Source organism: Apium graveolens, chromosome 7, assembly GCF_009905375.1.
Source record: "Apium graveolens cultivar Ventura chromosome 7, ASM990537v1, whole genome shotgun sequence".
NCBI lineage: Eukaryota > Viridiplantae > Streptophyta > Magnoliopsida > Apiales > Apiaceae > Apium > Apium graveolens.
Genome location: NC_133653.1, coordinates 4,828,855 through 4,900,943, shown reverse-complemented (window position 1 = coordinate 4,900,943; position 72,089 = coordinate 4,828,855). Strand labels below are relative to the sequence as shown.

At 35.4% G+C, this 72,089-nt stretch overlaps 3 protein-coding genes, 1 long non-coding RNA gene and 2 pseudogenes across 5 annotated transcripts; all 6 read left to right on the top strand.

The window, feature by feature from the left end:
- The first annotated feature begins 24,028 nt into the window (after positions 1–24,028).
- LOC141670857 (uncharacterized) lies at positions 24,029–26,675 on the top strand. Of its 2 annotated transcripts, XR_012554782.1 has the most exons (2): positions 24,029–26,070; positions 26,543–26,675. XR_012554782.1 is itself a non-coding variant. In XM_074476894.1 (1 exon), the coding sequence occupies exon 1, from the start codon at positions 24,146–24,148 to the stop codon at positions 25,985–25,987; it is 1,842 nt and encodes a 613-aa protein (XP_074332995.1). In that variant the 5' UTR covers positions 24,029–24,145; the 3' UTR covers positions 25,988–26,247. The 2 variants fall into 2 exon arrangements, 1 of the variants encoding a protein (XP_074332995.1); XM_074476894.1 differs by lacking the exon at positions 26,543–26,675 and having other exon boundaries at positions 24,029–26,247.
- An 8,153-nt stretch (positions 26,676–34,828) lies between these two features.
- Positions 34,829–36,115, top strand: LOC141673143 (uncharacterized). The gene is made up of 3 exons (XM_074479876.1): positions 34,829–35,219; positions 35,373–35,458; positions 35,558–36,115. Exons 1-3 carry the CDS (start codon positions 34,829–34,831, stop codon positions 36,113–36,115), a joined length of 1,035 nt encoding a protein of 344 aa, XP_074335977.1.
- A 3,652-nt stretch (positions 36,116–39,767) lies between these two features.
- LOC141671657 (uncharacterized) lies at positions 39,768–44,567 on the top strand. Its single transcript, XR_012555200.1, has 2 exons — positions 39,768–39,905; positions 44,317–44,567. It is a non-coding gene; the product is annotated as an uncharacterized LOC141671657 (long non-coding RNA).
- Positions 39,903–44,567, top strand: LOC141671525 (uncharacterized; annotated as a pseudogene).
- Positions 44,568–47,102: 2,535 nt separating this feature from the next.
- LOC141675240 (uncharacterized) lies at positions 47,103–52,333 on the top strand (annotated as a pseudogene).
- Positions 52,334–64,845: 12,512 nt separating this feature from the next.
- LOC141673142 (aluminum-activated malate transporter 9-like) lies at positions 64,846–66,589 on the top strand. Its single transcript, XM_074479875.1, has 2 exons — positions 64,846–64,956; positions 65,963–66,589. Exons 1-2 carry the CDS (start codon positions 64,846–64,848, stop codon positions 66,587–66,589), a joined length of 738 nt encoding a protein of 245 aa, XP_074335976.1.
- Positions 66,590–72,089: the final 5,500 nt, after the last annotated feature.

Here is a 72,089-nt window from a genome sequence, read left to right as displayed (position 1 = left end):
TATAAGTGAGTCACAACCGTTGATTCTTTTACTCAACCGTTGATACAGATATACAGTGTTGTATGTATTTGTATTTAAGGTAGTTTTCAGAATTTCTACAGTTTTATTTATTCTTGAACGGCTGTAACTTACTTAAAAGTATCATTTAATCATTTTATTTACGTTTTAATTCAAGAAAGTATAAAAGCCCAATTGAACTCTTATTCTCACTTTACGCTTTCTTGCAATTCTTATTCTCTTTCTCTCTAAATTCTCAAGCTTTTCTCTGCAACCTCTACTCACAACAATGGCACCAGTAGTCAAAATTATGTCTCAAACAAGATTTGTTTATGAAAAGAATAATTTCATAGCCTTGGTTGAAAAGAATGAAGCTCATTCTGATTATCACAAGATGATGGACTTCATCAAAAACTGCAAACTAAGCTATGCAATGCTGGAAGCCCCGACCATCTACTGTGAGGTGATTGAGGAGATTTGGACAACTGCAGAGTTCAACTCCAAAGATATGACTATTGCCTTCTCTCTCAAAGGTAAGGTCTATTGCATTAATTGTGATGATATACAATCTTGCTTTAAGCTGCCTGAGAATAATGCCATGACACCACACACTGATAAAGATGTCTCTGCTATGCTAGATTCCATAGGCTATGCTTTTGATTCTGTTAGTTTAGGTAGTATTAGAAGGAAAGGCCTTAGGAAAGAATGGAGTTTTCTTGGAGATGCCTTTATTAAGGTTTTCTCTGGGAAGATTAGCAATTTTGATGCTATCACTTCATCTCTTGTTAATATGCTCTATATGCTAGTTTCTGATAGGTACTTTAATTTTAGCAACTGTGTTATGCTAGAATTAGGTTCCAGATTAGGTAACAAAGCTAATAGACCACATAACATCTACTATGTTAGATTCTTTATGTTATTGGCTAACCATGTTGCTGAAGGTTTGGTTATATCCAATGAGAATAATAAACTCAAATGCTGGGCACAAAAGAAAAGGGTCCTTGCAGACCTTTTGAGAATGAACCTCAACAGCCAGGTGCCATTGGTATACTTGCCAATCATGAATGCACCACAGGTAAGTGAGGTAAATACTTCTATAACTCCTACTATTTCCAACCCCAATGTTTCTTTGCCTTCTAGTGTGGCTATGGAACCTGTGTCTGTGTCCAAACAGGCTCCTACCAAAGCCTCCAAATCTAAAGTTTCCAAAGTCAAGTCAAAGAAACCTACCTCTGTTGTTTCTCAAAAGACAACAGTTGTAACAACTACCATAAACCCTGAAGGGAGTGAACAGGGTGTGAGTGGTGAGGGGAGGGGTGAACATCAAAAAGCCCCCCAGGATAAGGTGGGAGAGGTGAGTGGTACCCAAACCAGCCAAGCCACAGTCTCTCAAAAGACTGTGGTGGTTCAAAAGGAGTCCAACACATCCCTAGTTGCATCCTCCCAAAAGGTTGTAACTATTGAAAATAGTCCCCAACCAGGGACACAGAACAAAAGAGGGAGGGACACTGAAGCCACACATTCACCATTTAAAGCCTTTTCAAGGAAGAAGAAGGCCAAGACCCTAGTTTCCACACAAGGGACACACACAGCACAGCTACATCCACCTGCATCTGTGCCTTCTCAAATTCAGCTTGATCTGATTCCAGCAAATGTGGAATCACAACCCCATTCTCTCAATATAGAAACACACCATTCATCAAACTCTCCAACACCCTCTCTGGATGTGGATATGATATTCACATCAATTCCTGATTCTCCCTCATTAAAACTCAGGGAGGAGCCCCACTCAAAACCTGGTGATCATCATCTTTTAGATGATTTGTTGGATCATCGGCCAATTATTTCAGATGTAGTTGCAGAATCTGTGTCACCACACTTAAAATCAATCCACACAGATTCAACAATTATGTCACTTTCTATATCTACATCTTTTCCTTCTTCAACGGATATCTCTCATCCGTTGACAAGTGGTTGTTCTTCAACGGATAAGCTTAACAGCAGTTATCCGTTGATGCCATCAGTTTCCACTTCAACGGATATTCCCTATCCGTTGATGGTCTCTACACACTTAACAGAAACAATTCCAACTGTAGAGGACATGGCAACTGTACAATCACTTTTAGGTTTGAGGGAAGGGAGTGATCTTTTGAGTGAGAGGCTGGGTTGCTCCCAGGCAAAAGGAGAGGTTGAGAGTCACCATATGCATGCTATTTCTTCCAGCATGGCAAAAGTGAGTGAGAGGAGTGCCACCTTAGAAGGTGAGGGTGAGGGTGTGAGGGTGTGTGTGAGCCAGGGGGAGCCCCTGATGCAAGAACAGAGAGAAATTGAGAGAAAGGCAGGTACAGAAGCTATAAGGGTGGATCCAGCCATTGCTAGTGAGTTAATGAAAGTGGATGATGCAGAAAAGGGAAGACAATTTCAGCAACATTACAAAGCTGTCATTGATAATATTTCCTTGGATGCTGACACTTTTACTCACCATGTTTCAACCTATCAATTATTGGCTGCACAGGGCAATGTGGAGGCAGAACAGACACTACACATTGTACACACTTCAGAATCTCTTCTCAGAGACAAAGCTGTTGTCAACAGGCTGCCTTCTCAAGCTGGTGAGCCATCTGAAGAATTTGGAGTAAATTCTAATGATGATGACTCTAATTCTTTGAATGAGAGCATGAACTTAGGGGGAGTAGCAGGCCCAAGTTCTGTTCCTGATCTTCCTGAATGGGCATGGGCAAAACCATCAACACCAGGAGAGTTTGGTGTCACTTTGGTCAGACAAGTCATGATAATTCAGAAGGCCCTTCAGGAGACTCAAGATGCTGGTACCAAGGCAATTCTTCAAGCTCATCTGGAATCTCTGCATCTCTTGCAGTTGCAGTATTACCAGCAAAATCTAAGTGTGGATGAGCTCAAGCAGGATATTGCTGATCTGAAATCCTACAATATTGAGAAATTGGATTCAGTTATACCCTATGGTACTATGCAAGATTTGTTGGGGAGACTTAGGAAAGCATCTGATGCTGACAAGAGGCTGGCCAGATTGGAAGATAGGGTTCAAATCATTGAAGACTCTATGGTCACCATTCTTCAGAATCAACAAACTCAAACAAATCTACTCATGCAGCTGGCAAAAGCACAAGGCTTGACCCCTACCCTTGATGATAACAAAAAGGGGGAGAATAAAGGGGAAGGGGAAGGAGAGCCATCTACAACAGTTCAGATTTCTCAAGTGCTAGTTCCTGTCATCACAACTTCTCCAACTATTCAAGTCAAAGGAAAGCTAGATGGAATTGATCTAATCCAGATAGCAGCAGCTGAATTGCAAGTCAAATAGCAAAGGAAGAAGATTGATGAAAAGATGCAACTCATATTTGGTTCTACAACTTCTCAATCACAATCTGTGAAGCATAGCACAAAAGTGGAATCAATTATTATGGAACTCAAGCCAGTAGGGAGGCATAAGGATGGAGAAACTTCTTCCAAAGATCTGCAACCTATAGTTCTCAAGCCCAACAACAGATCCAATAAGGACTCTACAAAAAATCCTCTAAAAGAGGTGGATTTTCCTCTTCCAAAAGCTGATGAGGACAAGCTTTTAGGTAGAAGTATTGCATATCTCAAAGAGACCATGGATGAGGCCGTAAGGAGAAACATGGCTATTATCTTCAGAGAGGGAAATAGCATATGTGTGATGCAAGGACATCCCAAATTCTCAATAGCCAAGAGGGAAGAAACCAAAAGGTTGAAGGAAGAAGCCAAACAGTTAAAGGCTGACAAAAGAGCACAAGCAAAGCTTGAAAAACAGCTAAAGTCAAGTCAGGCTGAAGAACAGAAAGAAATTGAAGACAAAGGTGAAGATGAAGCTATGGGGGACATGGTTGGTACTGAGATGGAGGAAAGAAGTAAGGAAGAATGGCAGAAAGGGAAAAGAAAGAAGGTCAATGCAAAGAGAAAGAAGGTAGATAAGACTGAAGAAACCCAATCAATATCCAAACCACTATCCTCTACTCCTCAACCCATTGTACCTGACCCCTTCATGAACATTCATGGTGAAACAATCATTCCCAAGGAGGAACCAATTGATTGGGACACCATCAAATTGCCCACCTTCCTAACCTCTTCTCCACCATCAAAGAAGCGGAAAAGAAGAATCAAATCAACACCCTCTAAAGCCTCAATCAAATTCACACAGAAGCTTAAGCCTAAACCTCAAACCTCTAAAGATGATTATGTTCACATCTGTGACATAAAAGAATTTTCAGACATTGAACTCTATCTGGATGAGCTGGAGGAAGTAAGGGGAATAGCTGCCTACAGACAGCTACCAGAAAGACTAGTGTTCAAATACAAAGGAGCTGGGGAAAGAACATGGCCTCTTCACAGAATTCTGAATGAAGGCTACTCTACCTTGATTACAGTCTACTCAGCCATACAAAGGGATTCTGGCTTTACCAGGACTGCCAAGACTGAGATTCTCAACAAGATTGCCAACATAAGGAAAACTTGGAGGGAGCCCAATGCTTTGCCTAGAACTTTACTCATTCAAGAAAGAGGAATTACAATTCACAAATCACCTCATTGGTTGATGGAGTTCAGAGACAACAAAGGAGTCAGAAGATTTTTCAGAATTGAAGATCAGCTAAAGATTTCCAGTAATGAAACTCTCAAGGATATGCAATCTAAGTTAGATATCAATGAAGAAGATGAAGCTGAATTCTACAGACAACTTCAACTTCAAATAGAGGAGAATGACAGAAGGCTAGGAAAGAAAACCAGGGATCAAAGGAAAAGAAAGTAATTTGCTCAGGCTAAAGGAGCACCCTTGGAAACAATGTAATTCTTCATTCCATCTCAGCATATACATTTTTGTAGCACTTTTGAATTTATGCTTTATTACAGTTTATATATTTGTTAAGTGTTTTGTTATCATCAAGCTAAACCCAAATTTATGCCTACAGTTCTAGTAGACATAAATAGGGGGAGATTGTTAGGAATATGTGTATTAGTTTGATGATAAGTTAAGCAAAACACTTAAGTAGAAATCTAGTGTTTGTAGCCTCAACGGATAACACCATCTTGGCTATCCGTTGAAGGAGTAGCTTTACTTAGCAATAAGTTTAGTATTGTAGCACATTTCACTCTCTGGTTTCAAGCTATAATTCTTAGATGTTGTTAGAAAATAATCAGTCATGTTGACTACTAATGGATGTACATATAGGAGGGCTAATTGTAAATATTTCATGCCTTGTAATTTTGTATAAGTGAAGAAGTGTCAACGGATATTGAAGACCTTCAACGGATAAGAAACAAAGCTTCAACGGATGTCTCTAATGCTTCAACGGATAATATCCATCAACGGATAAGTGCTTCAATGGATAAAGACTTTAACTGATAATGCATCAACGGATAAAGCTTCAACGGATAAAGCCTCAACGGATAAGGCATCAACGGATGAAAGCTTCAACGGATGCTTAGTTCATTAGCAGTTGATAGTGACAATTCACAAGCTGACAGAGGCACATGGGTTGACAGAGACATACTGGAATGTGGAAACCTCTAGGAGGAATCAAGGAAATGCAGCATTTCCATTCTGATGCAAACAAGGAAATATTCAAAGATTTACAGATTATCCTAGATTGCATTGGATAGAGAAATGAAGAAGAAACATGTGAAGAATCTTTTCAATTGTATTTTACAGTTTGTCTTCACTTGTAAACTTGGTGATATATAAACCAAGTAGCAGCTAGTAATTAGATATGAATTTTCCTGAGCTGTTTAGAAATATCAAAAGAGAAAATCATCTAGTTTGTACTAGGAAGCAGCTGTGATTTAATTCTTTGAATCACAGATTTTCTGAAATAACACATCTCTGGTGGAACAACAAATCCACCAGAAAAGTTTTTAAGTTCTTTGTGCTCATTACATTTGTGTTTGAATATATATCTGTCTGCATCAGCTTCAAGCAATTCACACACATTTGATCACTCAAACACTTAGCCTTAGAAACTGCTCAAAACTTGAAAAAATTTTGAGATTTACATTCAACCCCCCTTCTGTAAATCTCATTGTTAGTCCACTGGGAATAACAGGTTAGATGGAACATTTATTTGTCAATCCAAGTATCTCAAGGAACTCCTCAAAAAGTACAATCTAGAGGATTCTGCATCAGCAAGGACTCCATCAATTACAGCTGTCAAGCTTGGACCATATGAAAACTCCATTAAGGTAGATGTCACAAGCTACAGAGGTATGATTGGCTCGTTACTCTATCTTACTGCAAGTAGACCAGATATTATGTATGCTACATGCTTATGTGCAAGATTCCAAGCGGATCCTAGAGATATTCATTCGTTGCTGTTAAACGAATCTTAAGATATCTTAAGGGAACACCAAATCTAGGTATTTGGTACCCTAAAGAATCTAGTTTTAACCTTGTTGGATATACAGATTCAGATTATGCAGGAAGTGTTGTTGATAGGAAAAGCACCTCAGGGAGTTGTCAATTCCTAGGTAGCAGACTAGTCTCATGGTACAGCAAGAAACAGCAAACAGTTTCCAACTCAACGGCCGAGGCTGAATATATTGCTGCTGGAAGCTGTTGTGCTCAGATCTTGTGGATTAGGAACCAGCTACGAGACTATGGCTCTGTATTGAACAAAATTCCTATTTTATGTGACAATACAAGTGCAATAGCCATCACCAACAACCATGTGCAGCACTCGAGGACAAAGCACATTGACATCAGGTATCATTTTATTAGAGAGCACGTCATGAATGGTACTGTTGAACTATTTTTTGTTCCAACAGAAGAACAAATAGAAGATATTTTCACTAAACCACTTGATGAATCCACATTTACCAGATTAGTTGGTAAATTGGGCATGTTGAATAGTTTTAGTGATTAATTTAGTTAATATCTGAGATCTGTTCTTGAATGAATTTACAAATGAATTTTTCGTAAATGAAAAATTTATTTGCAAATTTATTTTATCTTTTTATCATATTTCTTGCTTAATTCTATGTAATTTATATTATCTTATCTGTTTTATTTACTATTCTTGTTAATTTCAAATATCTCAGAATATTTTATTTTCTCTAAAAATATTTTTCTATGAATTTTATTTGCTAAAATTCAACAGAAATCTATTTTTGGAACAAAAATAATTAATTCTGAAATATTGTCTTTGTTTTTATAAATATTTTCTGTAAGTATATAATTGTCTTTCTACTGGAATGACAATCGGCAAGACAAGACAATTAAAATTGTCTTGCTGAAAATCATTTTTGTACATATTTATATATAAATTTGTTAATACTAATTCTGCTTATAATTGCTTTATTTTCAGAATGACAATCGGCAAGACAATTGAAATTATCTTGCTGAAAGTCATTTCAGTATATAATTGTGTTATTTTGGTTATCTGTATAGTTTTATACTGGCAAGACAATCAGTATGACTATCAATTGTCTTGCCAGTTATAAACCTTATATATAAATATTTTCCTTTTATTTTATACTGGTATGACAATCGGTATGACTATCAAATTATCATACCAGTTATATATATTTAGTGTTTATTAATTTTATTTCAATTATTTTTTTTATCTTTAAGCTGGTAGGACAATCGGTATGACAATCGGTATGACAATCCGATTGTCATACCAGTTATACTACTTAATCATTTTTGTGTGTGCTTTCTTTTCATCAGTTCAGTTCTATAGTTTTTTAAAATTTTCAACAGTCTTTCAGTTTTTTTTCTCTCCTCTCTCTCTCTCTCTCATATTCGAATCAAACTCAACTGCTTCCTTGTCTTCCTTGCTCGAGTTTTTACTCAGCATACAAAAATCATCACTCCTGTGATATATACATACAAGTATATACATACAGAAGTGCTGTTGGATTTTTGTTAAAAAAATCAGTTTGTGTTTGGTGTTTTTGGATATTTTTAATTTTAATTTGAATTTCTGTTTTGTGTCTTTTGGCTTTTCAAATCTGCGTTTGTGAGTTAAGAATTTTAACGAGATACATTTCTGTCTAAATTTTTCGATTATAATTAATTTAATTTGAATTATTAAATTAATTTAATTAATTCGAATTTTCTTAATATTATTCTTAAAATTCTGAAAGTGTGTGTCTTATTATTATTTTAAATGGCTCTCAATTTCCAAATTGTCGCGCATAATCAGGTTGGTTATTTTAATCCATAAAAATGTGATGTGGAAAAATTTAAGTCATGGATTAGATTTTTAAATGACCATTCGATTGTTAGCTCTGCTATTAAATCAAATGTGATTTTAAATGTCGATCTGCTCAGACTGATTTGCACAACCTCTACTGTGGCCGATGATTCAAAATCTTTTTCATTCACCATGGCAAACACACAGTATGTAGTTGATGAAACACACAGTCGTCAATCAAGCGTTAAATTTTCCATTAGACAATTTCTGTAATTTACCCTCTGAAAATGATATCACAAACTTTTTCCATGCTATTCACTATCAGGGGGTGATCAACTTAACCAAACTTTCAAAATCCAATTTGGTGTCAGAATGGGACATTTTCTTCGATACACTTTCTAAAGTGTTTGCCAACTGCACTAAATCCGACTTTCACAACATCACTTCCACTCTGCAGTATATTGGTCTTGCGATTGTTTTCAATCAAAGGATCAATTTTGGCAAACTACTTTTTCCCATTCTCTTGAGACGTCTCACTACTGCTTTACGTGATCATTCTACAAATCGTAGGGTATCATGTTACTATGCTCGTTTTCTCATGCTTATAGCAGATCATCTTCTCACACCTGAGCACAAAGCCCTTTTTGCTAACTCTGCAGTAATCGAACCCCCTCCTGTAAGCAAAAAGATTTACACCCGCCAAGACACAACCTTCAAATTCATGCAAGTTCCAGTACTTGTATCTGCTTTCATGGCCACTTATATTCCCCTACCTATTTTCAATCTTCCCGGTTATGAACAGCAACCTCAACCTCCAGTGGTTCAAGCCACCCAGGATCCTCCAACATCAGATGCACTTCCATTACAGGTAGTAATTCCTCACTCTCACTCCATTCCTACTTCTGTTGAAAGACCCCCAGTGGTCGATAGGACTGACCATGAAGTTGTAGAACCACAGCTTCAATCCCAGGTCATAGAGCCAAACACAGAGTCACAACCTATCTTAACCTCTCCCCCACTGTCTAAAATGTTACCCAGAAGGTTAATAGGAAGTAGTGTATTGTTGAATGTGAGTGAACCCTCAGCTCTGCCTCCTCTCAAGAAAAGAAGAACATATACTGAGGCATCTGAAAGCCCATCCTTGTCCTCCCAACAGGACATGGACTTTGAAATGGCCAATGAACAGTTACTAGAGACATTCTCTCAACAGGATGAATCTATTGAAATTCGCCATAGGGCCATGGCATCTTGTACTGAGTCAAGCACAATTCCATTACTCACAATGGAACCATACATACCCACAGATGATACTCAGGACACAGAGCAAGGAGTGCACATAGAGTCTGTTACAGTGCCTGCCATAGTTACGGCAGAAGGGCAGTCACATGCTTCTGAGGGAAAATCTGACTCTCAGCCACCCTTAATAGAGTCATTTTCTCCCCTCCCAGATCAAACACCTATGGCTTCCTCACGGGATTCTCCACTCACAGATTTATCTAGAGAAAGTGGAGGGCAACTCGGTCAATCTATCCCTGAAGCAATTCAGACATCTATTTCACATGAAATGATAGGTTTGACTGAGGATCGGGACTCGCGAATTCCCATTGCACCACCACTGACCTCTCTTGAAGAGGCTAGGGTGATTTTAACTGCAGGTACAGAAGAACAGCAACAGGAAGACTCCTCACGAGCAATTATATTGAGAGAAACACAAGCACGTGAGGTGAGTGAACCAAACACGAGTGAAATTCAGGTGAGAGCACACACAGACACAGACACTGAAAACCTGTTAGCTCAAATTACTGCTCTAAAAGAAGAACTTGCTAAAAGCCAAGCTGAGGCTCAAGCATTCAAAGCACAAGTGGTTGAACGGTCTTCTTCTTCCACCTCTGTCAACAATCAACTGGCACTCATCAAGAATGATATCTCAGATCTCAAGAACACTGTCACACCAAAGCTCAATTCCATTCAGGAAACTCCAACTTTATCAGCTGATGACATTTCTAACTTCTGCTCTCTACATACAAGAATGACTTCTCTTGAAGACCTGGTTGAAATGAATCATGCACTGGACTCCTCCAGATTTCTAAAGATAGAAACGGGCATGGAACATCTTAATGAAGGAATGAAACACTTGTATTTCATGATCAAGAATTCTCACTGCCCTAATGAAGAATAAAGAACTTACTTTGAAGGGCCGTCTGGTGGAGGCTCAGGCTCTAGAGGTGATGGAGGTCATGGGGGTTCTAAAGGAAAGTCAGTAGAGGATCCCTCAACTAAGGGGGAGAAGAAAGGGAGTAGTGGAAAGGGAAAAGAAAAAGATACCTCTGTTGGAGACAAAGGAAAGGCTGATGATGTCTACTACAGTGGATAACAGGATGCTTTTGATATTTTTGACATTCCCACTGAACAAGTCTTGGAAGATAAAGATGGTTTATTTGAAGCTGAAGAGGAAAGTGATTTTGGAGAATGGGAAGAGGAAGCTACAGTGGATCCTATCTTTGAGAAAGAGTTTCAGCAGCAGCAGTCAGAAATGAAAAGAAAAGAAGCTGAACTCAAAAAGGTCTCCCAGATCATTGACATGAGGAAAGACATACAAAGAACAGAAACTCTTCAAAAGCAACGTCTTCATGACATTAAGGCTCAAGAAAGGAGAAGAGATGTCAGACTGAAGATTGGTGAAAAATGGGATGAAGCTAGGAGAGTACTTGATATGCCTCAGCTGAGCACTAACAATGATAGGCAGTTCCTACATCTTCTTGACAAGCTGGAAATCTCAAATCCTAACAATGACATGTACATGAATGCTATCAAGACTGAAGTCTCAAGGATCACAGCTGCTTTTGACAGATCCCTAAATGAGATGAGCATTTTTGTATATTGTCAGAGTGAAGGATCTTTCAAGGTATCACTTCATCTGTTTGAGAATCGTTCTTTGTCAGAGATTTGGGTTCTTCTCAACAAAGTAAAAAGAAGCTCAGAATTGAATGAAGTTCTTCGAGAAAGGCTTAAAGAGTTTGCCAGCAGGGCTAGTCCTCAAGTGGTCAACAATCCTCATCAGGTGAGATTCTTTAAGTCTGATTGTCTTCAAATCTGTCAGCTAGATGCACAATCTCTTAAAGACTACTCAGCTAGGCATCTGGTCTGGATGGAACATCATTTAAGAACTGCTGGATACTCATCCATGTTGAAGACTCAAGCTGCTGATTTGATTCAAGCTTATTGTGAAAAGAATATTAAAAGATACAATCAGATCAAGAATAAGCTGAAGTCAGTTGGAGTTCAACCAGTCAGACCAGCAAGCTTCACTTCAGAAAAGGATCGTGTCTTTGACAAGGAGTTGCTTCAAGATTTAGAAGAAGGTGAAGTCAGAAGAGAAGACAACTGAAGTCAATTAGCTCAAAACTCAATGTAATATGATTAGAGCTTTATGAATCAAGATAGTCTAATGTAGTTATATGTTCAGGCTAGAGGAACATCTATCTTGTATTCACTTGTAAATTTCTTTTGGAATCTGGAAAATGTTAAATATAATCCAGAACTTTTCTGCTATTTACTTTGCATTACTGTTTATATCTTTTTCTTATTTGTTAGTTGAGTTATCCTCTAGGTATTTGTTGTTATTGTCTAACAAGCAAATAGGGGGAGATTGAAAGGCATATGTCATAGCCTATTTGTTTATTCGAGGATTTAACTCAACTCAAATAAGAATGTAATAAGTAAATAGTGGATCTATCGTCAGAGAGATCTCACAGAGTAACATCTTTCAAAGGGTTAAGAAACATTATTCATCTACAGACTTGAAGACTTAATTCACTGGAAGAAGCTCAAAAAATTGATCAAGCCTCAGTGATATAAATCAAGATTGTGGATTTAATCAAGTGACAGAGATCTCGTCAGGGTATCAATTAATTACAAGGATTTAGTCTGAAGAAAATCAAAGTATCAAAGTCAAGACATGAAGAAACGTCACGGAAGTTAGTCACTCATGAACCAGACAGTACATCGAGTGTCAACGTTGAAGTGGTGGAATTGATTCATATACTTCAGTGATTTTCAGAAGTTTTACAGGAGAATGGATGCTGCTCAGGGTTAGTGTTAATTCTCTATTAATTAATTAAGTCATATAATTTAATTAAGAAAATAAATTATATCTGCAAAGATTAATTTATTGATTAATTAAATTAATTGATTAATTAATTCAGAATTAATATTAAGGTTTTTCAGAATTTTAATTGATTTAAAATCTGTTATTATTTCAAAAAGACAACTGATTGTATTAGTATGACAATCGGTATGACAATCAATAGTCATACCGAAAGTCATGCTAATTCAAAAGGATTGTCTTATCAGATTTTTTATTACATTAAAATCTATTATTAATTCAGTAAGACAATCTGATTTTGAACTACTATGACAATCGGTATGACAATTGATAGTCATACCGAAAGTCTTGCTAGTTCATTCGGATTGTCTTGCCAGTTCAAAGAGATTGTCATGCCAGTACATTCTACTCGACTGTTGGATTAAAAGAAGCAGAAGAAGCAGTTCATTCAAATATCATACAGAATACACAAGTCAAGAACACAGCAGAAACAAAAAGCAAGACATATCATTTTTCATCTGCTTTATTCAAGATCAAAATTCTAGATTGTAAAGTTAAATCCAAACCACTAGAATTATTTATCTTGTTCTTGTGTAATAATCTAGCGGATCAAAATCCCTAGAACTTAATCTCAAATCGCTTATAGCATTTGATCTTTTTATTGCAAAAATAGAAAAAGTTCATGTTGAATTTATTCTAGATTTGTGATAATTGATTTGAGATTAATCCCTTATAAACGATACCGTTGTTGTAACACCTTTCAAGTTTAATAATAATTTTATTTAACTTGAATTTTGTTTCACAATTTTATTCCGCATTTTATTCGATTAAACGGTATTGTTTGTATTCAACCCCCCTTCTACAAACATATTGAGACCTAACAAGGTATAAACTGGATATCAAAACTAGCATGCTTCATCAAAACAACGTAGCAGTGTGCTGTAAAAATACCAGAGTCCAAATTTTCGCATGCTAATCACACTTATAAAATTACTGTATCAACTATTCGTACCCTTACGGTAATCACAAAACCCAATCAGATACGTAATGGATATGTGAAGACAGCTGATCAGGCTATCAACACCAGACGGCTCCAACTGCCATATTATTTATGGCTCCAACTGCCATCTCATTTACCTGTTCCGGAACTCAAAGACTAGCTAGGTCTCTGGCCTGCTGGACTAATCGGTTATACAGTGCGTGCAACCGAATTAGCCTCTTACGCCACCTCAATAGGCCTACTCTGGCCCCAACGTATCCCATATCTGATCATTTTATCCAGTTTTCAAAAATCACTTTTACCTATCTCTTTTTCAAAATCAATTCTGTCACAGCACACTATTCAAATCCTCTTTTCATTTAAATTACGTTTAGAGATAGGTATTTTCAGAAGTTACTTTTCCCCGAAACATAGTTTTAAACAACATTTCAAATACGGGGGATACGTAACTTAAAACATTTTTGTTCCATTACGAAACTAAAACCTTTAGCTATTCATATGCACTGAACCATAAAAGAATGGTCAGGGGTACTTGCCTTGCAAAACTTTACGACTATCTCTGATTGACCTTGAACTAACTTGGACACTCGGTTTTATCGCCTTACTATCAGACTATCCTGGATCCGACTTCAACGCCCAAGTCCTTCGCTTAGGAACCTCGCTGCGCTTGTCGACTGATCACTAGATTATCTTTAGTTCGATATCACTTCTTGAGTCCTTTGACTAATACCTACAGAGTCGAAATACCCTACGTTAGACGTCTAGGTATGCTTGACATATCCTCGATACCAATTCTACCCAACGATAACGATTCCCGACTCGTAATTATATATATTATAATAACACACACAACAATTAGGGTTCACATTCTCGAAAATCGGTTCGGTGCTTGTTTTTCAGAAAATACGTATATTCGTCGTTTATGAAATTAGGGTTATTGGTTTTGGCAAAATATTTCATCACAACATACAATCAGATTTTGTATAAAGCATATATATGTTTATATATACTCATTCGACAGCCGATAATTACTGGATACGCTCCCGTATTTCCCTAGTTCGATTCTTCGGAAATCGGGCAGCACCTCCTTTAATTATCAGACTAACCCGTCGAACAATTCGACGTCAAACCAATTCTCAACAACTATAACGACAACCTAATCACAATCCAATTGCACAAATCCCAATCACCAATTCATACCAGTAATATCATTCGAAATTCATAAATTTTATATTTAATAATTATTATTCGTATTTTTATATTTTTAATTTGTAGGACTCGGAACAACGTCATCACTGTCCACCGTCCGCTCGTAAAAAGTCATCGCGGATGGCGACAAAATTTCGCGGGTACCCGATTAATTCTCGGGTTTCCAACACGAAATTCCGTCGATTATTCGAAATATTTTCCGCACAAAATTTTTATATTTTATCTCACATAACCCAATCAAGCAAATTCCTGCAGAAAATCAGTAAGATAATTAAAATGAAACCATCAACACGCGCGTATGCACGCGCCCAAAACACAGGGTCGTAATTCATGGCCGGAAAACACAGAAACAAAAATCATATACACAAGAATCCATCATCCAGAGTCACGGAATCAAATCGCACAACGCAGAATATATAACAGGAACGCAACTGAACACACGCACAGGCAGCACGCGTGTGCCGGCCACCTCGCCGGAAAACACACGGCGGCGGCCGGGGATAAAAAGGACAGGGGCACAAAGCAATACAACATACAATCCTGCTACACACACAGCATATATATATACGTATATATATATACATCATAAAACAAAACGGAAATTGAAACCACCAACGACCTGAAATTCAGGCGGCGGCTTACCAAAATAGGGGAGAAACAGCCGCGATGAACCCATAGCCGGAGCAAGGGAATCAGAAAAAAAATGAAGAAATTAACGCAAGAGAGAGAGAAAGAAGAGAACTGGGAGAGAAAGAGAGGGGAGAGAGAACCGAGAGACTGAGAGGATGAGGCGAGAGAGAGATATAGAAGTGATGTTAATCAGTCAACCCCGTTCTGCCCTGCCGCGTGTCCAATAAAAAGGGACACGTGGCTGTTTTCCGGACTACAAGCCAAAAATATAATACCAAATCGTAATAATACGATATATCTCATACGCGGAAACTATCGAAATAATCTCAAAATAAATCTTAAAATGTTAAAAGTAACTCAGAGTAAATAAAAACATAAGCTTCGTAATTCTTAAATAAGTTTTAAAACACAATTTATACATGGATTTATCAATATAACGAAACAACACACACTAAAAACTAATTCCCAAAATTCCCAAAATAATTTTAAAATTCCCGGAATATTCCCAACTTAAATAAGTGTAAGTTTCATAATTTTTAAAGAATTCGGGGATTAAATACAGATTTTACAAATAAATGCAATCATAAAATCATACAGGGTTAAATAATTGATGAAATATTGATTTATGAATTTTATAAAATCCTAAAAATAATTATTGAGATTATAAAGTCATAAAAATTATTTTAGAGACAATCCACATATTTACACAAATAAACTTGTATTAAATCCACTTTTAAAAGTAAGAACAAGTCAATACAAGTCCATAATTAATTATACGAACCTCCCTGGACACCATAATTCACACACATAGATAAAAGTAAAATAACACATAGCTGACAGAAGCTATACACATATATTATTCATTTAATAATTCCATAATTACACTTTAATTAAATATAAAAATATACGAGTCGTTATATTCTCCCCCCCTTAAAAAAATTCTGTCCTCAGAATCTGATTTAACTAAACAAGTGAGGATATTTGTCAAGCATATCTGACTCTAACTTCCAGGTATACTTTTCTACTCGGGGATTTATTCATCGCATACTCGCTATAGACATAAATTCATTATTGAGGACTCACTCTCAACGATCTAGGGTTTGGATCGATCATTCTACGCAGAATAATTTTGAATAAGAGCACATTGGCTCCTAATCAATAATTTGATCCGAATCAGATATATATATCACCTTAATATTGATACGCAAGACACATAATATATATATACATATACTGCAACTGCAGCGGCCACGTCAACTCATGGCAACTATACCTTTATTTACCAATACCGCGAATGATTCACTATATTGAGGACTCAACTTGTCCCTTCTGTTCAACTTAACCAATCTCTTTCAGGATAAAACTTTTGCCTATACCACAATCCTCATTCTATATATTCATATTCTTTCGATGCAAATCTGCTTTCTCTCTTTTTCTATCCTGGGCTGTTTCAACTCTTTTCCAAGTCAACACCACCACACTCTTGATGTACTAAATTAATTCAGGACTTAACAATGTCTCTACTTCCACTTTCTCTCACTAGGGTAAGGACCCACACTTATGTCCATACAACACTTCGCAAAGTAACATTCTCGTACTAACATGATAACTATTATCATAGAAACTCAATCCATGGTAGGTGATTATCGCAGTTCACTTTTTAAACCCATCATATATATACTCTCCACATATCTTATATTGTCTGAATCATCTTCTTAATTTGACCCTCTATCTAAGGGTGATAGGTAATACTGATTTTTAATTTAACTTCCAACATCCGATCACTTATTACTCATTTCCATCAGTTAAGGTTGGGAAATAATCTTATATACTAACTTCTCACCACCTTTAGATACTCAACTTCAATTCCCACAGTTTCCAATTCTTGATTCATAACTTCTTCTTAACATTTCTTGATTCCTTCCATTCCTTCTGACTAAAAAGTGATCTCATACAACTACTCTCCACTATCTTCAGGTACTTGAATCTTCAATTTCTCACTTCTTCCATTATTCTGTCAACTCTTCAATGATCTTAATAATATTCAATTTTCTTTTCTACTGAAGACATCTATCCCTGAATGGACCCTTCCTGGTAGGTAGTCACTTAAACAACCATGGCTCATAATCAATTTTAATCAAGTTCTCATACTTTTGAAGCTTTGTATACAATTCCTACTTCTCAACCTTTCATAGACACTTCTTTAGGCTTTCAACTTGACCTTCCTTAGCCCTTAGATGGGCGAGGATGTTATCAATAAATACGATTATACCATCCAAGTACTCCTGACACACCATATTCCTTAATTCCCTATAGACAAATGACACGCTTATTACTCTCCATAATATCACCAGAACTTGCAATACTCATAACTTATCGCAGTCCCTGATATGTCATCAGGTTCAATTTTACCTCAATTTTGAAAAATAACACATTCCTTGAATTAGGCTGCATAAGTAATCAATTCTTAATAGAGGTTACTTATCCTTATGCAGCATCTTGTTAAACTTCTGATAATCAATACACAATCTCATAATTTCATTCCTGTTTCCCAGCAACATCACTGGTGCATTTCAGGGGTCTCTATCTATTACACTCACCTCCCTTTCAATCACTTTCACAATTATTGCACTAATTATTTCATTCCACTGACTTCCAGAGATTCCAGGGCATTTATTTATTACCCAAAATTCTTCCAGCTTAAATATTCTCTTCTTCATATCCTTACAAATGGTGGATCTACCTTATGTCCTTAGCTTATCACTTCTTTTCTCGCATGATTGAAAGAATTCCCTATATTACTTCTGCATCCAGAAACTTACCTTACTATTGGCTTCTGTACACTTTATACTTCACTTCTTCTAAAAACCGCTCCTTACCTTACTACAGGACAACCAACCCGATCCTAAAATCATATCGAACTCTTCTAGCTCGAAGGGTGACAAATCAGGTGCAACTATGTCCAAGTTCTAAATGCTCGATCTCTTGGTCTTTTTAGAAGTTTTGCCTCTAGCTGTGCTGGATGTTGGCCCTTGGGATATAGTATCTTGAGTAATCGTTCTACAACTCCTTGCAATATGCCCAACTTTTCCACAATTATAACACGTAACTCCTGGATTTTCTGGATTACATTCTGAGGCATAATGACCCTTATGTCCACACTTAAAACACTGCACATTCTTTTTGCACAAACCACTGTGTCTCCTATCACAGGACTCACAATCCACTGTTGACTTGACTGACTGAGCTGGAGTGGAAGAAATTGAAATAGCACTAGTCCTAGCCTGAAATAAACTCTGTCTCCGGAATCCTTTACTCCTGTTTCGGCCAAACCGATTCTCAAATTCTTGACTGGATTCTCCTTGGTCTACCTTGTCCTTAACACCTTCTGACTTCGTTTTCTTATCACTTTCTTCCTTAACAGCCAACTTCTGGTCACTTTCCATTACCAGGGCGGCCTGAACCATAGAGGAGTATGTCTTGAGTTGCAGTGCCACAACTCCTCTACGAATCTCAGGCTTCAATCCTTGCTGAAACCTCCTTGCCTTCTGAATCTCCGTACTTACATACTCAGGAACTAATCGAGCCAATTCTGTAAACTTGGCCTCATACTCCAGCACACTTCTCTCACCTTATTTCAGCTCTAGAAACTCGACTTCCAACTGGCTCCTTAAACCATCGGGAAAATACTTTTTCAAGAATAATTCTGTAAATCTTGCCCAAGAAACAGGGCCTTCTCCTTCCAACACTCGAGTGGATTCCCACCAATAATTTGCTTCATTCTTAAGAAAGTAACTCGCATAATCAGTCTTAAGATCATCATTTACTTGCGTGAGGGTAAATGCCTTGTCCATTTCCTTCAGCCAATTTATGGCAACAATAGGATCCACTTCTCCTTTGAATTCTAGGGGCTTAACAGACTGAAAGAATTTAAAACTAGTAATTTGGTTTAGCTTTCCTTGTTGATGTTGCTGCTGAATCTGTTGGATTAGCTGCAACTGTTGTTGTTGCTACTGGCACAATAAGTCTAGAATTTCATTTATAATTGGAACCTCCGCCAAACTACTACTATTTTCTTTAGACTGGATAGCTTTCTTGGGTGGCATTTTCTTGAAATATAACAGGGAATTTATTCAAAACATAATGGGAATGTATAACAAAATATCACCGTTCAAACAGTGCACCTGTGTCAGGAAAATGCTGCCCAATTAAAGCACCCATGTCCCCATTCTTAGGTTCCATTTATAAAAGATATCTAGATCAACAACACTAGCAATAATAACAACGATAACAATAGCAGAATCAACAACAGTGCAGAAAACTGGAATATAAAGGTACTAAACGTTATGGAATGCTTTCTCAATACAACAACAATCGAGCAACCTTTTAGTATCAATAAAATACAACATTAACAAATTCCATATATCGCAAAGCTAAACGACTATCCTAGGCACCACCTGAAAAAAAAAGTAAACTGATAAGTCAAATTAATCTTAAGAATCATAGACTTGGCTAACGCACTAGCCTGAGGTTCAATCAACCACTCTTCCCAAGGCGACTTTTTATCTCTTACAATTGACCCATCTTCCACGGTTTAACTTTTCTAAAACTGCAACCTTCAATATCGAATCATAAATTCTCTCTACTATTATCGTTTCTGAGATAGCTAGCAATCCAAGGTACATCTTATATTTCTTCCAGACAGTCAACTCTCAACTACTTTCGATGACCAAGACTGTCTAATCACAAAGGCTACCGACAATCCACTACCTCGGGACTTCAAATAAAATTTCAAAATCAAAGAATCAATGATACGGGGAGGACAAAAGAAGAAAATATAGGTATGACTGAGAGCAACCATACAAGTACATAAGATGGTCAGTCTTAGTACCATACGGTCACAACACATAATCCGGTGGCGTCCCACCTGACCTTTTTGTCACAAAAATCATATACACAAGAATCCATCATCCAGAGTCACGGAATCAATTCGCACAACACAGAACATATAACAGGAACGCAACTGAACACACGCACAGGCAGCACGCGTGTGCCGGCCACCTCGCCGGAAAACACACGGCGGCGGCCGGGGATAAAAAGGACAGGGGCACAAAGCAATACAACACACACTCCTGATACACACACAATATATATATATACATATGTATATATATACATCATAAAACAAAACGGAAATTGAAACCACCAACAACCTGAAATTCAGGCGGCGGCTTACCAAAATAGGGGAGAAACAGCCGCGATGAACCCATAGCCGGAGCAAGGGAATCAGAAAAAATAAAGAAATTAACGCAAGAGAGAGAGAAGAGAACCGGGAGAGAAAGAGAGGGGAGAGAGAACCGAGAGACTGAGAGGATGAGGCGAGAGAGAGATACATAAGTGATGTTAATCATCCAACCCCGTTCTGCCCTGTCGCGTGTCCAATAAAAAGGGACACGTGGCTGTTTTCCGGACTACAAGCCAAAAATATAATACCAAATCGTAAAAATACGATATATCTCATACGCGGAAACTATCAAAATACTCTCAAAATAAATCTTAAAATGTTAAAAGTAACTCATAGTAAATAAAAACATAAGCTTCGTAATTCTTAAATAAGTTTTAAAACACAATTTATACATGGATTTATCAATATAACGAAACAACACGCACTAAAAACTAATTCCCAAAATTCCCAAAATAATTTTAAAATTCCCGGAATATTCTCAACTTAAATAAGTATAAGTTTCATAATTTTTAAAGAATTCGGGGATTAAATACAGATTTTACAAATAAATGCAATCATAAAATCATACAGGGTTAAATAATTGATGAAATATTGATTTATGAATTTTATAAAATCTCAAAAATAATTATTGAGATTATAAAATCATAAAAATAATTTTAGAGACAATCCACATATTTACACAATAAACTTGTATTAATCCACTTTTTAAAGTAAGAACAAGTCAATACAAGTCCATAATTAATTATACGAACCTCCCTGGACACCATAATTCACACACATGGATAAAAGTAAAACAACACATAGCTGACAGAAGCTATACACATATATTATTAATTTAATAATTCCATAATTACACTTTAATTAAATATAAAAATATACGAGTCGTTATAGATATTTCCTGCAATACCGTTCCGTGTGGGTATGCATCCCACAAGTAAAACAGAACTCACCCAAGCGTTCGTATATGCATGAAACCATCAACTCCTCACCATTTCTTTTCATAATCTTTTTACGCCGTTTAAGTGGTTTTCTGTCATTCAATCTAACCCTTATACGCATGAACTCTCTCCACAGACTTGCGTTGTTCTTACTGTCATATTCTAAAAAAGTACCAAAGAAATCGCCCAATTGCTTTCCCACAGCTTCTGATATAAACCCATAGGGCAATTCAAAGATCTGCAACCACATATTCACATGCCACAGTGGTACATTGATTGGTTCTTCGCCTTTTGGAACTTCGGCCATCACTATCATTGCATTATCAAAAGACCATGGACCTCCTTTAAGAACCCATTACATATCCTCCTTATGATAAAATTGAAACAGAAAGATCCCTGGCTCAATTTCCTTAATGTTAATTCCCATGGTCGGCCTCCATACATCTGCCATTTTCGTTTTCATTGCATTAACATTGATATTCCTCTCTGTCACGAACCTACCCACCACACATAACTCATATTTGTTGATTGCAATATCCACATCACCTCCTAAGACAAACACATAATTTTCCTCCTCATCGATATCTAAACTCTCAAACTGATCATTCAACTCACTATAACAAGCCATATTATAACTAAAAACTCTCACGATTCAAGCTCCAGTATTAGAGATTGAACGAAGAGAACAAAAACTCTCACGATTCAAACTCCAGTGTTAGAGATTGAACGAAGAGAACAATTCGTAATAATTTTAGTTACATTTCCCTTCAATTTTTATTTGTTGTTGAATATCCAAGCATCGATTTACTTTAAAATAACCGTATTAATAAGTTAACATGTCAGATTTATATAAGTAAATAATTAGTTGCATGCATAACTAAAATTATACGGTGAAATTTTAGGATTACACTTAACTTCGAATTTTTTAATTACATATTTTAACAGTATTTTATATATTATATTTAGATCTGTATTTTGCACGGATTAAGAGTTTCAGTTTTATGCAAATATTAATGTCATACTATTATTTTTAATTTCGCACGGATTACCAACTAGTATTTAATTAAAAAGGTAAATGTTAGCTCATATAATAGTATACAAATTATCATTGGTTAACCGACCCAATCCAACTAACTATATTCAAATTTATATTAGTTTAATATGTTTAAACCAGAATCAATGGTAAAATTTTGCGCGTCAACGGGGAAAAATTTATGTTAAATTGAGGTCCGTTATGTCAGCCAAATCCATATAGTTATACTTACTAGAAAATTTATCAAAAATACAAAATTTTCTAAATTTTTTTACGATTTAACTATTTTCTATTTTTTTAAATGTTACTGATGACCGTAACAACTATCGACCCAAACATAACTCTTTAGTATAATTGTTACTAGTTTTATACCCGTGCAATGCACGGGAAATTTTTATTTATATTTTTAATGTGTTTGTTACATATTTATTTTGTATTTATATTTGTTTTTGAATTTTTATAAAACTTTATATAAATTATTCGTTACACAATTTTTTTTCATAAATGGTGTATGTATTGTTTATAAAAATTATCTTCGATTGTATTTACTATATATTTTATTGAATACATGATTTTCACTTGTGTTTAATATAAATAGTGTTATTATTTTTTTCGCTAATTAATTATACATGCACACGATTATGTGCTATTTGTTTTACTTGTAATATTATCCCAATTTCCATACACATATAAAAATAAAGTCAAATAATTTATATTGTTGTAATTTTTATGTATTTCATATTTAATATAAATAGTATTATTATTTCAATTTCTAAAATTGTTTGTCAACTTTTATATAAATTTTTAGTTGCATTTTTAAGTACATGAAATTTGATTCTGTGCTATTTCTTTGACTTGTATTATTATCCCAATTTTGATACACATATAAAAATAAAGTCATATAATTATAATTTATATTATTGTAACTTTTATGTATTTCAAATGGTGTCCTTTTTTCAATTTTTTTAGTTTTATGTTTATAATTATATAAAATGTATCTTCCTATTATTTTTCCTTTATGACCAAATATTATAAAACTCTTTTGACCAAATTATAACTTTTTCTAATTTGTTAAACTATAATTTTCGGTATAAATTAATAACCTACATTATACATATTAGGGTATTAGTTTTGTTTATTCAAAATAGTGTAACAAACTTATAAAAATCTTCTTCTTGAAATCTTCTTCTTAGTAAAAATGTACGTAGTGAGTCTTTATTAGATATTAGATAAGTTTAGTTGTTTAGTTAAAAAGTCTTATAATTTATATTGTTGTAACTTTTATGTATTTTTAATGGTGTCTTTTTTTTCAATTTTTTTAGTTTTAATAAAAAATCATTTTTTGTTTATATTTATATAAAATATATCTTCCTATTATTTTTCCTTTATAACTAAATATAAAAAAAACCTCTTGACCAAATTATAACTTTTTTCTAATTTGTTAAATTATAATTTTCTGTATAAATTAATAGCCTACATTATGCATATTAGGGTATTAGTTTTGTTTTTTCAAAAGAGTGTTAACAAACTTATAAAAATCTTCTTCTTAGTAAAGATATAGGTAGTGAGTCTTTATTATATATTAAATAAGTTTAGTTGTTTAGTTAACGAGTCTTTATTAGATATTAAATAAGTTTAGTTGTTTAGTTAATAAGGGACTGTAACGACCAAACGATCACATACTCTGATTATATATAAGGATATAATATCGACTTGTAAGTCGATGAAACTGAATAAGTGACGGGAAACACTGAAGGTAAGCAAGTAGGAGACACTGACACTGAAGCGAAAGGGGAAAGTTTCCGATGATGATGACGAGGAGGGCTTTAACATTAATTTCAAAGACTTGTTTTCGATTCTTAAAACAAGGTAATAATAATTATAAAGCTAGTTGTTCTCTTGCATTGTTTCAGTTTCGTTCACTTTCTCATTTCCCCCCTAACCCTAATTACAAGCCCAGTTCCTCCTATCTTTCGAAACTTCAACAATTACTAATAGAAAAATCTAAGGTTGGTTTCGACAATCTCGATGATGCTCTTGTTTTGTTTGATAAAATGCTTAAAATGAGACCTCTGCCTAATGACATAGACTTTAATCAGCTGTTAGCTGCCCTTGTTAAGATGAACGAATACTCAGTAGCGATCGCGCAATTTAGGCGTATGTGTGTTTTAAGCATTCCTGTTAGCGTATATACCTTTAGTGTCCTCATTAACTGTTGTTGTCACTTAAAACAAGTTGATTTTGGGTTTGCATTGTTGGCTGGCATTTTTAAGCGTGGTTTTGTGTCGAATATCGTTACCTACACAACTCTTGTGAGGGGACTCGTTTCCCAGGACAAGTTTACGGAGGCTGAGAATCTGTTCAAGAAGCTTCTTGAGTACAAAGAGATTGAACCAGATGCAATTATCTTTAACACCATTATTGATGGCCTATGCAAAACTGGTAATACTTCTGCCGCTACTAGGTTGTTTCGATACATGGAGAAGAAAGGTTGTATGCCAAACACAGTTTCGTATAGTATGATTATTGATAGTTTGTCCAAAGACAGATTAGTCGATCATGCTTTAAGTCTTTTTGTCGAAATGAGTGACAAAGGCATCACACCAAATGTAAGAACCTATAACAGATTAATCCAAGGTCTGTGCAACTTCGGTCGATGGGAAGATATAATGCAACTGTTAAAAGATATGTACAGCAGGAAAATTTCTCCAGATGTGCATACCTATAATATATTAGTTGATGCACATGGAAGAGATGGAAAGGTAAAAGATGCAGACGATCTGATAAATTTAATGATTCGAAAAGGTCAATATCCTAATGTAGTCACATATAGTTCACTCATTGATGGTTACTGCTTGCGGGGAGAAGTTGATAAAGCATTAGCAGTGCTCGAAACCATGAGGAGCAAGGGCATTTTACCCAACGCTCGTACCTATACTATATTGATCAATGGTTATTGTAAGAAGCTCAAAGTAGATAGAGCAATACATCTCTTAGAACAGATGCCCAGCGAAGGTTTGACACCTACAATTGAAACTTACAATACTATTTTGCATGGGTTATTTCAGATGGGCAGGCATTTTGAAGCACGAATGTTTTTTAAGAACAAGATGCTAAACCAAGGTCTTCAACTGGATATAGTGACATGTCGTACCTTACTTTTTGGACTTTGCCAGAATGGTTATATTGTTGAAGCATTCTCCATGTTTCATATGATGGTATGCAATGGCTTATGTCCTGATCTAGGCGTCTATAATATTCTAATTCAAGGATTGTTCAAGGAAGGCAAAGTTGACGAGGCTAGAAATCTTTTTTGTAATCTTCCTTTAAAGGGTTTGCGGCCTAGTGTCAAATCCTACACAATTATGATCAGAGGATTTTCCAAGGAAGGGTTACTGGAAGAAGCAATTAATATATTTATGGAAATGAAAGTCAGTAGTTGCATGCCAGATGATGTCACTTACAACACACTTATCCGTGGCTGCTTTGAGAATGGGAAATATGATGAAGGATCTGTGCTTATAGATGAGATGGTTGCTGATGGTTTTTCAGCGGATGCCTCTACCACCTCCATGCTATTCGACTTGCTCAAATCAAAAGGGAATGACCCAGCGCTCCTTGCTTTGCAAAAGAAGTTTTTGCCTTGAGTACATGAAGGAGAGAGTTGGTTGAGGTACATGAAACTTTTAAATTGCCTACACTTTGTACAAGTTCGCCACAAAATTTGAAGGTAATATTAGCAATTTGTTAAACTGCATGTACCTTTAACAGTCTGTTGTATAACTAGTGTCTTTTCAACTGTCACTGATGTTAGAATTCTGTCAGCTCTTTTCGCACTCTGAGTAGTTAATTCTTGTTATGTATTAAAATTACAAATGATTGGAGTTTATAAATTCTTTGAAGATCATATTTTGAAATGGTGTTCTTGTGTTGTACTTGCATCGGTTGTCTAGAGAATGTCACTGTGTCCTAATGCTCATTAGAGACAGATTAACTTTATCGGAGGTTGTTTTTATTATCTATCGTATACTTATTAAACTAGTGATTGTGGTTTTTTATATATGACTGGAGATTGGTTTATATTCAATTGTCCTTATTGATAGGAATTGTGTTTTCCTGTTCACAAGTTTAGAGAATGGTTTTTTTTCCCATTTTGCTGATCGATCAGCTAACCAGAGATAATTTCTTTGTAAAAAGAGCAGGATGGGCCCTGCCCTCTTTTCATAAAAAATTCGTGCTGCAATTACATGAAGGAGGGAGTTTGTTAAGGTACAAAATACTTTAACATTGCTTATGAATTTGAAAAAGAATTGAAATCAATAGTAACTGTGATATCCACACTGTTGAGAAACTCACTAACAAGTAAAGCAACATAGAGGCAAGTGTATAAAGAATTTAACAAGTTTAGGCCAAGACCACAGTTAACAAAACAAAACATGCAGGTAAATAAAATCAGTAACTGAAATAACGTAGAGAGAAAGAAAGATGTACCCAAAACCATAGCTTTCAACAGTGACTGAAATAAAGGTTTACAGATACAAAACGCCAAGAAAATGATTACAGCTGAGTCACCAGGCCTTGCTCGAAGTCCTGGCTGCTCTTGAAGAGATTATTGCCCCCTACCTGCTGCGTTTGGGATGTGCGCAATATCTCCACCAGGATAAAACAGCTCGGAGTTTATGTTAACAGCAGCAACAAAACCTCCACTTCGACCAGCACCTCAGTTGCCGGAAAAAATCAGCACTTCAGGACTTATGGGAGAGAAATACAGAGAGGTTGAAGAGAAGAGATAAGAATGTAGTGTGTTCTATTCATTCAGTTTAGCCTCTATTTATAGGAGAGGAAAAATGAAACTGTCCACACACTTAATGTCTGAATTAAACTGCTCCATTAATGAAAAAATCAAAACTGATCAGATTTTGAATTCATAAATGAAAAAATCAAAACTGAACAGCTTTTGAATTTAAATTATTTGTAACAGCTTTTCATATTAACACCCACATTATTATCAGAACTTAAGTTAAATTCTGATTTGACTCATCAGTACTTAAGTTCTGATTCGACTCATCAGTACATAAGTTCTGATTCTGATATCAGAACTTGTTAAGTTCTGATTTTATTCATCAGTTCTTAAGTTCTACTTAGCCTATTTCAGAACCCAGCCTAATAATCCAATAAATTCGAATTAAAATAATTCTCAAATAAATAAAATCCTCGTCCAGGTCGCCTCGCGTACGCGAGACGCCGAGACATTCGCCCAAATCGCCCTTCGACCCGACCCGACCCGGTCCGGCCCGGTGCGGGGCGCGCGCGTGTGTGTGCGCGCGTGAAGCACACAACAACACAATGGACCATCACACACCTTAGTAGTTGTATACTACTCATGTGGGTAATACCATATAAAGCACACAACCCCCTTTATTTATTTCAATGTGGGACAAACATTCTCAAATTTTCCAAGCTTTTCCAAGCTACTTTCATCTCTCATTTCACATGGATTTCATTAAGAAAATTCTTAAAACCATACATGAAAATTTAAGTTCAAATATCATTGAACAATTTCCAATCATTAGATTTTAGGATTAACATCAAGAACATAATTAAATTAAGCTCTAAAATCCTAATTTTCTAACACACACATGCTGCAGACATTCCTTGGTTGATTGCAAGTACTAGAATCCTATCAACTGTCAATGTTGTGAATTAGTCGGTTATTCTACATTCTCCTACTTAAGAGTAGTATCTTTTATACTTTTCGTATTATGAAATAATTATTTTAAGAGGCCACGAGCTTCATAACTTCTCATATGATGCCTACTTTTAGATGGATATTCGATATGGAGACAGGAAGTTTTTTGGGGTTCAGATTACTTGTAAATTGGCAACACCTGTAAGAGTTTGTTTAACAAAATTTGAAGGTTACAACAATAGTTATACATGTACTTGCTTTAGTTGTAATGTAGTCTTAGTATCCAGTCAACTGATGCAGACTCACTGTGGCAAATTCTTCAGTTCACTTGCTTTTTCAAATCAATGAAGAAATTTAGCTTAGAATTTTATTCAGCTTGCCGTTTAGTTCAGAAGCTTGTGAATGGGGCTATGTACCTTGTAAATGCTTAAAATGAAAGAGGTGTGAATGGGGTTATGTACCTTGCCAATGCTTAAAATGAAAGAGGTGTGGATGGGGGAATAAAATGAAAGAAATATCAGTTATTGAAAGATTTATTTTGTTAAAATTCTTAAATGATAATTATGTTTAAAATTAAAAGATAAATTTTAACGTAAACGAATTATTTTTACTTTAATACCTAACAAATTCAATTATTATATTCAAATTTATTTTAATTTAATTTGTTTAAACCCGGATCAATGATAAAAGTACATGTTATTTTATTTTAGCTGGTATAGTTATTTCTTATATTAATTTTTATTTATCATGATTTAATTGTATAATTTTTTTTGCCGGGATGAATTGCATGTATTGGTTTATTTTAGTCCGACGCAATTATATTGAATCATCTCTATTTTCATTTTATTAAAATAGTTTTGGATATTATAAAAATTGAAAAAACCCCGTAATTATATAAACCCAAACATTTTACACACAAATCTCTAATCAATCTTTTAATATTTCGACTATTAGGGTCGGATTTCAGTTATCTCTTGCCTACATTATACCTAACAACAAATTAGACAGACTTTAGTTTTATTTTAACACGTATTAATAATATAAAAATTACCTATAATTTGAACTTAATTTTATTTTTAGCGTAGATTAATAATATATATTATTTTGTTTTAGCCTTAGACATGTTATATTAACCATCTAATTAAATTTAGTTTGTTTTTAATTTTATTTTAGCTCTGATTAAATATTATTTTATTTTAAATCAAATAGATAACATATTTCGTTTTATTCTGATGACATTATATCGACCACCGCATTATGTTGTAGACTGGTTTAATAAAGTATTTTTTAACTAGATCGATATAATTTATTATATTATTTTATCCAAATGTAGCAAATCTTAATTTTAGTCTGAGACATGTTATGTCAACTAAATTCAGCTAATTATATTTTGTTTAATTTCATTTTAGCCTGGAATAAATATTATTATGCTTTGGACTCAATTGATAATATGCATAATTTTATTTTACTCTGATGACATTATATCTGTCAAACAAATTTACTTTCAATTTATTTTGTTTTAGCTAGTTTATTTTTTTTTGTTTTAGTCTGATAACATTATATCGACCAAACGAATTTACTTTCAAAATTTTTATCGGCCTTTATTATTTTATTTTAATTTGAGGCTGCAAATCCAACTAATTGTACGTAATTTATATTTATTTTTTATTGAGGATTGGATCAATAGTACAATTTTATATATTATTTTGTTTAAATCAAAACTATTAGAAATATTTCAATTCTATTTGTATTTATATAATTATATTGTGAATGTAATCAATTTATTTGTAATATATATTTATATTGTAAATAGTAATTGTTTTATTTTAAATATTAGTATAATTATAGTGAACTAGACCGACTACCTCCTAGACGTCGTTTACTCTTTATTATATACTAACTTAAATCTCGTGCAATGCATGAATTCTTGTTAATATTCAAAAATTTTATTTATCCCGTTATATTATAATTTTCAAATATTATATATATATATAATAAATATAAATTTATAATAAAAATAATAGGATACTATGCGCTCGTAATTTAGTTGAATAAGTAGATTATGACCAGTTTTTTAACAATTTATTAGTTTAATGGAAATATACTACTATTTATATATATTTTTAATAATAAAATAAGTTGTTATTGTAATTTAGCTGTATAAGTAGATTATGTCTATTTAGTGATAGTAGTTTAACGAATATATAACACTATTTATTTATTTTATTAATAACTAAAATTATTAATGTTGGACCAAGACAAGACGACCCAAAGGAGTCATAGTTAGAAAATAATTATGGAACATAATGTAAAGCCCAAGAAGGCCCAATTTGTAAGAAAAAACCCATTTGGGACTTGGTATAAATAGAAGACAACAACCTCATTGAAAGGGGTTGGCAAATTAAAGCAAAGAGATCATCTCCTAAAATTATAGTCTTAATAATATAATAATATTCTTGTAGGCTTATCATTTGGCGCTAGAAGAAGCTTTGCTTTACAGATCCAACCAGAAAATGATTGTGGAAGAGCTTGATCCGGGAACAGTCGGACCAACTCAAGTGAAGGAGTTGACGGCAGAAATTGCCGCCGACCCCTCGACCTTCGATGGCCGTGAGCTTCCCAAACAGTCGGCGTTAAAGCCAAAATGTTTATTTCCTCCACCTGAAGGCCCTCCTGAGGATCAGCCGGAGAGCTTGAAAGATACACGTCAAAGAGACAAGAAGAGGAAATCCGTCTCAGATCAGCGTTTTAGAATACAAACCTCCAAAGGTAAAAATGTTCTCTCAAGCGACATGCGACTACATTTAGAAAAGAAAGAAAAGCTAAAGGCTCAAAACCAAGAAAATCTGGAAAAACCAGAAGAACCATTTGATTCAGACGAAGAGCTAGAACTATTAAAACGTGAGACTCGGAGGCTGCAGGCCAAACTCGAGCGAAAGAGTGAAATTCACCGTCTCCGACGAGAGCTCCAACAAACAACGATACAAAACAAAGAGCAAGATGATGAATTTTATGATGAAGACGATGATGCAGAATATGAATATGAACCATCGGCAGAGTCGACTTATTCACAACCACGTGAGCGTCGACAGCGGACAGTGTCATCCGCCGAGGTTTCGCGCCAAACTGAATCCACAGAGTCCATATCACATGAAGAATTCGCCAAAATACAAGAAGAAATCGCCCAAATGCGTAACATTATGAGGAATCAATCAGGATTCAAAACTGTCTCTGAAAGCCCTTTATCCCTCGTCCTCGAGAAAGCAAGCATCGACAGGACATTAAAAACCCCATCCATCGATCACTTCGACGGATCTTCAGACCTGTTGGCATTTCTCAACACATTCGACGGACGAATGGCTTTCTTCGGTCACTCTGAAATCGCCCGTTGTCAGTTTTTCTCTACATGCCTTCAAGGCACAGCACTCCGATGGTATAGCAATTTGCCCCCTCGATCCATCGATTCATAGGCAACCTTAAAAAGTATATCCAAGCCCGGTTCTCCAGTAACTACAAAGGCATCAAGGTCACAACGTCTTTAATGATGCATCAACGCTCAGGTGAGAGCCTTCGCAGCTTTTTAACCCGATTTAGGGAAGAGATCGCCGATATTCCAGATTTAATTGAACAAATGGATGTCAACTTCTTAACGGCGGGCATCGATAAGTCACGACATGGATTACTCCTAGAAGAAATTTTTGAAAAAAGGCTAAAGACTCTCCAAGCAGCATTCCAAATTATCGAACATCGTATGATGCTACAAGAAGCAGTGAGCTGCATTCAGTCACCCCGATGCTCTTCAAGGCATGAACGTCGTCGTAGCTATAGCCCGCGATCCCCCGCGCGAGAAAGACGCCATGAACGTCGTCGATCACCTCCACCACGTGTGGATGATAGCTTTTCGAGGGACAGAAGGGAAATGGACTGGCAGCCCCGCACTCGACCAGAAAAAGAATTCACTAAATTGAACATAGAGAAGACAACAATTCTGACGGTTCTAAAGACAGAGCCAGACTACAGACCACCGAGGCCCATGAAGGCCAGAAGACCCCATAGCTCCAGATATTGTGAGTATCATGATGATACCGGTCACACTACAGAACAATACTTTCAACTTAGCAACCTCATAGAAGGAAAGATTCGTCGGGGACAGTTAGTACATTACGTACAACAAGAAGACAATCCTAGACGTCACCATCGAGATCAAGAGGATCGGGTCATTGACGTCATTTTCGGGGGAGCAGCTTCCGGAGGATTCTCTCACAACTCCAGGAAAACGTACGCTCGAGAAGTCTTCAATGTCAATCCCTCGACAGTTAAACGCCCTCGCGCGAACCCGACCCCAGTCATTTCCTTCTCCGATGATGATTATCATCCGGGGCTCATCGAGGGTCATCAAGATGCTCTTGTTATCACCACCCGAGTAGGAAATAATACTGTAAAAAAGATGCTGGTCGACAACGGAAGTTCTGTCGATGTCCTCTACCATCACGCCTTTTCGCGAATGGACATCGGAGATCGACAACTCGAGAACTCTCGAACGCCATTGTACGGTTTTACCGGAAGTGAGGTCCATGTGGTGGGAACCATTGATATGCCAGTTCTCTTTGGCTCACCACCTTGCCAGGTTTGGAAAGTCATTAAATTTCATGTGATCAGTGCTTCCTCCAGCTTTAATGCCATCCTAGGTCGTACTACAATCACAGCCCTAAAAGCAATAACTTCAATCTCCCATTTGAAGATGAAATTTCCCACCGACTTCAGCATCGGAGAAATGATTGGAGATCAGGCGACTGCGAGACAGTGCTACCTGACAACAGTTTCCCCAAAGAAAAAAGGGGAGGATGATCTAGGAATTAACCAAATACTCGAGATCGACCCCCGCGACTCAATTGAATCTATAAATCAGAATTCATGTTTCCCTGCAGAAGAGACGGAGGAGATCGAAGTGGTCACCGGCAACCCAACCAAGGTGGGAAAAGGACTCCCTGAACATTTGAAGCAAGAGATCATTAACCTTGTTAGAGAATTTGCCGATATCTTCGCCTGGGACCCGAAAGACATGTCAGGAATTCCCGAGGTCATCGCACGACAGTCCCTCCACATCAACAAAAACATTGCTCCAATACGGTAAAAACGTCGAATATTCTCCGAAGAAAAAAGGGCAGCTATCGATCAAGAAATCGACTGACTTCTCGAAGCTAAATTCATCGAGAGCGTCCAGTCCCCCACATGGATCTCCAATGTCGTTTTGGTCAAGAAACACAACGGAAAATGGCGAATGTGTGTCGAATATTCTGATGTTAACATAGCATGCCCCAAAGATTTCTACCCACTCCCAAACATCGATCAGCTGATCGACTCTATAGCAGGGAACGAACTCCTTTTCCTTTATGGATGCGTTTTCAGGGTACAATCAGATAAAAATGGATTCTCATGACTGGGAGCAAACGGAATTCATTGCTCACAGAGGAGTGTTCGGATATCGGGTCATGCCCTTCGGGTTGATTAATGTTGGCGCAACTTTTCAACAGATGATGGACACAATCTTTGGCTCGCAAATAGGGAAAAACATGTTAATCTATGTCGATGACATGATAACCAAGTCCAAACTCGCCGTTAACCACTCACTTGATCTTCGTGAGACCTTTGAAAATGCCCGAAGGCATAACTTGCGCCTCAACCCTAACAAATGCTCATTCGGGCTTACATCCGGCAAGTTTCTGGGTTTTCTAGTCACACATCGAGGCATCGAGGCCGACCCCGCATAGACAAAAACCATTCTTGAAATGGATGATCCAAAATCCATCAAAGACTTGCAAAAGCTAACAGGATGCATAGCAGCCCTGCGAAGATTTATCCCGCAATTGTCCAAAAGGTGCTTCTCGTTCTTCGCCACCATAAAAAAGGCTTCAAGATCAACACCATTCGAATGGAATGATGAGTGCAAATCCAGCTTCACGGAACTCAAAGCATTTTTAACAAATCTTCCCATCCTCACTAGGCCAATCCCAGGCAAAGCTCTGCGCATTTATCTGTCGGTGTCCGACGAAACAGTTGCAGCCATCCTTGTTCGACTCGACGAAGGAAGAAAGGTTCCCGTGTACTACATTAGTCACTCACTGCGTGATGCTGAAACTCGGTACCCTCAGGTCGAAAAGCTCGTGTACACCTTGGTCATTGCAAGCAGAAAACTCCAACACTATTTCCAAGCAAGGGAAATACACGTGCTGACAAATTCGCCACTCAAAAGAATCTTGCACAAACCCGATATGACAGGAAGGCTCGCCGCATGGACCATCGAACTAAGTCAGTTCTACATCGAGTATAAACCACGAACAACCATAAAGGCTCAGGTCATCTCAGATTTTGTAGCAGAATGCCAATTCATGGCCAAAGGGTCAGATCTCGAGGAAGCCCAGTTAAGACCGTGGCTATTGTTTGTTGATGGATCATCGACCTCGAATTCTGGTGGTGCTGGGATAATTCTTATCAGCCCAGAAGGGTTTAAAGTCCAGCAAACCCTTAAGTTCGAATTCCAAGCGACAAATAACGTGGCTGAGTACGAGGCACTAATTGCGGGATTAAAATTGGTAACAGACCTCAAGGTAGATATTATCGACATATTTGGTGATTCCCAGCTAGAGTCAAGCAAATAAGCAGAGAGTTTAAGACTCACAATGAAATATGGCTAAATACCTTGCAATGACACAAGAGCTGCTCAAAACTCTCAAATGTTGATAGAACAGAAAATCAGTGGGCTGATTCCCTCGCCAAGTTAGCCTCGTCCAATCTGAAAATGAACCTCGACCCAGTATATGTTGACAGCCTGAAATCCCCCGCTATCGACACATTGATGGTCCACAACATTCAGAGTAATCCCGACTGGCGAAGCCCTATTCTCGAGTACATCCTAGAAAACAAGATTCCCATGGAGAAAAGTGAAGCCCGCGCTATCATGTTTAAGGCAAGGAACTATTGCACGGTCGGCTCAGTGTTATATCGACGTGTTTTAACTGAACCACTTCTCCGCTGTTTAAGCCCAGAAGAGGCCAATCAAGCAATCCTCGAGGTTCACACGGGAATATGTGGCGAACATCTCGGGGGAAAGAACCTAGCTCTTAAAATCATGAGACAGGGGATGTATTGGCCCACACTCCGAAAAGATTGTGAAAGTTACATCCGCAAATGTTAGGCATGTCAACGACATGGGAACGTGTGTCATCGACCCACAACGGAGCTCAACTCGATCCTCGCCCCTTGCCCTTTCTATCAATGGGGAATCGATATTGTGGGCCCCTTCCCAAAGTCTAAAAGTCAGTGCCAATATATCGTGGTTGCAGTCGACTACGCGATGAAGTGGGTCGAGGCAAAACCTCTCTCCAAGATCAGAGAAAAAGAGATGATTGAATTTTTTATGAAATATGTGGTATTTCGATTTGGAATTCCAAGGATTTTAGTCTCAGATAACGGGACACAGTTTGTAGGCGCATAATTCGAAAAAACTTTAAGCGATTTGAAAATCCAGCACATCAAAGCTTCGGTTGCATACCCACAGGCCAATGGCCTTGCAGAAGTGACGAATAGAACCATCTTACAAGGGTTAAAGAAAAGAATAGAAGAAATTCCTCGATGTTGGGTTGATGAGCTCCCTAATGTGCTGTGGTCCTACAGAACAACTCCTCGAAGTGCAACAGGAGAAACCCCTTTCCGTGTCGCGTACGGCGTCGACGCTGTTTTGCCTGTCGAGATTAGTCTGATTTCCCCGAGGATCGAAGTCTTCGATCCTTCTCTCGCTACCGAAGGATTACGCTTTCACAATGACTTACTTGAAGAAACAAGAGAAGAATCTAGACTTCGCATGATCGCACAACAGGAGAAGACGGCAAGGTACTTCAACAAGAAAGTCAAAAATAAACGATTCGAAGTGGGAGACCTTGTCCTTCGAGACTCCGCCGCATCACAGCCAACAATCTCAGGAAAACTTAAACCAACATGGGAAGGCCCGTACAAGGTGTCGAAGGTCGTCAGCACAGGAACCTACGAGCTCTCGTACCTCGATGGTCAACCAATTAAGAATGCCTGAATGGCATCCACCTCAAGAAATTTTACCAGTGATTAACTCTTTATGTAATGATTGAAACTTCGAGGCCATATGGCCCTACCAAAAACCAACCCTCGATGCAATGAGGGTCGTTATGAGATCCCCATCGAGGGAATTTAAGTTATGAAAGCTTTCAAAATTACTTTACGAAAACGTCATAATTCATTATCTGCTTCAAAGATAAAGAAAAAATAAAAACAAAAACAACAACATAAGTTGGATGTATCCCATTAGACTCCAAGTATAGATAACATATGTATTCCCGAACGACGAACAATAATCGATCCCTTCACATGCAAAATATTCTTACACAACAGTTAAGCACTACGCAAACAGACTCAAAACCCAAGTGGTATGAAAACCTTACACTTGCAATTCCTAACACAGAAAACTTTAGTAGGCTAACACAAAAATTACCAAATAGATAAGCGAATATCATAAAAACATCTAAGGCCACCAAAGCCTCATTCAAAGTACGATAAACAACGTAGCATCAATCAAGAAACATCGTCTAACAACAGCAGAAACTTAAAATTCAAATTCATACATCATCTACGGGGCATTCCCCGCCTTCAATTTTTATCGGTCGGATCATCGGGCTGCCAAGCAGCGAGGTCGGCAATATAATCCTCAAATGAGTGCCCCGTGGTGTCCACCCCGCCCCCTGCATCCTACCAATACAACGCCCATAGCCATCTCCAAGGGCGTTAGCAATGTCCTTGATCCCTTTTTGGACTTCCGCCTTCAAAACAGCATTCTCATCGACAATCAATTTGTACGATGCATTCATCCCGTCGACATGACGCTCCCAGCCTTCACACTTACTTCTTAGGTCATCGCGCTCTTTCTCAGCTTCTTGAAGCTTCCGCTCGAGCTCTGACAACCTCACATCCCTCGACAGACCCGAAACCTCCATTTCTCCCACCTTCTTGGTTAACGCGGTATTCGCAGTAACCAACTCCGTAGATCTCTTCTCCAACTCTGAATAACTCGTCATAAGCTTTTTCCTCTCAGCCCTAAGAGCATTCACCTCCGCTTCCAGTCTCTTGCAAGCCTCGTCATTACCATCGGCACGAAACTCTTCCACGATATGCATAAAATCTGCGAGGAACTGCCGCAACACATAAATACAAAGTTAAAAAATAAAAAGAGAGAGAAGACGAAAAAAGAAGAATAACTCAATGAAAAACACTACATAAAAACAAAATTCACATACCCTCCCGGCTCGACTCTTACACCTGTCAGCAAGGTCATCCCGACGCCGACCATCGAAGGCAATCGCGTCTTGGGGAAGATGAAAAAGATTAAAAACCATCAATGAAACTGTTGTTCCTCCGGTCCAGCGTTCGGTGGGTTGAATCTCGACCCTCACAGGTTCCTTCTTGGATCGAGGCTCGCCAATGTTGGACATAAGAACCCTACTGTTGACTAAGGTGATGGTCATATTCACCCCGCTACCTGCCACAGCTGGCTCGACAAACTCCCCTCCTCCCAGATTGACATCATCAACCTCACGACGCCCTCTTTTCCGAGGATTCAGCCCCTCCATATCAGCATCAGGCACAGTCTTCTCAGGAGCCTCCACAACTTTGTTCCCCTAATCATCTAACAACTCGATGAACACATAATGCCCAGCCCCAGAAGCCCCAACCCTAGAAGGACCAGCACTCGCTCCATCGGCATTCTTCATCGAGGCACGCTGAACGAGCAACATCATAGCTTTATCCATCTCCTTCCTAACCCTGTTTCCAAAATCTTCTGCAAAGAAACTCCAGCCACTAAAACAAAACAAAAAAAGGGAAAAGAATCAACGCGCAATATAAAAAAGGGGGGATACAAGCAGTAAAACATATATATATATATATATATATATAAATATATTAATGAAAAAATAATTAATCGATTGGAAATCCCCTCTTACAATCATGCATTTCCAAAAAATCAGGCTCGTTTAACTGAAGATGTGTGTACATCGACCTCAACCCATGAAACTCATTCAGATACCTCGCATCGTACTTCTCGAGGTTATTTAAATAATCGATAGTAAGCTGGCTCACTTTACCACATGGTTTCACAAACTCTAAATCAGGCCCCCCAAAATACAACCACCTAGCATAGTACCCAGAATTGGAAGATCGAACACTGACAATTTTAACCTTCTTATAAGGACAGTCAAAATAAACATGTCCGTCGTGATACCTAACTGTATATATCGAAAAAAAAAGTTTAAAAGAAGGAGTTCTATTCCTATCACAGCAAAGAGCGACGAATCCACTAAGCTGGGCAATGGAGTTGGGCGTCAACTGACTAACCCCACATCCAATAGCCTCGAACATCGCCAAGAAAAAAGGATGCATAGGCAACCGAAGTCCGAAGTGGAAAAATATCATCGGTATCCCGTGCATCCCAAATTCCGGCATCATCCACACCCGTTCTTCAGCTGTCGGTACTCGGTATCGATACCCATTCGACAAATTCACATACGACTTTATCTTGTTCACTGGAGGATCCTTTGTAATATAATGACTCAGATAGTTTAAACTTGTTCTTCCCTCAAACTCTTCCCTACCCAACCGAAGACCATCTTCAACAACCTGTCGTCTCCTCTCTAAGGTCGCATGACTCGGGGGAGGCGAGGGAAGAGGCCCAATAGGGACATTCCCCAAGAACTCGTCCTCGTTCATAAAATCGAAGGACCCACACAGTTCTAAGTCAGGAATCTCTAGACTATTCAAATTTAGGAAGGACTCTTGATCACCCTCCTCGAGGGGTCGCTTACCGGGATCTCGACCATAAACGGTACGGATAAATGACGAACTAGATTGATCCATTAAATGATTGAAATCGAATAAACAAAATCAAGAGAAGCAAGATGTAAAAGAAAAAACAACAAAAGGCAATATAGTAAGGTGTAAGATGACTTACAAACGGTTAACTGCAGTAGTCAAGAGTTTGAGGTAGAATAAGGATAACCCGGCCAGCCGCTACGTTTTTGTTAAGTGAAACAGAAGCCGAACAGTTCAATTCTCTAATGTCCAATCAATAATCCCCAGAAAATAAAAACCAAAATACTTATACGTTTCAAAAAAAAAGAGAAAGAAGAAGAAGAAGAAAGGAAGTAAAGTTAAAGTACAACAACATGCACAAACACATTCACTCCTATCTCAATACCCTTGTCTTTTTTTTTTTATTTTTTATTTTACTAACATTTAATCCTCTCGTTACTTTATTCTTTTTACCACGCTTTGCTCATTTTACTAACTCTCAGGTCCCGGAATAAAAACGCAAATCTAAAGATAGTTGTTTAAACTAGGAGGGGACAAATGTTGGATCAAGACAAGACGGCCCAAATGAGTCATAGTTAGAATAATTATGGAACATAATGTAAAGCTCAAGAAGACCCAATTTGTAAGAAAAAACTCATTTGGGACTTGGTATAAATAGAAGACAACAACCTTGTTAAAAGGGGTTGACAAATTAAAGTAATGAGATCATCTCCTAAAATTATAGTGTTAATAATACAATAATATTCTTGTAGGCTTATCAATTAATAATCGTTAAATCAAATTGTACCGGATTCCGCTTATTAGAATAGTACATAGCGTTTGCCAGGACCAAAAGCACCGAAGGTAAGCAAGCAGGAGACACTGACACTGAGAGCAGAGTTTCTAAAAACAGGAGGGAATAAGCGAAAAGGGGAACTTTCCGATGATGATGACGAGAAGGGCTTTAACATTAATTTCAAAGACTTGTTTTCGATTCCTAAGACAAGGTAATAATTATAAAACTTGTTGTTCTCTTGCATTGTTTCAGTTTCGTTCACTTTCTCATTTCCCCCTAACCCTAATTACAAGCCCAATTTCTCTTATCTTTCGAAATTTCAACAATTACTAATAGAAAAATCTAAGGTTGGTTTCGATAATCTCGATGATGCTCTTGTTTTGTTTGATAAAATGCTTAAAATGTGACCTCTGCCTAATGACATAGACTTTAATCAGCTGTTAGCTGCCCTTGTTAAGATGAACGAATACTCAGTACCGCTCACGCAATTTAGGCGTATGTGTGTTTTAAGCATTCCTGTTAGCGTATATACCTTTAGTGTCCTCATTAACTGTTGTTGTCACTTAAAACAAGTTGATTTTGGGTTTGCATTATTGGCTGGCATTTTCAAGCGAGGTCTTGTCCCGAGTGTCGTTACCTACACAACTCTTGTGAGGGGACTCGTTACCCAGGACAAGTTTATGGAGGCTGAAAATCTGTTCAAGAAGCTTTTTCAGTACAAACAGATTGAACCAGATGCATTTATATTTAACACCATCGTTGACGGCCCACCCTGTTATCTCTATCTAGCCATGAAATTACCCACTTTCCATAGTTACCATCCGGAAATCCGTCGTCAAAGATGTACATTTTCGCCATGGATAAATAGTATTAGTAAAGTTCGTAATGCTCACAATACCTTGAACATTAGAGTTGTCAAAAGTTAACCAAATTTCTCATGTGATAAAAAAATCATTTTTAATTTTATATTTCTTTCACATTCATTTTGATACTATTTTTTCACAAAATAATCCAATGATTGTCATCTCAAAAATGTACGGTATACATAATTTCACTAAATTAACAAAAATGTACGATATAAATCTATTGAAGTTATGTTAGTTTATAGGATTACAAATAAGGGGAGGATTTTGACAACGGTTTGTCGGCCTTTATATAATAAACGGTTTTTAATTCGTTGTGATCAATTATTCCTAGGTATCTCGCATTGTTAACCAAAATCTTTGAACATTAGAGCTGTCAAAAGTTAACCAAATTTCTCATGTGATAAATAAATCATTTTTAATTTTATATTTCTTTCACATTCATTTTTACACTATTTTTTCACAAAATAATCCAATGATTGCCATCTCAGATATATACAATATAAATAATTTCACTAAATTAAAAAATATGTACAATATAAATCTATTGAAATTATATTAGTTTATAGGACCACAAATAAGGGAATTTGCCAACCCTTATATAATAAATGGTTTTTTATTTGTTGTGATCAATTATTCCTAGGTATCTCGCATTGTTTCGTAGGATGATGATGAGGAAGGCTTTAACCTTAATTACAAGCCCTTGTTTTCGATTCATAAGTCAAGGTAATAATATTAGTACTTGTTATCTCGCATTGTTTCAGTTTCATTCACTTTCTCATTTCTCCCCTTACCCTAACCCTAATTACAAATTTAAACCCTCTTATCCTTCATATTCTTCGAAAACTCTTTCAAAACTTCAATAATTACTAATTGAAAAATATAAGGTTGGTTTCGATAATCTCGATGATGCTCTTGTTTTGTTTGATAAAATGCTTAAAATGAGACCTCTGCCTAATCCTATCGACTTTAATCAGCTGTTAGCTGCCCTTATTAAGATGAACGAATACTCAGTAGCGCTCGCGCAATTTAGGCGTATGTGTGTTTTAAACATTCCTGTTAGCGTATGTACTTTTAATATTGTCATTAACTGTTGTTGTCACTTAAAACAAGTTGATTTTGGGTTTGCATTATTGGCTGGCATTTTTAAGCGAGGTCTTGTCCCGAGTGTCGTTACCTACACAACTCTTGTGAGGGGACTCGTTTCCCAGGACAAGTTTACGGAGGCTGAGAATCTGTTCAAGAAGCTTCTTGAGTACAAACAGATTGAACCAGATGCAATTATCTTTAGCACCATAGTTGACGGCCTGTGCAAAACTGGTAACACTTCCGCCGCTACTAGGTTGTTTCGATACATGGAGAAGAAAGGTTGTATGCCGGACACAGTTACGTATAACATTATTATTGATAGTTTGTCCAAAAACAGATTAGTCGATCATGCTTTAAGTCTTTTTGTTGAATGAGTGACAAAGGCATCACACCAAATGTAAGAACCTATAACAGATTAATCCAAGGTCTGTGCAACTTCGGTCGATGGGAAGATATAATGCAACTGTTAAAAGATATGCACAGCAGGAAAATTTCTCCAGATGTGCACACCTATAATATATTAGTTGATGCACATGGCAGAGATGGAAAGGTAAAAGATGCAGACGATCTCATAAATTTAATGATTCGAAGAGTCAATATCCTGATGTAGTCACATATAATTCGCTCATGGATGGTTACTGTTTGCGGGGAGAAGTTGATAAAGCTTTAGCACTGCTCAAAACCATGAGGAGCAAGGGGATTTTGCCCAACGCGCGTACCTATACTATATTGATCAATGGTTATTGTAAGAAGCTCAAAGTAGATAGAGCAATACATCTCTTAGAACAGATGCCCAGCGAAGGTTTAACACCTACAATTGAAACTTACAATACTATTTTGCATGGGTTATTTCAGACGGGCAGGCATGTTGAAGCACGAATGTTTTTTAAGAACAAGATGCTAAACCAAGGTCTTCAACTGGATATAGTGACATGTCGTACCTTACTTTTTGGACTTTGCCAGAATGGTTATATCGTTGAAGCATTCTCCGCGTTTCATATGATGGTATGCAATGGCTTATGTCCTGATCTAGGCATCTATAATATTCTAATTCACGGATTGTTCAAGGAAGGCAAAGTTGACGATGCAAGAATTTTTTTTCGTAATTTTCCTTTAAAGGGTTTGCGGCCTAATGTGAAATCTTACACAGTTATGATTAGTGAATTTTGTAAGGAAGGGTTACTGGAAGAAGCAAATGATATATTTATGCAAATGAAAGCTAGTAGTTGCATGCCAAATGATGTTACCTACAATACACTTATCCGCGGCTGCTTTGAGAACAAGAAATATGATGAAGGATGTGTGCTTATAGATGAGATGGTTGCTCATGGTTTCGCAGCAGATGATTTTATTACCTCCATGGTATTCGACTTGCTCAAATCAAAAGAGCAGGACCCTGCTCTCCTTGCTTTGCAAAAAAAGTTTTTGCCTTAGGTCTGTCACGGACAGAGTTTGTTAAGGTACGTTATACATCATTTAAATTGCCAACACTTTGTGCATGTTCGCCATAAAATCTGAATGCAATTATAGCATTGTGATATTGTACGTTCTATTAACAGTCAGTAGTACAACTAGTATCTTTTCGACGGGACTTATGTTGAAATTCTGTCTACTGTCACTATTGTAAATTAGTCGGTTGTCTGTTGTATTTGTATTTGTATTTGTACACATTGTCCGTAGATATTTTGAAATTCTAGTATGTTGCGTTCTGTCTCACTAAGAAAACAAGTATTTGCTGCTCTTGTTAATTGAAACTGTACTCGAAGATCTGGTAGAAATAATGATTTAAAGAGGCCACTATCCTGATAAAGTCACATATGATGCACTCATAGATGGATATTCGAAATTGAGACAGAATACTTTTAGACTTCCAACACTTGTAAGAGTTTGTAACATTTGAAGAATATAACGAGAGTGATTCTGCAACTTGCCGAAGTAGTAATAGTATCCGGTCAACTGATGCAGACTCACTGTTGCAAATTGTTTCAGTTTCCCTTATACTTGCTATTTCAAAACAGTGACGAAATTGAGCTTAAGCTTCAGTCAAATTCATGTTCAAAATATAATTTATGAATTACCTTATTATTTATGTATATAAGATGCAGTAAGTAAATGACAGGCAAACTAAGTTACATGATATATTAATTCGAATAGGTTAAGGTTGTGGATAATACAGTTGGTACTGGCTATTCATGATTAGCTTACCAGGTTTTTTATATAACCTTTTTTCCAGCAGCTGTTTTTGTTGTTTACATTCTTAAGAGCTTTGTTAATTCGCGACTTGGTACTGGACTTATCTGATAGTTATGAAATATCTAAATCGTATGATAGCTATCATTGTTCATCCGAAAGTGTTCAACTGGGTCGGCGGAACATACATCCCTTTTAAGCTGGTATGTTTTGTTAAAGTGTCAGAATTACAACTTATTCCAGTTCTGGTCCTATAATTAGCATGGTATATGTTTTCCAAGACCAACTCTATTATGCAGACTTTGATGTATAGCCTGAAGAATGACATAATAATTCTAAACGTGTTAAAAACAGTTGGTAAATATATAATGTGGTTATATATAAACAGTTATATTAGGTACTTTAGAGTACACTTCATAATGCAATCTTTTTATCTCAACTCGTGCTGTGAGCTAATAAACCCGTGTATATTTTGTGCAGCAGACTAAAATCGTCAAAGTGCTACCAAGGTTAATTAGGAAGTATCTGAAAGAAATTCAATGGCTGTTTTACAATTACAGTAGAAGGAGGTGTGAATGGGGGCTGTGTACCTTGTTTAGTTATAGGAGTTTTACTCTCTGGCATGACATTATTCTTTTATTCTCTGGCATGAAATTATTCGACTAATGTCAGCAATCGTTGTACATGATAAAATGAGTTGAACTGTTGGGAAGAAAATTAGGTTGCGTGCATGTTCTTGATTTATTTTAACAAAGTTATATATAACTATGTTCATCACTATGCTAAATTTCCAATGTAACTGTAAATGTGGATAAAGAAGATTATCAAGTTACAGGAAGTAATCTTACCTTTCAATGGCAAAGATTGTTTCAATTATTGATTCATCTATTATATCATCTACAATTCGGATAACAATATTGTCTTTTTCCATGTTTTGTTTTCGACAATGTGTTTGAGTCTTCATAAACGTTGCTGGAGCTTAAAGCAAATCCTAGAAGCTCATATTATTGAGAGAAATCATATACATTACATTCAGGAAGGTCCTCTATTTTTTCTCTGTGACATGATCTTTGGGTGCAGGGTAAAATCTCTCGCCGAGCATCTTGGACCTACTGTGATTTCTATAATGAAATCCTCGTACATGGCTTGTGTTTCATGGAGTTTTAAATTGTCGGATCATGCTCATGATATATATAGTTAAGGCATCTTTGCTATATGGGTTGTGTTTCACGGAGTTTCAGATTGTCGGATCATGTTCTGGCTATATAGTTAAGGCATCTTTGCTCTAATGAATTACCTACTTTCCGTAGCTACTATCTGGAAATCCCTCGTCGAAGATGTACACTTTGGCCATTAATAACTATGGTTTGACATGTCTTTGCAGTCCCTAAATTCTCCGTTATGATATGGCTTGTTATGATGAAGCGTTTTTTAAGTAAAGACGGAAGATGAGAACGGTTGGATAGCTCAAGTGATTAAGAGTTTATCCTGTGTCGTCCCAGATTCTGGGTTCGATCCTCGCTCACCCCGAGAATTTATGAGAACATATTCAATTTAGGCGAAGGTGAAAAATATCTATTTTTTGAAAGTAATTCATCAAAATATTCATTATGAAAGCACATTGTTGAAAATATCCATTTAATTACGTATTTCTTAATTTGGTAACGATAATACATATTTCTAAACTGGGTATCTCAGAAAATTACAAAGGATACATATTCATATTTTGGTTATTACATTTGTGATACCCCACTACCAAAGATGTATCATAAAAAAATTGGATTTTCATTTGCCTATCTAGTACAAAATATAATACTCAATTGACAAATACGTATTTCAAACGTTATTTTTAGCCATTACCATAATAAATATCTTCGGCTATTTGCGTCAAAAATATGTTAATTTTAACAATCTTTCAATTTCTGGTAACCATCTGGGTCTAATTTCTTTAGAGGATCTATTCTTGCTTCTCTGTTTGTGGCAGCTACCTTTAGAACAAATTTCTTAATTGCTTTTTTTTGGATTGAGGTATTAGTAAAGTTCGTAATGGACTAGTACCTTGGACATTAGACTTGGTTGCCAAATTTCTCCCCTAATCAAAAATATTATTTTTAATTTTATATCTTTTTACATTAATTTTGACACTATTTTATCACAAAATACCCAATAGTTGTCATCTCGAAAATGTTTAATATTATTAATTTCACTAAATTAAAAAAAATGTGTCATATAAATTTATTGAAGTTATATTAATTTACTAGTATATAATCCGGGCGATGCATGGTTGTTTAAATCAATATATATTATAAAATATAATTTTAATATTTCGCTGACAGAATTTGAACCTTATACCTTTTAAATAATACTAACTTTTAGGATCAAATATAAGGATTTTCGTCGATTTGATCTAACAGCTCTGAATAAAGTGATCAAAAAACCAATAACTAAATTTTGAATATTTCATTTTTAATATAGACAGGATCACAAATGAAATCGATCATAGCAGGAGCCCAACTCTGAGTGCTTGCTCCCGAGTTTTTTAATGAGAAGGAATGAAGTGTTTAGGAGGTAAAGTACTTTCATCCCATTTTTGGAGTGAAAGTTTTGGAGCGAAATATTGTTAAATTTACATTCATAAACATTTGCTTTCGCTCCTTTTAAAAACTCGAGAGCCCATGAAGAAAAGTGAAACTAATTTACTTACCTTTCACTTGCTTTCGTTCCCTTTTAAAACTCGGGAGCAACGGGTTACATAGAGACACGTGAAATGGAACTGGTTCATCAAATATTTTGTTTTATCATCGGAGAGAACCTTCATGAGTTGGGCAGTCCCAGAGGGGCACTCCCAACTTGATTTCTTTATATTTTATATTCTTACATCAGCTAATTATTCACTAAAATATGAAAAGGGCTCAATGTATTGGATAATATTGATCAGTCCAGTTTTTTCAAAATCCATTTATTAATTAGGTGGCATTAAATGGGGTCCTTAAAAAATTGAACCGGTTTGCTTCTCGATGGATGATCTTAGGATTTGCTCCCGAATTTTTTAATGTAAAGGAATGAAGGGTTTAGAAGGTAAAATACTTTAATCCCATTTTTATTACAAAAATTTTGGAGTTAAAAATTATCAAAATTACATTACTTAACATTTAATTTCTGCTTTTTTAAAAATTCGGAAACACAATTACAAAGGCGAGTGAAACTTATCTAAATAACGTTGACTTGTTTTCCTCCCCGTTTAAAACTCACTCTGGTTAATTTAATATTCCGGAGCAGGGGGTTAATGCCAATTTTTGAAGCAGGAGAAAACACTCCATAGCAGAGTTTCTTAAAACAAGAAAGTGGAGAAGCGAAAAGGAAAAGCAAAGAGAAAGTACTAGTTATCTCGCATTGTTTCCTAGGATGATGATGAGGAAGACTTTAACCTTAATTACAAGCCCTTGTTTTCGATTCATGAGTCAAGGTAATAATATTAGTACTTGTTATCTCGCATTGTTTCAGTTTCATTCACTTTCTCATTTCTCCCCTTACCCTAACCCTAACCCTAACCCTAACCCTAATTACAAATTTAAACCCTCCTATCTTTCATATTCATCGAAAGCTCTTTCGAAACTTCAACAATTACTGTTAGAGAAATCTAAGGCTGGTTTCGATAATCTCGATGATGCTCTCGTTTTGTTTGATAAATGCTTAAAATGAGACCTCTGCCTAATGACATAGACTTTAATCAGCTGTTAGCTGCCCTTGTTAAGATGAACGAATACTCAGTAGCGATCGCGCAATTTAGGCGTATGTGTGTTTTAAGCATTCCTGTTAGCGTATGTACTTTTAATATTGTCATTAACTGTTGTTGTCACTTAAAACAAGTTGATTTTGGGTTTGCATTGTTGGATGGCATTTTTAAGCGTGGTTTTGTGTCGAATATCGTTACCTACACAACTCTTGTGAGGGGACTCGTTTCCCAGGACAAGTTTACCGAGGCTGAGAATCTGTTCAAGAAGCTTCTTCAGTACAAAGAGATTGAACCAAATGCAATTATCTTTAACACCATTATTGACGGCCTATGCAAAACTGGTAATACTTCTGCCGCTACTAGGTTGTTTCGATACATGGAGAAGAAAGGTTGTATGCCAAGCACAGTTACGTATAACATTATTATTGATAGTTTGTCCAAAGACAGATTAGTCGATCATGCTTTAAGTCTTTTTGGTGAAATGAGTGACAAAGGCATCACACCAGATGTAAGAACCTATAACAGATTAATCCAAGGTCTGTGCAACTTCGGGCGATGGGAAGATATAATGCAACTGTTAAAAGATATGCACAGCAGGAAAATTTCTCCAGATGTGCATACCTATAGTATATTAGTTGATGCACATGGCAGAGATGGAAAGGTAAAAGATGCAGACGATCTCATAAATTTAATGATTCGAAGAGGTCAATATCCTAATGTAGTCACATATAGTTCACTCATTGATGGTTACTGCTTGCGGGGAGAAGTTGATAAAGCATTAGCAGTGCTTGAAACCATGAGGAGCAAGGGCATTTTACCCAACGCCCGTACCTATACTATATTGATCAATGGTTATTGTAAGAAGCTCAAAGTAGATAGAGCAATACATCTCTTAGAACAGATGCCCAGCGAAGGTTTGACACCTACAATTGAAACTTACAATACTATTTTGCATGGGTTATTTCAGACGGGCAGGCATGTTGAAGCACGAATGTTTTTTAAGAACAAGATGCTAAACCAAGGTCTTCAACTGGATATAGTGACATGTCGTACCTTACTTTTTGGACTTTGCCAGAATGGTTATATTGTTGAAGCATTCTCCGTGTTTCATATGATGGTATGCAATGGCTTATGTCCTGATCTAGGCGTCTATAATATTCTAATTCAAGGATTGTTCAAGGAAGGCAAAGTTGACGAGGCTAGAAATCTTTTTCGTAATCTTCCTTTAAAGGGTTTGCGGCCTAGTGTCAAATCCTACACAATTATGATCAGAGGATTTTCCAAGGAAGGGTTACTGGAAGAAGCAATTAATATATTTATGGAAATGAAAGTCAGTAGTTGCATGCCAGATGATGTCACTTACAACACACTTATCCGTGGCTGCTTTGAGAATGGGAAATATGATGAAGGATCTGTGCTTATAGATGAGATGATTGCTGATGGTTTTTCAGCGGATGCCTCTACCACCTCCATGCTATTCGACTTGCTCAAATCAAAAGGGAATGACCCAGCGCTCCTTGCTTTGCAAAAGAAGTTTTTGCCTTGAGTACATGAAGGAGAGAGTTGGTTGAGGTACATGAAACTTTTAAATTGCCTACACTTTGTACAAGTTCGCCACAAAATTTGAAGGTAATATTAGCAATTTGTTAAACTGCATGTACCTTTAACAGTCTGTTGTATAACTAGTGTCTTTTCAACTGTCACTGATGTTAGAATTCTGTCAGCTCTTTTCGCACTCTGAGTAGTTAATTCTTGTTATGTATTAAAATTACAAATGATTGGAGTTTATAAATTCTTTGAAGATCATATTTTGAAATGGTGTTCTTGTGTTGTACTTGCATCGGTTGTCTAGAGAATGTCACTGTGTCCTAATGCTCATTAGAGACAGATTAACTTTATCGGAGGTTGTTTTTATTATCTATCGTATACTTATTAAACTAGTGATTGTGGTTTTTTATATATGACTGGAGATTGGTTTATATTCAATTGTCCTTATTGATAGGAATTGTGTTTTCCTGTTCACAAGTTTAGAGAATGGTTTTTTTTCCCATTTTGCTGATCGATCAGCTAACCAGAGATAATTTCTTTGTAAAAAGAGCAGGATGGGCCCTGCCCTCTTTTCATAAAAAATTCGTGCTGCAATTACATGAAGGAGGGAGTTTGTTAAGGTACAAAATACTTTAACATTGCTTATGAATTTGAAAAAGAATTGAAATCAATAGTAACTGTGATATCCACACTGTTGAGAAACTCACTAACAAGTAAAGCAACATAGAGGCAAGTGTATAAAGAATTTAACAAGTTTAGGCCAAGACCACAGTTAACAAAACAAAACATGCAGGTAAATAAAATCAGTAACTGAAATAACGTAGAGAGAAAGAAAGATGTACCCAAAATCATAGCTTTCAACAGTGACTGAAATAAAGGTTTACAGATACAAAACGCCAAGAAAATGATTACAGCTGAGTCACCAGGCCTTGCTCGAAGTCCTGGCTGCTCTTGAAGAGATTATTGCCCCCTACCTGCTGCGTTTGGGATGTGCGCAATATCTCCACCAGGATAAAACAGCTCGGAGTTTATGTTAACAGCAGCAACAAAACCTCCACTTCGACCAACACCTCAGTTGCCGGAAAAAATCAGCACTTCAGGACTTATGGGAGAGAAATACAGAGAGGTTGAAGAGAAGAGATAAGAATGTAGTGTGTTCTATTCATTCAGTTTAGCCTCTATTTATAGGAGAGGAAAAATGAAACTGTCCACACACTTAATGTCTGAATTAAACTGCTCCATTAATGAAAAAATCAAAACTGATCAGATTTTGAATTCATAAATGAAAAAATCAAAACTGAACAGCTTTTGAATTTAAATTATTTGTAACAGCTTTTCACATTAACACCCACATTATTATCAGAACTTAAGTTAAATTCTGATTTGACTCATCAGTACTTAAGTTCTGATTCGACTCATCAGTACTTAAGTTCTGATTCTGATATCAGAACTTGTTAAGTTCTGATTTTATTCATCAGTTCTTAAGTTCTACTTAGCCTATTTCAGAACCCAGCCTAATAATCCAATAAATTCGAATTAAAATAATTCTCAAATAAATAAAATCCTCGCCCAGGTCGCCTCGCGTACGCGAGACGCCGAGACATTCGCCCAAATCGCCCTTCGACCCGACCCGACCCGGTCCGGCCCGGCCCGGTGCGGGGCGCGCGTGAAGCACACAACAACACAATGGACCATCACACACCTTAGTAGTTGTATACTACTCATGTGGGTAATACCATATAAAGCACACAACCCCCTTTATTTATTTCAATGTGGGACAAACATTCTCAAATTTTCCAAGGTTTTCCAAGCTACTTTCATCTCTCATTTCACATGGATTTCATTAAGAAAATTCTTAAAACCATACATGAAAATTTAAGTTCAAATATCATTGAACAATTTCCAATCATTAGATTTTAGGATTAACATCAAGAACATAATTAAATTAAGCTCTAAAATCCTAATTTTCTAACACACACATGCTGCAGACATTCCTTGGTTGATTGCAAGTACTAGAATCCTATCAACTGTCAATGTTGTGAATTAGTCGGTTATTCTACATTCTCCTACTTAAGAGTAGTATCTTTTATACTTTTCGTATTATGAAATAATTATTTTAAGAGGCCACGAGCTTCATAACTTCTCATATGATGCCTACTTTTAGATGGATATTCGATATGGAGACAGGAAGTTTTTTGGGGTTCAGATTACTTGTAAATTGGCAACACCTGTAAGAGTTTGTTTAACAAAATTTGAAGGTTACAACAATAGTTATACATGTACTTGCTTTAGTTGTAATGTAGTCTTAGTATCCAGTCAACTGATGCAGACTCACTGTGGCAAATTCTTCAGTTCACTTGCTTTTTCAAATCAATGAAGAAATTTAGCTTAGAATTTTATTCAGCTTGCCGTTTAACACCTACAATTGAAACTTACAATACTATTTTGCATGGGTTATTTCAGACGGGCAGGCATGTTGAAGCACGAATGTTTTTTAAGAACAAGATGCTAAACCAAGGTCTTCAACTCGGTATAATGACATGTAGTACCTTGCTGCATGGACTTTGCCTGAATGGTTTTGTTGTTGAAGCATTCTCCGTGTTTCACATGATGGAAAACAATGGTTTAAATCCTGATCTATATATCTATACTATCCTAATTCACGGATTGTTTAAGGCAGGCAAAGTTGACGAGGCGAGAAATCTTTTTCATAATCTTCCTTTAAAGGGTTTACGGCCTAATGTGAAATCTTACACAGTTATGATTAGAGGATTTTGTAAGGAAGGGTTACTGGAAGAAGCAAATGATATATTTATGGAAATGAAAGCTAGTAGTTGCATGCCAGATGATCATACTTACAACACACTTATCCGCGGCTGCTTTGAGAATAAGAAATATGACGAAGGATGCGTGCTTGTAGATGAGATGGTTGCTCGTGGTTTCGCAGCGGATGCATTTACCACCTCCATGGTATTCGACTTGCTCAAATCAAACAGGGAGGACCCTGCTCTCCTTGCTTTGCAAAATAAGTTTTTGCCTTGAGTATGTCAAGGACATAGTTTGTTAAGGTACATTATTCTTTTAAATTGCCAACACTTTGTACAAGTTCGCAACAAAATTTATACGCAATTATAGGATTGTGAAACTGGTGTACTATTAACAGTCCGTAATACAACTAGTATCTTTTCAACTGGCACTGATGTTGAAATTCTTTAAAATACTTTAAAATTGTAATTTGCTTGCAACAAAACTTGAAATCAATAGTAATTACGGTATTTAGACGTGCTGTAGACATTCCTCATTGGGAGTACTAGTATCCTATCAAGTTGATAGTATCAAATGTTACTATTGTTAATTAGTGGGTTCTTATATCCTACTTACTCCTACTTAAGAGTAGTATCTTTCTTATAAATCTATACATCGTATTATGACCAAACATAATATTAATTCAACAAATTTTTTTTGAATATCAATTCTCGAATTGGTGGTTTTATGTTGTGTTTGTACTGATATTTTGATATGGTAGTATGTTTTGTACGAAGACTACAACTGTTTGCTGCTCTTCTTAAATGAATCAGTCCTTAAAGAAGATCTGGTAGAAATAATGATTCAGAGATGCCAGTCCTCATAGGGATGTTTATGGGTCGGGTTGGCCGGGTTGGAGACGTTTTTAGAACCCGACCCAATTAAATCGGTTTGAATATTTTAACCCAGTCCGTAATATATATATATGTATATATTCCTAAATAACATATCATAGCTCGTTTCGGAAAGTTTTGTTAAACTATGATACGCATAACTTACAGTTATGGTACTGATATTAGAATAAGATTAACATTATAATTTTATTAATGTATATTATATCGTAAATCATGTTAATTTATTAACATTATGGTACTGATGTTAGAATTTAATTATCATTAAAATAGTAGAATTTGATTGACATTATATGTTATCTACCAAGGTGATTAAGACATCTCTGAAGAAAATTCCATGGCCGAATCACAATTACCGTAGAAAGAGGTGTGATGGGGGTATATACCTTGTGAATATAGTTTGCCATTCACCAATTTGTGATTTTAGAAAATGTACACAGATTAGATGAATTTTATTGAGTCTCCTGCCCGTGAACATAGTTATATTTTTAATCTCTGTTGCTATTGCCCGTGAACATAGTTATATTTTTTAAGCTAGGGTGGTTACCTGAGGTCACCCTTAGTATCATCAAGCCCTATCATATATTTAGGTACATCAAGCCATAAGTAAATATGTGTCTTGCAGGATGAACAAAGTTATAACTATATTTCCAATTTAACTGTAAATATGGATAGAAGATTGTCAAGTTACAAGAAGTAATCTTACTCTTCAAGGGAAAAAATTGTTTCAATTATTGATTCATCTAATACATCATCTACAATTTGAATAACAATATCTTCAGTATCACGCCTCATGCCAATCCAACACTGAGGTTTTTCCATGTCCTTTTCAACAATGTGCTCGAGTTTACGTGGTAACATTGATGGAACAAGATACCATTGAACTTCTTTCATTACCTCTTCAACCACATCTTTGCCAAGTACTGAGAAGGCTTGAGTGTCGGGTCTAATAAATGATGCCCATGTGATGCATTCCACATTGTGTTGGCTTACCTCCAGTAAGACGTCATTTAGAAAATCTGCAAAAAGATCCCTTCTATCAACTGAAAAAAGGTTAAGCAGTTGGCCTGATGAGCGCGAGTTCTCTGAAAGCTCCTTCCAGTTCAGTTCAGAAGCTTGCAAAACTGTTCTTATGCAGCTACATATATTGAGTTTATGATCAATGTGATCAACTTCAACGGATTTTTCTTCAAAATTAGCATGAAAAGGTTCCACCTGAGGTTTAGCTGCAGATTGGCTCTTTGTTTAGTGTGAGTTCAAACATATTTATGGAAATTTAAAGAGAATGCCGATATTTTGCAGATTAATTTTCTTTAAAACCTACCAAGATTGTTTATCTTGCTACTGGGGCTAGTGACATCCTCGCTAAACAGTGAATCTAGTACTGAAACTGGACTTATATGTTCCTCTGTGTCATCAAATCTTTCCTGAAGTTCGACTTTGTATTTGCTAACAGGATTTGAGGAGGGTACTTCTGCTGATGATGTTATGGTCTTATTCTCCAAATATACATCCTTAGAAAAGACAATTGCAGAAACTAAGCTGAAGAGAAGTCATAAAATAATTCTATTGAGTCATAGTATGACTGCAAAGTTAAAAAATGTACCTGTGTTGAGCATTTCAAATATTGGTATCGCTGTCGTGTTTTCGCTGTATTTCCTTCTTCAGCAATGGTAGAATGAGCATTGTTTTCCTTTGAGGGCGTTTCTGAAAGATTTACGGATACTGACTGTATCGTATTATTCACTTTCCAATTCTTTTGACAAGCTGCAAAATGACCAGTATATTGGACTATGACAAAAGCCATAAATTGGAATCTGAAAGCATAATGGGAAGATTATGTGATTGTTGAGTTACCATCAGAGCTCAAATCCTCAGTTAAAAGGCCAGTTTCCAGAATCTTGCCATTGGATTTTAAGGTTTTCAAAGCTTCGTTAGGTCTCATATAATTCTGCTTTGCTGAAACATCTTTATCGTTAGGCTGCAAACTGTTGTCTTCAGTGAACAGCTGGAAGGCACTTGTGCTAAAACTGCTCATATGTAACTCTGTCTCCATTTTCGGACAAGAAGAGACCACACAGTCATGTTTTGGCGAAGACAGTATTCTCTTCAACGTTCTTGGGGATTCTTTTCTTGATAAATTCTCACGCTTCTCTACATTTTTTAACCTTCTAGAAAGGCGTTTCTTTGCCTCTAAATCTCTTTTGTTAGAACAGCTAACAATTGTCGACTGCACATTATCAGTCATATGCACAGTAGTGGCCGGTATCTGAGCCATACTGCTCGACCCTAAATCTCTCTGCTTCCCTAACTTGTGTTTTCCATGCTCTTTTTGGCTTGGCTTGGGAAGACTAACTGAATTTGAAGTACATATGATTTCATCATCCTTCAATGGACATTCATGTTCATCATTCATTATATCGAGCAAGGACTTGCGAACAGTATGTCCAGGTTTCCGATACTTATTTGGAGCTTTACTACTGCCACATTCTGGAAGCTTGTTTTCCTGACGGAGATTAGTGCTTGTTGTCTTCTCTTGCAGACCTTTTTCACTTTTTGGCTCTCTATATGTTTAGGGTGGTGACCCTAAATGTCACTTGGGGGTTAAAAATGACCCTAAAATGTCACTTCAAAACGGTACATCTACCGTTTATGTAAAACACCTAAAACGGAATTTCGTGTAACGTTTTGGCATTTTGAATTTATTTTTATGCGCAAAACGGTAGATGAAGTTCCGTTTTGGTACAAAACGCTATATGATGTATCGTTTTGAGCCGAAATGCTACTTCAACCACCGTTTTACACATTATTAAAAAAATTAAAAAAAAAATAAAGTACCAAAACGGAACACTATGTACCGTTTTGCATTAAAAATATAAAACGGAAGACGAAGTACCGTTTTGAAGTGACATTTTGCGCCATTATTTTCAAAAGTGACATTTTGGACCATTTAGCACTCAAAAATGACATTTTGGTCCATTGGTCTTTCATTCTCGCTGTTTGAATTCAAAATATCAAATGCTTTCAAAAGCATCATAGACTTGTGCAATTCATCATCCACAGTTGGCTTGCTAAAACTTTTCTCTTTTGTAACAACTGACACTTCATTTGGTACTGAACAAATGAACTAGAGTTAGAGTTAGCATTTACCTAAGGCTAGCGATGCAATAGCGTTTAGGCATTATATGTCATCACTTGTTTTGTAAATTGAAAGTAAACATATGTCTATAAAACAAGATTTATTATTCAAAAAATTACGATAATTTTATTATTTAAAAAATTATAGAACATTTATTATTTAAAAAACTAAAAAGAATATATTTAAGTATTTTAAATATTTCAATAATATAATTTTTTTTGTTTTGTTTAATTATTAAATATTAATAATATCAGTTAAATTTTGATTAATTTAACTGTACAAAATATAAATGTGACAATTAAAAGGGACCTATAATATTATTAATATCAAAAATGTTAACTTTTAAAAATGAAAAAATTGATAATTTTTGTGCAGAGCCAATAAATCTTAAGTACGGTCAACATTTATATTATGAGAATCGATACAAAAATTTAAAAAATTGTATTACCATATTATTCAAAATTTATTGTTTTATTTTTGAAAAATGAAGTGTCTTCATTTTTCAATTTTATTTTGAAATTAAATTGTATCTTAAAACAAATCAACTTTTAAAGTAATTATATTCAACATTGTTTTATACTCCCTCCATCTGACAATATAGATTTTTTTTTCATTTTTTTAAGTTGATTAAAAAACATTATAAAAGTACATTTTCCCCTTATAACTCATCATAAATGCATGAATGTAGATTCAAATTCATCTCTTATTAATTTTCATGAATAGTAATTTTGAGAAAATGTCAACAAATCTATATTAAACGTAAAAAATGGACATGTATTATGAATTTTTTTTTCTCAAAAGAGTTATAGTTGTGGGAAAGAGCGAGTAATATTTAAAAACATCCGCATTAGATTTACATTTTGAGAGATATACATTTAGAGAAACATCCGTGGTGTTCAGGTTCGGGAGATTATAACCATGCTACGAACAAGTTTGGGAATATTGTATTTTTTAATATTGTCATATTCACTTATGAGAATGGTGTGGATTACTTGCTTAAGTTCATATAATGGATAAATCCAATAAAAAAAAATTAAAATATAAGCTCATTATTAATAACATTTTCCAATATATAATATCTTCAGGATACATTTTATCGTCACAAAATTTAAAATTTTATTGTATCCAAAATATAGAATGTCACTATCATTTATATAGATACATCCTTCAGGAATATTAATAAATTATAACTTATTTTCTTCGCTTTTTTGTTAATGTTATTAAATATTTTGATAAAAATTCTTTAATATGTGATATTTTTCGTTGTCGATGTTCCCCGATGTTGTATTTACGGTCATCCAATAATATTCTTCAGGGATTCTATAGGATCAAATACATAAAAAATGTGTCATTTATTATTATTATTTGTAATAAATAGTTTCACCGAAACTTGAGTTCAAGACTTTTTGTATTATACGAAAAAATATAATTGATTAATGACAATTAGAGGTACATTGCTATTATATATAATATACATCGCAAACAAAACTACACAAAAATACTTATGATATTAAAATATCATTTATTCAATAATGCATAATACATAAAACATACTAACATATGCAAAAGATATTACGGTAACGTGAACATATTTTATGTGTAAATGTGTCACAAGATTGTTAGGTAAAGAATTACACAGAGGGGGTGAATGTGCTTTTGTGTTTTTATGCTTTTCTTGAACTTTAAATGGTTGTGAACAAACTAAATCAAATCTTGTAGTGAGGTGTGTTACTGCAGAAATTAACATGCAATAATAAAGAAATAGATCTTTCAAAACTCACTTCTTAATTTTATATTAAATTTAAGAATGTTTTGCTACAAAATTTTTAGGCTCTTTGTTTATAAAAAGCTTAGGCCCTGTTCACTTCAACAGTTTTCTGGAAAAATATTCTAGGAAAACAAAAAAAATGTAAAACATGTTCAAGTCTTCAGTTTTCCAAAAAAGAAAACAAAAAACTGGAAAACAAGGTTTTCTAAATTTTAACTAAATTTTAGAAAACTTTTGAAAACTGATTTTAGATCTTTTCCACAATTTTCCATATAAATTAGAAAATAGTTTTCTAACTTTAGAAAACTAGAAAACACGGCATAAATTAAGGAGAGATTATTTTAACATTACCCATGATACACCACTTTATATTTTTATCTTAACTGTTTTTGTTCATGTTCTACTTCCTCTCTACGAGCTCTTCTCCACCTCTATTTTTCTACCTTGTTTTAAGCACCTTTCATTAAGATATGATTTCATGGAATTTTTTGTGAATGTTGTTCATTACTTTTTAACCTGATGGTGTATGTATTGTTTGTATAATTTTAATGTTATATATATTATAATTAATTACTCTATTGTATATTTGCAACAAATATAGATGGGTGCACACCCTACTTATGGAAGAATTTTTTAGAGATTTTGGCTGAAAGAGTTAAAAGAGATCCAAATGGAACTCCGATTTTTAAAATAACTGACTGGCAAGAGATGGATGACAAGATATTTGTACAAACTGGAATAAAGTATGGGCCTGATAAATTAAAAGGAAAATATCATCGAATGCGTTCAGTGCATACTAAATTTGGGGAACTTATAAATAATACTGGTGTTACTTGGAGTTCTACTACTGGTATGGTGAATGATGAAAGTGTTTGGGATGCTTTTTTTAAGGTTTGGTCTTTCTTTGTTATTTTAAATTTTAGGCTAAATCATTGTTTATTATATAATACAATAAAATATTTGATAATTTTGCAGCGAGACAAAATTTTCAAGACCTTTAAGAAAAAAGGGTGTAAGATCTATCCATTGTTAAATATTGTTTTCTGTAGTTCTACGGCTACAAGTGCTTTTCATAATGTATCAAGTGCTATACCTCAAACTTCAGAGGAAGAACAAGCAATTGAGCAAGAGTATTTAGGTGGATTTGAAGGTCTTAGTGATAATGTTGGTGGTTTTGAGGCATGTGAAGGTCAATCTGATGTCAGGGGTAAACGTAATTTTGAAGATTTAGAGAATGAATATATATCAGGACAAAGAAGAGCGTTAAAAAGAAATCTGCAAGTGAAAAGTATGATGTTCTAATGCAAGTTTGGGAGCAGTCAATGAATGCCAAAAAAGAAAGAGATCTTGCAAAAGCAGAAAGATACAAATCACAAAAAGTTGAAGCTACAGGCCTGGATTCTGATGAGTTATCCATTAACAAATGTATGGTTGCACTTAATAACTTATCTGAAGTCTCCACGATATCTTTCAATAAAGCACTGGATTTCTTTACTAATCCTGATTGGAGAAAAATGTTTCTACTAATGAATGATGACAGAAAAAGGGTTGGCTTGATGATTTGAAATAGATTATTTAGGAAGTGCTGGTTTTATTTGAATTTGTTTTCCAACAAGGTGAAAGAATTGTAGAATTATTCTTAGTTCAGCATGTTTGTTCCTACTATTTCTTGTTAGACCTTTATTTTGTTAATTTAATTTACTATGAAGATTACTTGTTTAGGTGTGTGTGTTTTTAATTTAGTAGAGCTCCTGATTTTGTTGGTCATTATTGAGCTAATTGTGAGAAACTTTAACTTCATATGATGCAAGTTCTTTAGCTTCATATGATGCAAAGTCTTTATAGTAATGTCCGACCAATTTGAGCATTGTATACGTACGAAGAGGTTAAAATAATGTTTACAATTCACCAAAAACTTTGCTTATTCACAAGTAAAAATTAATCTACTTAACAACTCAGTAAAAAAATACTTATAAATACAATTACAAACAAATACATGAGTAAGAAAATACTTATAAATACAATTACAAACAAATATATGACGTATCAATATTATTGTACTTTGTTTTTACTAAACATTAACAATATTAAAGTAGTATACAATGTACGTATAATTTTTATATAATAGTTATTATCCATTTTTTAGAAAAGGTTACATGTATTATTTTACTTTTTTTGTTAGGTTGTTTTATTATACTTTATTTTTACAAAAATAATATTATATACTTTATTTTAAAAAAAATTACATGTATTATTTTACTTTTTTGTTAGGTTATTTTATTATACTTTAATTCTATAAAAATAATATTATATACTTTATTTAAAAAAAAATACATGTATTATTTTATTTTATTTTGTTAGGTTATTTTCTTATACTTTAATTTTACAAAATAATATTATATACTTTATTTTAAAAAAAAAGTTACATGTATTATTTTACTTTTTTGTGAGGTTGTTTTATTGTACTTTATTTTCACAAAAATAATTTGTGGAATCAATTGCTAATAATTTGTGGAATCATCATACAACAAGGCGCCGAAGATAATCATTTTCGTATGATTTCTAAATTTACATTTTACTTGTTTGATGAGAATAAGTTTCATGTACAAAACAAGCTTGAATAATTTGGTGCGGTAGATTTGAAACCGTAGAGATTTTTTTTCATGTGAGTTCTAAATTTGCGTTTTACTTTTTAAATGAGAACAAGTTTTATGGCGTAAATGAGTTTGAATATTTTTTAGTGTTTTTTTTATTTTGCGAATAACTAGTATAAAAATTGTACAATTCATAATCTATATATTTTGTTAAGTTTGATTTTTTATTTCCATATTAAAATTAAATTATAAGTAGATTATATATAATATTAAATATTTATAATAAATAATAAGTAATTTTAAAAAGTAAATTTAACTATAAGATGTTTCACTTTTGTAAAATATTTGTTATGTGAAACATGTTTTTCAGTTTTCCAAGAATAAAAAAATGTAACATGAAACAAGTTTTCCATTTTTTTTATTGAAAAACTGCTTTACTTTTGGAACACATTTTCTTTGTTTTCCAAAATTTTCTAAGTAAACAGCCCGTATATGATGTAGGAAACAGGAAACTATATGATGCTCATCTTCACTTGAGCTCATGTTTGTTATATGATGATAATTTGAAGGTTTGGTAGACTTCGTTCTTATAGTCTCAAGTTAAAAAGGCTGAATGTCTAGTATGTTTGATTATTATATGTTGGGTTTCTTTTTTCCAATTTATTAGCTAAAGCTATTAATCTTGACTGCCATGTTCTTTGCCTTTGAAGTACACTAATAAAGATACGTGCATTGTTTGATTTTGGGGGGGTTATATACGGTGTTCAGACGTATGAATGATATAGAGCCGGCTGAATGCTAGTGGAAGTTGTGGTTCTTACTTCTTAGTAGAAAACTAGAAATTTGTTGTTGGAGCTAGCATGGCAGGAATGTATTAATTTGAAAGTATATCCTTCGGCTTCTAATGTTTCTTCTTTGATATTATGTATTTATCTTCAGCCTTGATTTTTACATCTTTCAACTGTCCCAAACTATATGTGAATTTGTTTCATGAACATGAGCACATAGTAAATTATTAAATGCATGTTTGTCAATGTCACTTCCGTGCAATTCTAAGATTCCCTTGTCTTAGTTGATCAAACGACATGACGGATGGTTGCCGGTGGCTCGACCATCTCGGTGACTCCTCCGTATGCAGCAAAAAAGTGAGTGGACATGGCATTTGCACCATCATTGGCATCTGCATGAGTATGTTGGAGCTCGACATGAGTCCAGTTATCAGCAAGAAGCATGGTGATCATATCCACCAAGACTGTCATAACATCATCGGAATCAGGGTTGTTGATGCATCCAACTGCGCTCCTATTCTCGCTGAAAAGCACCACACTCTTGTACTGACACTCTCACGCCATCGTAAAGCCATAGAATATGGCCCAAAGTTCAGCAGTCTCGGGGTCGGCCAAGCCAATCATCCCCCAATACCTTGAACCCATCTTCCATTATTTTTCAGAACACCTCCAACACTAACACAAACTATGGATTTGCCATCTTTGTCCTCTCATTAAAAATAGGGTAAGAAGGAGCGTTTTCCTCATCAGTGCTATTTGCAGCTATTCTTTCATCTTCACTATTATAGTCAACATCACTTATGTCTGATTCTTCCCTACCACCAGTGTAGTCTTCAATAAAGGTTGCATGCATAAATTGAGTGTAGTTAAATGAATGGGGAGATGCAGGGTTGTTGTCACTTTGTTTTGTTTGATTTTGTTTTAATTTTGAGTTTAATTCTCTAAGAGTTGTTACCTCGTCATCTGTATTGTCCACATTAGAACTATCCTCGTGAAAACTAACATTATCATTGTCAACATCCTCCACATCACTAACTACAACAGCCTCTTCTACTACCCTTTCCACCCTATGACCATAGTCATCAATTTCATCAAAATTATCAGAATACCCTCTAGCTCTAATATTTGTCTAATCTCATCTTCTTCAAACTTCTTATTTTTAGGATCACTAAGATAATCCATGTAAAAACCCGAATTTTTGACATCGGTAAAAGAACCTTATAAATAATAACCTTGCGGTTTAATAAAAACTTTTGCGACCACACCTTATACGAGTTTTTAATTTAAGATTCTGAGTTGATATTGTGATTATACGTACCAAACGAGTTTATGTAAACGCTATTAATTTTCGAAGAAAACGAACTTTGAAAAAAATGACCGTATCTACGAACCGTTAAGGATTACGAGAATCACAATATAATTACAAACCTAAAATCCTACAAATTCAAACCCAAGTACGAGACTTCAAAATGTAAAGGACGTCCAAGAAAGGATTTACCCCGCGAACCGTTTACGAAGATTTATTACGAAAACGAATAAACGATCGAGCGAACGCGTAAACGAATAAATAAATGTATCAAGTCAAGCTAACCATACAAGCTAACTAGAGTAAGACGCTAATCATGGTTAATAACCAAATAGTAACCTAGCTAATAGAAATGATAACCTAGCTTGTGAATAGTGGTGGAATAGTAACCAAGGTACCTAAGCTAGTATTATAGCTTGGAAAATAGGAAACCTGGCAAGATCACTACTAGAAAAACGTCAATAGACATCGGCTAAAAATTGATGTCTATGAATAAAAAAATCCGATATCTTCATGGGTGATGTTAAAGAACCCCATTTAACATCGGTTTTAAACTGATGTGAAAGGGGACATATAACATCGATTTTTAATATGAAACCGATATGTATATCTTGATGTTAAATTTATAATGCACATCTATCATTTATATATTACTATAATATGATATTTTAATCAATTTAAACATATGCTGGATAAGCAATAATTTTGCCTCTAACCAATATAATTTAGTTAAAACTGATGTTACTAATATCTTTGATATCGGATTATATAATAAAATGATGTTACTAATAGTTTTAACATCAGTTTTATTAAACAACTGATTTCTATAGTAGATGAAACTGATGTCTATCAATATAATTAACATCACTATTTTGTATACAAACGTTGTCTAATGTACTCTTTATCATCAGTTTTTTAATCTAAAGCCTTTGTCTGTTACGGTATTTAACAACAGTTTTTCTATGTGAACTGATGTATATATACTACTAAAACTGATGTTATTATGTTAAATTAACATCATTTTTCAGTGAAATAAACATTGCACATTTTAAAAATATAGATGCCAAAAAAATTGTCAAAAGAAGAAACTATTAAAATCAAACTCCAATTATCTTTATCAAATCAAGCCGATCAAATCCTATAACGATGAAAAAACTAAAAACTTATAATTCTCGTACCTATGCCCATAATACCATTCATACATCTATGTAATAAATGACAGCTGATTACACACATATCATTTGCCAACTAAACTAGTCAAAGGAAATGGTTGGCCTCAAGCTGTACAGACCGTTGAACTGCAAAAGCCAAGCCTTCGGCTGATCTATACTTGGTCTATAAGGGATTGGACCACCAAATTCTATGTATAAGCCAAGTCTTCGAATCGAAAAAGGAACAGTACTGGACAGGTGATCACTGTTCTACAAAAAAATCCAAACCAACAGAATTCAAGAGGTGACTCAAACTTTGAAACATTCTTTTGATTTTTCATAATTATTGTTGTTCTTGGCTTTTAAGTGTGTAAGTTTCTGGTAATTCTTAAAGAAGCATCACAATCAATCCCCATTTGTATGAAATAAATCATTAAATAAGATATAAGTTTAGACTTTCGAGCAGATCATGTGATGGGCACAGGGTTGCTATTCACCCCAAATGGATCTAAGTTGTCCCTAAATTTGTTTTAAAGAATCATCAGCAGGGTAACTTATATTACGAAAAACATATATTTGAGAGTTGACAATTTAATCTCTAGATTTAAGCTCAATTATACATGCTTCTTCAGAAAGTATGATAACAAGTAACACATAGTCATGTACCTTAAAGATCCTTCAAAAAGAAATGGAGGTTGTGGAACAACAGAGAAATGGGAATGAAGGTCTCTTAATAAAATATTAGCAATATTTACTCCATCGACCAAAATATGACCTCCGGAGAATTGATTAAGGCGAAATAACACATTTAAAATGCTTGACTTTCCAGCACCTGTTCGGCCAACAATTCCATTCTGATCAATAATAAACAAATGAGATGTTATCTTTGAGAGAACTGATAATGGGAAGCCCAAAGAAGAATTAGTTTAATTGTGTGTTTAGGAATTCATGGTAAAGAGTATTTTTACTGGGAACAGAGACAAGAAAAGAAGAATAATATAGATACATTCATGAACAGAGACAAGAAAAGAACAATAATATAGATTTTATTTGCAACCTGCTATCCAGGCACTATGAAGTATGAAACTTGCTCAACCTACAACATATATTTTGATTCCAATGCAGTTTAGAAATTGAGAATTTGTGGATTACAAACATTATCAAAGTGTTGTGTTTATCAGTGTTACGTAGTAGAGAGCTGCAAAAGATTTTGTTGCACACTACCAAATGGGCATAAATAATTTATGTGTGTGTGCAACAGAGAAGAAGGTCAAAACATGACTAGAAGTAACCTGAGAATTAGGCTCTTTATATCCTCCACTCATGGAGGTCAAATGGGAAGTAAGGCTTTCCGAAGTTCATCTGGAGAAGGTCCCATGCCAGCAATACCGGCTTGAATTAGTCCAATTTGTGCCATATGCATTGGAGCATAAGGCATAGACATTGCAGGATGAAAGCCAAGTGTAGAAGAAGGGCCAGCTCGTTATTGAAGGATCTGTGTCAAATTGCATATATTTTAAGAATAAGGTGTAGTTGACATATTTTAGGTATTTATTTCAAGCTGAATTTAGAAACCATATTGTCTTGTTTAATTTAAGGTCGCTATCAGCTGGACATGCTAGCTAAAAATCAGTTTATCAAGAGAAAGCTAAACATCAGTTTATCAAGGGAATATAATAGGAAGGAAAATATATTCTAAGAACTTATTCTATAAACCAAAATTATTTATTCAGCAACCTTTGACAACCACTCTGAGGATTTTTATAACCTAATATGCCTGCACATATACTGCTGCGATTATTGGGTTATGCCATGGGCCTTAATTTTCATCAGCTTAAATAAAAATCCTAAATTGTTGGTGCGGTGAATGTAATTTGCAATTATAAAATAAAAATTCCATACCTACATCCCAATAGTATTTCCAGCACTTTGCTTTAGGATGAACTGCTTTTGTTTCACCAAGACAATTCAGAGTAGTGAGGCAATCTATGGAATGGGAATCTACATATATCTGAAGTATGTAGTTAGGCAATTCGGGAGTATTATGCATCTGTTCCTCTTTTTGGCTACAACTATGAACGAGCTTTATCTGCAATAGAAACAAACTAATTAACAAATTACGTGAGTTTAGAGGGGTCTCAAAAAATTGGGAATTAAAATTTTTGACATAAACATGTCTACTTGAAGTATAGATAAAACCTAACTCATCAAAATTAGGGGGCTCTTGGATTGTTGATGAGTGGAAATGAGCTTCTTCTGATCATACCTAAAAGCATACTAATTCTCATTTACCAGATTGAAAAAATAGAAACAAACGGCCTCGACCTGCTAATAGCATATGAAGGGAACACTAATTATATATATGTATGTGTAGTTATAACAAGAGTTGACATATACTCACTATTTTTTTCTGACATACATTACCTTTTATTCTATACAGGCACCCTACAATCTAAGATTTGCATTTCAGAAAGAGATCCAAGAGGCAACAAATCAGGCTGCAGAGCTAGTTCGATGTTTAGGGAAAAACATAAATGACATGACAAGAAACCTCAACACTGACCTAATAAAAGGCGTTCATAGCTCAACAGAACGACTTCAACACGCCATTGACCTGCATTCATACCTCCTTGCTTCCACTAATGATGCACCAGATAACTCAGCTAAGCTACTCCCCAAACTCTCACGCTCTTTTACGCCCCCACTCTCTGAACTATCGGAGCAACTGGCTAAACTTGACAATGGGGTCCCAGAGCATAAACTTTCTCCAGCTAACCAAGACACGCCTGTAATGATCCCCGTGACACCACATGTTGAATCTTACCATGAGATGATGAGGAAGCAATCAAGAAGACTCCATTCTTGGCCGTCTAGAGAAGTGGATGCATTTGAGGAGGAAGGACGACTTGAAGCAAACCCTGTTACACGAATGAAGGCGTTAGAGAGCACCACAACACTATCGCTGGGCACCTTTACCTCCTTGATTATTGAATTTGTCGCCCGGCTAGATCATTTGGTTGAAGCAGTTGACAAGCTCTCCAAAATTGTAAAATTCAAGAATGACTGAATGAGATTATGTGAATGGATCAAATTTGGACAATTTTAAAACAAATATTAGAATAAAGTAACAATTGCCTAGCATTGTACCCTAGTTCCACGTCGCTTCTTTAACAAGAGGTCGAATACAAATAGAGGTATTTTTGTGCAATTTGAAAATATTTTAAGAAAAAATGATTGAACATCATTAATGATTTCATCCAACATAACTGCTTTACCAGTGACCTGAAAATATCAACAACAATCTTGACTGAACTTCAAAAGAAGCACTTTACATGTATAAGGAGCTATAGTTAACAGTTACCCAATTATTTTTTGAATAAACTAACCTTGCTGCAACCTGGTACAAGATCCTGAAGAAATTTCATTCTTTCACTGATCTTCACAAATATTCACAAATCAGAACCACCAATAGAGACCCGTATACATAAAATATTCAAAAATCCATGGGGATTTGTATTGAAAACATCTAAAAAGTATTTTGTGCCACAAAAACTAGCATATAAACGTTGTGCAACTATTACATAAATAAACAAGCAACAGAGAAAGAGAGTCAAATACGAGATCAAAAGCCGAGGTTTGCACTTGAAACCAACGCACTGTATTACTGAGATTGGATTGTTGAACCTGTCAAAACACATTGTGAAAAATAAATCAGAAAATCAAACACATAAGAATCACATAAAATATCAAACAACACTAATATATAACTTACAACCCGAGAGAGCAACTTGTTTAGCAGTGAAACACTCCGAAAGAACACCATTTCTGAAACCAAAACTGCACCATTTCATAAACACACATCAACACACAAATACAGATCTCATTTGTTCACATTAAAATTTAACAGGGAAAAATGAAGAGAAAAAAAACAAGGTATTGAATTGCATACAACTGATTGGAAGGCCTTAAAAAAATTACGGTTCCAAATTAACTATTTAAACTAATTAAAATTAACTAATTAAAAAACTAGGGTTTCAGATTAAACCCCCTATTTCAAAAATTGAATTTTAAAGATTACCCAATTCAAGCTTTGGCCTCCTTAAGCTTTAAACTCCGATTTAAGCTTTAAATAAACTCCGATTCAGACCTTTTTAATACTTTTTCAACCTCCGAAGAAAAGAGAGCGGAGTTGGGGAGAACTGGGTTGGGGAGGGAGGTATTAGATCGATAGAGAGGAGAGAGTCGGGCACAAAGAGCATATAGAGTCAGTTCTCTAGTCGATCGAAATGAGTGTAGAGAGTTCTTCGGTCAAGAGAGTAGAGAGAGAAGAGAGAGAAGAATCGAGAATGATTAGTGTTTTTATTTTTGTTTCATGTTTTTAGATAAGGGAGGGGAATATTTGGATACTTAAAAAAATTGAAGGAAAAATCGGGGGATTTTTAAGAGGGAACGAAATATTTGGTTAAGGGGAAATGGGGGAGGCGCGCTAAATCATTTTTTTTAAATAGACTTATAACATCGGTTGGGCTAAAAAATCGATGTCTATATTAACAAAAGACATCGGTTGATTAAAAATGATGTCTAAAAAACCTTTTACATCGGCTCCAGGAGCAACCGATGTCTAAGAGGCGATGTCTATTCTACTTTTTCTAGTAGTGGATTGTGATAGATTTATTTGTACTAAAAGAAATATACAAGATCATATATCATTATTTTCATAAGAAGCATCCAAGAAGCCAAGCAAATTCTCTCTCTCTCTCTCTCTCTCTCTTCAAAAACACAATGCTGATTTCAAGATCACCAAGGAAAGAAAAATTCAAATCTCATGTTCCACTCATTCAAAAATAACCAAATTTTAACCAAAGCTTCCTCATATCATGTACAAGGTACGTTCCAAATTTCATGTCCATTGGATTAGTATAGCATATTCAAATCCTTGCTCAAAATTGGTGATGAATAGTAACTCCGAAAATCTCTTTTTATTTTCTTGATTTTCATGGAATTATTTAGGATCCTTAAGCACAACCAAGCCCACCCAAGGTTCAAACATCAAGAAGAGAACCTCCCAAGCTACCAATAAAGGTATAAACATTCATCCAAACTTTTTTTAAGTTTTAAGTTTCAAGTTTCAAGAAAAGTAAGGATCTTGAATATAAGTATGGTTTAGATGATTTATTTGATATTTTCTTGATGTTTAGTTAGTTAGTTATTAAGGTTGATGTTGTGGTCTCAAGAACATGATGTTATTGAGAGGAGTAAGTGTTAAAATGATGGTATGATGATTGATGGTGGTTGATTAATGATTTAGATTGAAAATGAAACCCGAGTCGCGAGCGTAAAGTCGATAAAACGAGCGAAACGTTACCATACATTTTCTGCAGAAATACAGAATGTATAAACTGTTATTTCTTAAAAAGTAAGACCTGAAAATGATAGAGCTTATTATAAAGATAATTTAGGCGCTTGAATCACTTGATTTCGATTTACAGTTTAAAAGTTAAGTCAGTTTTAGTGAAAATGATTTACGCGACAAAACTGCTAGGAATTATAAATTTTGGATATAGAAATGATCGACTTAAGAATATTTAAAAATAATGAAATTTTGGATATAGTTCGCCTCACCCTTCAGAAAGTAGCTGGCAAATTTGGTCTTCTGCTCAGCTCCTGCTCCGACCAAGTCAAAAGCTTTCTCAATTTCTTTAAGCCATGCATTGGCTTCCACGGGATCAACACTTCCCTTGAACTCAGGTGGTTTCACAGCTTGAAATTGCTTAAAAATCACTGCAGGTGGTGTTGCTGTTGCTGTTGTGCTACGTGAGATGCAACATCTGTTGTTGCATTAGTCCCAACATCTGGACAATCACTGGATCTGTACGGCTCTCGGTACGATCCTCTCCTGAATTACTTCTCCTCTTTGGTGCCATTATTCTGGTAAGAAACAAACAACATATATAATAATTTGTCAAGCATTGTGTCAAATATGTAGCAATCCTTTAGCACATCAAAATTCTCAAGCATTATCTCTTTTCCAAAATATTATAAACTTGCTACCATATTAACACATGTGACATGATTATCACATAATCCTGCTTATTATCTCGAGAATAATAACACAAAGAAAAATTTACGAAGAATTATTCAAACCTTTTAAACTCTTGCTCAAAATCTCAAATAAACCAACAAATGGTGGATAGGGTTGCAACACACCCTTCCAACCTCTTCATCACTTCTTACCATCCTCAAAAACCAACAAAATAGCAAGGCAATGGCACAAAGGCCTATAGCCAAACACAAAACAGGAAACCTGAACAACTTAGTTATAAACCAGCCCAATAACCTAAACTTGATCCTACGAGAGCTAAACTACACGCGCCTATCTTATGTGGTCTTCCTATGACTCACTTATGGCAATCCTAAGCCTGTTTCAGTGACCATAACCTGTAGCTCTGATACCAACCTGTAGCTCTGATACCAACCTGTGACGGCCTCCAAACCCGGGGTCTAGATTTGGAGGTCACTATACGATAAACAAAAATAAAATAGGCACAGCGGAATATAATAATAAATATGACCCCTTGCATGCAACTAGATCGATCGCAGGTTATAGTATGAAACAGACACTAATACAAACCAAATGTTATTACAACTTACAAGTCTATTCAGTTTTACAGACTATTCAAATTTTATTACAATTCTTTAGACTAGTCAAGCATCCCAAACTGTCTACCTGGAAAACACACCAACTATTTACAAGCACTCGACTTCTGATCAAACCTGGAACTCAAGCCTGCTCTGGCTTAGCTGAAAGATTAGAATAATGAACAAGTATGAGCGAAGAAATGTTCAACAAGCGCTATGTAGTTTATAAATGAACAACAGTAACAATATCTGAGTAAAATCAGAAATTGATATAAACTTTAATGTTTAAGCGACATTTTAACAAAACCCAATTATGCACTATGTTGTTCCTGATGATCAGTCATGAAACAACACCGGTATCCCGCAACCATACCGTAAATATAGGTATCGGTATCCCGCAACCCTACCGTACCTATTGGATATCCATAAAAAGGCATATACTCGCCTTACGAGATATTACACATTCGTATAATAGCCCACGCTGGACCCGTGCCTCGGCCTCTTACGCTAACCAATAACCAATTCACAAAAAAATTTTGATTAAAGGAATCAAATCAATGACATCTTTATCCACTTAACTCCCCATTTCCCCATGGTCCGGAGTTATCTCAACAATTGATGGCGAAATAACTAGAACAATTAGTTATTCGCTAATCTCAACTCAAAGTTTCACTGTATAGAGTATATCCGGATAGTATAGTTATTACTATTTATCGAATCAAAAGATTGGTTCTAGCAGAATGATTGCTAGAATAAAAGAATTTCAATAAACATAGGACTATTGGTATTCGATGCGCTATCAGAGTATTTATAAACAGTTCTCATATTTTGAATATGTAAACAATAAGCTATTCTGAATTTATAATAGGGGAGAAAACTTGCCTGGTATACTCGATGACTTCTCACTATAATTCTGGCTTTATAGCTGTTGGCTACTAACTCCGTCTAACACTTGACCGCACTCCTTGTTACTCGATTCAATGGACAAAAGAACTATCTTAATTGACAGAACCAAACTCAATCGACGTAACTATACGTCTTGACGTCTACCCGATCGTTTATAACTAATCATGGCATTTTAAAGCTGTAAACAGATAGCATGCATTTCACGTAACACGTAATCATGTTATTCATATATCACGTGATCACATATTTCATGTAACACATAAGTCAGATCGTCAAAACATAGGTTTCAGTACGTTCAGAACTGGAATCGGGTCATTAACAGTGTTTATTGATCAAATACCAACTCAGAATGACTCACAAATCACATAACATTGCTATACAGAATAAATTAGGTCTCAAAAGTATTTTTATTGGAAGCGTAATATTTTTCTGAGTCTGTTCGCGTTTGTTTCGTATTAAACGGACGAACGGTTTATTTATTACAAATAAAATAAGAATTAAATGGAAATAAATCAATTAATAATAATATTAATTGATTTTTAAATAATAAAATATAATTTTTAAAAGTTTTAAAATAAGTATTATGAATTATTTGAATTAATTATAAATAATTTACGTTTATTTAACTATTTATAAATAAAATTAATTGATTAAATGATTTAATCAATTAATTAAATTCATAAATAAATAACTAAAATAAATTATAAATAATTAAATCAAGTTGGATTTTTGAAAATAATAAAAGAAAATAAATTTTGGAATTTAAAATAATTAAGTAAATAAGTTTTAGAATTTAAAATAAATAATTTTTAAAAATAAGTAAAAGAATTTTGAAATAAAAGTAAAAAGAAATTGCTAGAAATATATTACAAAATTGGAAATGGGCTTTCAAAGATCAACATCGGGTCGGGAAGGAAATTAAACGGGTTGGGACAGGAACCCTAACGGGTTCGTATGAACACTGCCGGAGATTCCTGCCGGTTTCAGGGAATTCCCAGATTCCGGTCACCGGGGAAATTTCC

Coding starts and splice junctions, on each gene's coding strand:
- LOC141670857 (XM_074476894.1), top strand. CDS start 24,146: ATGATGATGACGAGGAGGGCTTTAACATTAATTTCAAAGACTTGTTTT.
- LOC141673143 (XM_074479876.1), top strand. CDS start 34,829: ATGAACCTCGACCCAGTATATGTTGACAGCCTGAAATCCCCCGCTATC. Junction 35,220..35,372: donor TGAAAGTTACATCCGCAAAT/GTTAGGCATGTC, acceptor TCGTGGTTGCAG/TCGACTACGCGATGAAGTGG. Junction 35,459..35,557: donor AATTTTTTATGAAATATGTG/GTATTTCGATTT, acceptor TTGAAAATCCAG/CACATCAAAGCTTCGGTTGC.
- LOC141673142 (XM_074479875.1), top strand. CDS start 64,846: ATGGAGGTCAAATGGGAAGTAAGGCTTTCCGAAGTTCATCTGGAGAAG. Junction 64,957..65,962: donor CATATGCATTGGAGCATAAG/GCATAGACATTG, acceptor TATTCTATACAG/GCACCCTACAATCTAAGATT.